Source organism: Patagioenas fasciata, chromosome 6 (genome assembly GCF_037038585.1).
Source record: "Patagioenas fasciata isolate bPatFas1 chromosome 6, bPatFas1.hap1, whole genome shotgun sequence".
NCBI lineage: Eukaryota > Metazoa > Chordata > Aves > Columbiformes > Columbidae > Patagioenas > Patagioenas fasciata.
The window spans coordinates 32,933,601-33,004,806 of record NC_092525.1 but is presented as its reverse complement, the minus strand read 5'-3'; the positions used below and the strand labels follow the sequence as shown (position 1 = coordinate 33,004,806).

At 43.3% G+C, this 71,206-nt stretch overlaps 2 protein-coding genes across 6 annotated transcripts in view; both read left to right on the top strand.

Moving 5' to 3' along the window:
• Positions 1 to 15,922, top strand: part of LRRC8B (leucine rich repeat containing 8 VRAC subunit B) — a 23,661-nt gene extending 7,739 nt beyond the window's left edge. For all 3 annotated transcript variants that reach the window (XM_065842527.2, XM_065842528.2, XM_071810460.1), the window contains exons 2-5: positions 7,528 to 7,581; positions 8,915 to 9,014; positions 9,662 to 11,823; positions 12,864 to 15,922. In XM_065842527.2, the coding sequence (XP_065698599.1) occupies positions 9,688 to 11,823; positions 12,864 to 13,136 (2,409 nt within the window). In that variant the 5' untranslated portion in view covers positions 7,528 to 7,581; positions 8,915 to 9,014; positions 9,662 to 9,687 and the 3' untranslated portion in view covers positions 13,137 to 15,922. The remainder of the gene's footprint in view (positions 1 to 7,527; positions 7,582 to 8,914; positions 9,015 to 9,661; positions 11,824 to 12,863) is intronic.
• Positions 15,923 to 32,476: 16,554 nt separating this feature from the next.
• Positions 32,477 to 55,535, top strand: LRRC8C (leucine rich repeat containing 8 VRAC subunit C). 3 transcript variants are annotated; one of them, XM_065841970.2, is made up of 3 exons: positions 32,477 to 32,579; positions 47,078 to 47,219; positions 49,411 to 55,535. In XM_065841970.2, exons 2-3 carry the CDS (start codon positions 47,082 to 47,084, stop codon positions 51,679 to 51,681), a joined length of 2,409 nt encoding a protein of 802 aa, XP_065698042.1. In that variant the 5' UTR covers positions 32,477 to 32,579; positions 47,078 to 47,081; the 3' UTR covers positions 51,682 to 55,535. The 3 variants fall into 3 exon arrangements, with proteins under 3 accessions (XP_065698042.1, XP_065698045.1, XP_071666560.1); XM_065841973.2 differs by lacking the exon at positions 32,477 to 32,579 and adding an exon at positions 32,906 to 33,043; XM_071810459.1 differs by lacking the exon at positions 32,477 to 32,579 and adding an exon at positions 43,323 to 46,242.
• Positions 55,536 to 71,206: the final 15,671 nt, after the last annotated feature.

Here is a 71,206-nt window from a genome sequence, read left to right as displayed (position 1 = left end):
TGCCCTTTAGTCTACTTTCTTAAGGGTCATAATTCCTCTGACCATTGTGAGTCTTGCAGTTCTGATTCTGGTTTTGTTGACTGCTTCTAAATTGGATGATAATGCTCTTTAGGCATCCAGATTAAGTTTGTGCAGGAATGGCACACCTGCCTGCTACAAGTATTCTCTTAGGAGAATAGTGGAGGACAGCTTTTGCTGATGTTAGGACTACGTTGTTGGTGACACATTGCTCCTGCAAAGGATTAGTCCAAGCAGGTTTGCCCCCTCTTCTTTTGGTTGATTCCAACAGATAACTCAAAAGTTCAACACTTCAACATTTTTTTCACATGTTCCTATTGCTGCAGTCCCTGTAAGTGTTAAATCTTTATCTAGTCTACCTTTTCTTTGTTCAGCACAACCTGTGACCTGTATTTTCTATAAATTGCGTGTATATTTTGTGAAATTTCCAGCTTTGTCTTAGCTGATATAGTATGGAGTCACTCTACAATTGTCTGTAACCTAGATTCAATGTCTTACACTTAGCTTGTTTCGAAAACAGTTTATCAAAGAAATGCACCTACTTGATCTGGCAAACTCTGTTTCATTTTTACTTCTATAACTTAAGTGCCATATTTTTTGAAATTATGACTGGACTTATTTGTTTAAATATACATATCATTGTTTGTATGTCGAGTCTGTGATAGCCTGAGCCCCTCTGGGGCGACTGGAGTACACTGTTGTGAGTAATGTAGTCTAGTATTGGAGTGGTCTCACAATCCTATTTCACAAAAAAAAGGTAGGTTTGTCTACAGTGAGATAAGCAATACATGCTTTGAATGTGCTTGGTTCTTCACATTTATTTATTAAAAAAAGGATCTCTTGTACTGCTCGGGTGCTTATTCTGCTTGTGTACCTGTGTCTTTTTGAGACTTAACGTTAACGGACATTCTATGGCATTAAATTGTGTACTTCGTTACAGGCTGTCTGATGCCAAGCTTAAAAATACATTTCTTTGGGCTGTAAGAAGTGCATAGATACTTTAGAAGTAGTAGGAATGCATGCCTCTCTCCTACATTTTATTCAGTACTGAAGTTCTTGTTTACTTGAAACTGCTACGAGGAGGAAAAACAAAAAAAAAAAAGGATGACAGAAGAAAGTGCTTCACTTTAAATACTAACCTGTTTCTGTTGAAAATGCATGAGATTTTATCAGACTGTATGGTGCCACATAACAGATATGTGACTTTCTTGTTTCTTTTTGTTTGTTGAGGAGGGGAGGACTGTATTAATGAGAGTTTCAGAGGTGACCTTCTGGAAGACAGTCTGTATGGTTTGTGTATTGCACCAAGAACTGCTGGTCTATGATGATCTCAGTAAGAGAGGTGCTCAGACTCTGTACAGTATCATTTAAAATGCTTGTTATTGGATTTGACACTATAAAGAAAGAGAATAGTATAGAAAATCTTACATCCCTTTAGAAGCTGGGAACATGAGTTGTGCAGCATCAAATGAGCTTTCAGTCCTTGTGCAACCCACTGTGCAGACCCTGCCTGTAGAAAGGGTTATCTCATTTTGATTCAACTCCGTGCCTAATTTCTACTGTCAACCAGGAAGTATGTTCACAGGAGAACTTCTTGCTGTGCTTCTCGATAAAAGCAAGGACAGGCAGGTGGTGTAATTGCTTGTACCAACTGAGAGCCGCCTGCAGACTCCTGTTACGAGCTGGCTGAATTTATCTGTTGGCCAAGAGATCTGCATAGCACAGGCCTGGGCCTGTTAACTAGCCAGAGAGGATCGTTAACACCTCAATGTACCACAGTCTTCAGTCAGAACTACTACAGTTTTTTATGCTCTTTTTTAAAGCATTATGGAACTCTTTCCGGTTATTTTTATCTGTTATTGGGTTTTGCTGTGCTGCTTTAAGGATTGCCAAGCAGATTCATGATAGCAGAGCTATTTTTTTTTTTTAGTGGGTAATATCAATGTGGAGTTTTGGGACCTTTTTCTGTAAGAATTTCCTTTCTAAACAGGAATATGTGAAATGTACAACTGTTTGAAGAAATGCAAATGAAACAAATTAAAAAAACAACCCTAAAGAGTACTACAGTTTCTGATGAGAGTACAAATTAAGTAAGTTGAATTATTAGTTTAATATTAGAGTGAAACAAAATGTCTCCAAACAAACTTGATATTGGACCAGTACGAAGCACACTCTTCTAAATAGGCGTTTGTTTCAATATTCATTGTAATCAGTATTTTAGATGCTAATACATCTATTAAGTTAATATATGTAATGTATATTTATGGTTAAAAGTAATTAAAGGGGTGAGAACACAAGCTGAAAATAAATCCATGGTCTGATAAAGCTACTACAGCTTGGCTGCTGGTTTGTTCCAATGTGTCCTCAAGGAAAGAGGAGAGCGAGGCACTGCAACACTTGTCTGTGTAGTTAAAGTCTTTCCTCTGTCATACTTCTGTGTTCACCTGATATAATTCTTTTTTTTTAAGTGCATCTCTGAGTTTGGAAATAGTACCAGAACACTAAAGCTGAACTAGAAATGTTCAGATTTGATTCATAGTATGGATTCTGCTAGGGATTTTAGAAAGCACTATGACTATGAATAAAGTGATATTTACCTGGAATGTAGACAATTTGCATTCAAAGAGATCAGTCACGTTGATGGAATTATGTGCAAAACAAAGCTGGTCTTCCTTTCATTTTACTTCAGTTTCTTTACTATTAGATTGCTTGCCTGTCTAACTCTGAAAAACACTTGTTCAGAAACCTAGGTTTGTACCTACTGATCAAGTTTTTTTCTTCATTTTTATTTGCAGTGATTTTTGCATAAACTGCTTGTCTCATCTGCTGTCTGTTTAGTCTTAAACTTGGGTTTAGACTATTTGTCTTGCTAATACAGCGTTTCTAGGAGCCCAGGTTGTGACTTTCTGGTTTTACTAGAGCACAATCCTTAGCACCTTGAATTTAAGGATAAAGCTGGAGAAAGTACTTTTACCAGTAGAAGTATGTATGTCTGAAAATGAATTCATATTTAAAATTGCTTTCCAGGCTAGACTGGTATGAAATAAAGCACACTTAACATACCTTTAAAATACATATATTGGATTACACCTTCATTACAGAGTTTAACCCTCAAAATGGTTGACTTGTTTTTTTCCTCCCATCCACTGTTGATAATTAGGCTCAAGTGACTTCATGCACTTGGGCAAACTTCACTGATGTGATTCCTTATCACATGGCCTACAGGCAAGTGATTTTTAGCTACTTGTGCAACCAGCATGTTTGAAAATGACCCATCTCTCTAGTGAGTGTTTGACATATTTTACTACAAAATATTAATTCTTTACTGGCCTTTCCTAAATAGAAGAAAGACTTAATACTTGCATATTGATGGCATTTAATGGGAAGTTGACTTAGTATGGCTCAAGGAAGACAATGGTACAATGGTATTTTCTGGAGTGCTGCAAGCATAGGTTGGAAATGCATAATGTAGTGTATCTAATCCTTCGCAGTTACACTTAAAGAATAAGTCTTGTGCTTGTAAAGTAAATAAAATTGGAGTAAAGCTTATTTTCTATTTGGATTAGACTGCATATAAAGTATTTCTCTTGCATTAAGTGTACCAGAGAAAGGAAGTACTTGAATAAAGACAGGTATTCTGAGTTTAGGTGAAGCTGCTTTTAAGATATTTTTTTTCACCTACTCTAAGGCCTTTTGTGTTGAATGTAGGAATCAAGCTTTTGGGTATTTGAGGGAACTATTTAAAATACACTTGCTGTGTTGTACTCTATTTTTCTCAGCTTGATGAAGATATGATAGTGGTAGAGCTAGGTAGCGGTTACTTAATTTTGCAAGACTTTTTCAGCTTATGTGCTGTGTAGTTAACTCTGAGGCAGTAGCAGAGAACAGCAACCCTTGTAAAGCAAAAATGGAAATGTAGTCTAGTTCAGTAAATTTTAAACTAAAAACAAATTTTCCCCCTGAAATTATTGGGCTACGTAATCTTACGTAAGCAGTCTTCTCCAGGGAGCAAGGGCTGCTGCTTAAACAGCATAAGGCTTTGCTATTACTGCTCCACATCTTATGTTCAGCAGTACTGTCTTGAGAGCAGGAGTGTTTAAGGAAGGCAAGGCCTCTAGTTAATCCCGACACAGATGGCTGAGTTTGTCTGTAGTTGTAATTATGGTCTTTGGAAGGCCTTTGTCTTGGATTGTTTGCAAGGTTGATATGGAAAACTTGTAACAACTTTAGTGTAGTCTTGAACATCCTGTCCTTGAGGAATATGCTGGCTATTGTGGAGTGTGTGAATGTCTTCAAGCTTATTTTAAATACAAAAGGATAATCACTTTTACATGTTTAATTATCACCTGTGACCTTCTTCAGAAGGAACTGGAAAGAAGCTTTCAATAATCTTGTTTGCGTGTTGTTCTGCATTCAGTGGAATACAGATCCAAAAATACAATCCCAGTTGAAAAGATCCTACAACTGAATCTGCATGTGCACACAAATTTGTCAAAGTACAGATTCTGGAATATGATATGTCAAATGTAGCGCTTGAATTGAGCAGCCTATTACTTGTCAACAGGAGGCTTAAAAAACGGACAGGGAGTCATCTGAATGCATCTGCTCAGAGTATGTATGACAGTGTCGTTCTTTATGAAGTCTGACATGCCCCAGCACTCTTGCAGTACTTGGCTTTTTGTTGTTTAGGAAATGGTAGTGTGCCAATAGGGGTTTTAGCTAGGAAAGATGTGGTTTGGGTGACAAGTGCGTGGGAGTTAAGTTTATTATTTTTTTATTCCTCTTTGGGAATATTCATGAGGGTTTATTTGCAAAAGAAGGTTCGGGTTGTGCGTGTGAGACCATAAGCAGGTATTAGGAAACCCATAGACTGGGGTTTCAAACTCATTTTCACCAGGGGCCACATCAGCCTTGTTGTTGCCTTCAAAGTTCCGAATGTAATTTTAGGACTGTATCAATGTAACTACTCCTACATGAGTTTGACAGTCCTGTATAGAAGATCAATACTGCCTGTTAAGCCAAATTGATTGCATGTGTAGTTTATTACTGAATTTAATTTTGCATCCAAAACTTTGGAAATAAAAGTGATACATTTAAGCTATTCTGAAGCTAAGTTGGTACTGCATTTCAGGAATCACTTTTGATAGAAAATTTAGGAAACAGACACATTTGCTTAGTATGTCAGCATCTCCTTATCTCAGTTGAGAAGCACATGCTGTTGGAATAACAACATGAGTCTGAAGAGATTGTCTGAAAACTTGAAGGCTGTGTTTCTTAGAGGGGAAGTGGAAAAAGGCAAAATAGGGAGCCACCAGAATATCTGTCTAGGTGTGCTTTAGTTGTATCAATCTGTTTTGATTAACTGTGTCAGAAACACTGGTTGAATAATTTAACCATCAACAAAAACAGTGTAGTCTTCAAAATAAAAGAGCCCCCTGTCATGTACTGACTTTTGGTAGCCCATTATCCTTTGGGGAGGACAAGCAAGGCACTTTTCTTGCTGCAGAGCCATCCCTAACTAAATGTGCCTAAAATTATGTAAGCAGTGACCAAATGACACAATAATGCAGTGTTAAGTAACCTTTTGGCAGCAGAGAAGCAGGGGATGGGTGTCTGATTATAGACAGAGTCCTCATTTTGAAAAATATTTTATTCAAACTCTGGATATGTTTCTATTGATCAGATTTAGAAGTCTTGAAGTAACTTAAAATTGCCTCGATATTAGTGATCTTTATTACTTTATTTTTCTGGCCTGTGTCCCAGCCCTGGTCTGCAGTAGCTCTCCTGAAGTCATCACTTAGCCTGAGGCAAAACTTCTGTCTCTCATCTTCTAAGCTAGATCGCCAATTGAATTAGGCCGCTTTGAAAAGCTTTTATGGCTTTGTGGGTTGAAAGCTGCTGGAGATGAGATTTATCAAACCTATTACAGTTTAGCATTATTCGATTTGATTAGTCACTCTTGGCATACACATAGGGTTTGAAAGAAAACTGTCTTCAGCAAAATTATCATTAATAATTCACATGTTTATATTACACTCGTATATCTGTGTACTCTGATAGGAAGCTTTGTTTTGTATACATAAGATTGTAATGAATACACATGCTTCAGTGGAAGGTTTCAAAAAGTAATCATTAATAAGAACAGAGTTCAAGTATTTAAATACTTAATACTGTGACACTTTCTGCTAGAAAATGTTCTAAAACTGCAGCAAGAATGTAGTGTGTTGTTTTTTTCTGGGGTATGTGATAGGAAATAACTTTCCAATTCAAGGAAGGGAGGTGACAAAGAGAATTTTATGAAGACCTTGCAAAACTACATGTGTCTATCTCTCCTCGAGGTCTAAATCTATATAAAACCAAACAACTTTCTGTTTGGGCATTATGGTCTTGCTTGAAGGTGTGTTGAGTTATGGATATTCTCAAGTATACCAATATGTTTTAAATGTAATTGGCTTAAGTTCCATTTTCTGTAATTTTCAGGGAAAATACTTTATCAAACAGTGTTAAACTGTTTTAATATACTCTTAATTCCATCCTTTATACTCAACAAGAGCCTTGCTTATTCCCCAAAATAGGCTACCAGGAGAGTCATATTTTTTGTATAAAAGTGCAAAGCACATATGCATTATTAAATTGTTACTTGTAACTTTCTCTAATAAACATTTAGTTATATAGAACATTCTTAAAATGTTAGTATCATCTGCCCAAGTCCCTGATTTTGTCAGGGAAAGAATCGTTCATGATAACTAGACCTTTCACATTAACTCTCAGCTGGTTCAGTGATCACTTTGAGTTTTCAAATGTTTTTCTTTGTTAAAAATATGTTGTTTATAGCTTTTGCTCTTACTTTTGTTGAATCACTCAACATTTCTCTCTTAGCTTGTTCTTTAAAATTTCAATGAGGGTCCAAAGTTCTTTTATTTCTGTTACAAACGAGAAGAATTCACTGGTTTTAAAACTAGGCTGGGTTTTTCTGCCTACATTCAAAGCAAGCATGTTTGGCTTGAGTTGAGGCATGATCCGGAAATTCTTAGCAGAATGACAGCCGTAGTTTGGATGGGTTTAGTACCTTTTTGTGCTTTTACACCTACAAATTTATATTCAAAGCCCCAAGATTCATACCAAAAGAACTAATTTTAAAGGTATTTGCAGATGTGGCTTTTGCAAGTTGAGCTGGAGTGATTGAAGAAACTGTTTCTTAGCTATGGTTAGAGCATCTCAGCTGCAGAACTAGTAATTTTACGCAAATGCAGAAACTGTTAAGCTTACATGTTTTTTAGTGCTCAGCAGTGGGACAATGACAAGGGCTGTTGCTTTATCTCTACTTTAGAAAAAGCAACTTTCAGATGGCGACCAAGTAAATATTTGATGGGGATGGCATCTTAAATTACTCCAAGTCTTTTGCACATTAAATGTTGGATCTTTAAAATGCCGAACTGTTGTTCTAATATTCACAGTTATTGGAGTCCAAATATTTAATGATCTGATGACAATTTATTTTCTCTCCAGTAGTGTATTGTAACCATCCTGTCCTGTTCAGCTGCCTTCCATTGAGCGGGCCTGGTAAGTTTCTACATTTTATTGCAAGTAACCTTGTCAATGCAAGAAAGGTTAACTTATTTTCAGCCATTTTTCTCCCTTCAAATGTGAATGTGGAGTAAGAATAAGGCTCTGCCTTAGTTCAGCTGTTGTTTGCCTTTTATAACAGCCTGTCAGCTCTGTTTGGAATGGAAATGTCCAGTAAGAATATATTATGAATATGAGTCAGCACTGTGCCCAGGTGGCTAAGAATGACAGCAGCATCCTGCCTTGGATCAGAAACAGTGTGGCCAGCAGCACCAGGGCAGTGATTGTCCCCCTGTACTTTGTACTCGTGAGGCTGCACCTCATACTGCCTTCAGTTTTGGGCCCCTCGCTACAAGAAAGACATTGAGGTGCTGGAGCAAGTTCAGAGAAGGGCAACAAAGCTGTTGAAGGGTCTGGAGCACAAGTCTGGGGAGTGGTTGAGGGACCTGGGGTAGTTCAGCCTGAAAAAAAGGAGGTTGAGGGGAGACCTTGTGCTCTCTATGACTACTTGAAAGGAGGTTGTGGCAATAGGTGTGTTGGTCTCCTCTCCCAAGTAACAAGTGACAGGACAAGAGGAGATGGCCTCAAGTTGCACTGAGGGAGGTTTGGACTGGATATTAGGAAAAATTTCTGCACTGAAAGGGTTATCCAGCACTGGGACAGGCTACCCAGGGAGGTGGTTGAGTCATGAATCCTGGAAGTGTTTGTGCTGCTTAGGAACATAGTTTAGAGGTAGACTTGGTGGTGCTAGGTTAATGTTGGACTCAGTTATCTTAAAGATCTTTTCCAACCTAAATTATTCTATGATTAAGAAAAATACAGAACATGGCTTTGTATCTGCACTGCTTAACAGACTTTATTAGTAAGTTTTCTTCAAAGCTGGTAGTGTCTGTGGCGTTGCCATTGACACTGGGTAGTTCATTCTTTTCTTTTAGGATGTAAAATATGGACTGTTGAGAAGCTTGTCTTTCTGCCAAGCCTTGGTATAGCAAAATTATGACTGAATTCTATTTCTTGAAGTCTTGCATGTTGTGTATTTTATTTTCACATAGTTTTTTGACAAACAAATCTTCCCAGTTGAAATAGGGCTAGCTGTAGGTGATTTCCTGGGTTTTTTGTATGTTGATTTGACTGTGCAAAACTGACTATACATTCTATATGATCATGGCCGAGTATGTTCTGTTCCATTTCATGTAGCTGTAGCAATGTGGAGCTTAATGGATCCTGATGTCTGCAATAAGGCAGCATTTCTAATGACAGCTGAAATGCTTGCTCTTTATTTAGGTGAAGCTGTTAAAAGTAAAGTATATTCAATGTTTTCTCCATCCAGAATGAAGACAAATGTAAAGATGGCATGTCCAAGGAATTTTAAAAGATGTAGACCTCCTGACTGAGCGGTGCTGTGTATTTTATTCTCTTTAATTAGTAAAGTAAGTATGAATCGAACCTCTGGTGCTGGGAGTTAGGTGTCCCATTTTTAATGTGTGACAATATTGGTCAATAACAAGTTTTCTTAGCTTCATTTCCATTCTCTCAGTATGCTTATTCTCTTGATGGAGAATTAGATACAAGAATATGTAATAAAACTGCTCTTTTGAGAATTTGTGTGTGTTCTTGCATAGGATGAGTTAATCTAGTAGAAAATTCTGAATTACAAGAGCCGTCATGTTAATATGTCAGTGACTTTTGGAATGCTTCATAAATGAGAAATCACTTTTGCTATGGAAGTTTAGGACAATGAAGGACTGCTAGTAAAATACCAGACACTACTTATACCTGCTTGTTGCTTCTACTTAAACAAAAGTTTGGTCAAAATATACCTTCTCCTAATCTATGATGCTAGTTTTAATCTTCATTTACATTTTTGCATTCAAAGTAACTTTCCTTAAAATAAATAATATCATGGCTAGGGTTAGGTGCCAGGAGTCCCTGGATCCTTTTGTTATGCTCTGGATGCTAGGCCAAATGGTACACATATTTAAAACTGTGAAAACAGTAGTAAGCTTCAAGTGTTTAATGGCAAGAAATTGTTTTTAACAGTTCTCTAAGGATGTCTTCTCTTTTTTTTCTCTACCAGCTGCTGTTCTCTCACAGGTGAAAGTCATGATCACGCTAACAGAACTCAAATACTTAGCAGATGCTCAGTCATCCTACCACATACTAAAACCATGGTGGGATGTCTTCTGGTATTACCTCACCATGATAATGCTGCTAGTTGCTGTGCTCGCTGGGGCTCTCCAGCTTACTCAAACCAGAGTACTGTGTTGTCTTCCCTGCAAGCTAGAATTTGACAATCATTGTGCCGTGCCTTGGGATTTAGTTAAAACCCACCTTAACATGTCAGCTAGCTCTACAGCACAGTTTATCGTCCCGCTTAAAATCCAGAATGATCTCCATCGGCAGCAGTATTCCTATATTGATGCAGTATGTTATGAGAGACAACTTCACTGGTTTGCCAAATTTTTTCCATACCTAGTGCTTCTGCATACCTTCATTTTTGCTGCTTGCAGTAATTTCTGGCTTTACTATCCTAGTACAAGTTCCAGGCTTGAGCACTTTGTAGCCATTCTTCAGAAGTGTTTTGATTCTCCATGGACAACGCGTGCCCTTTCGGAAACAGTTGCCGAGCAGTCTGTGAGAAAGCTGCCGATAGCCAAATCCAAAGCAGCGATTTCATCACCTGGGAGCTCAGTAGATATAGGGGCCAGCAGACAGTCCCTGCCATATTCACAACCTGGCTTGGAAACAACTGGAAGAGAAAATTCCTCAAGTGTTCTTGACAAAAAAGAAGGGGAGCAAGCTAAAGCTATATTTGAAAAAGTGAAGAAATTCAGAGTACATGTCGAAGAGAAGGATGTCATATATACAGTGTATATGAAACAGATTATAGCAAAAGTCATTGTCTTTGTAATAATAATAATTTATGTCCCCTACTATTTATCATTTATTACACTTGAAATTGATTGTGTTGTTAATGTTCAAGCCTTTACAGGCTACAAAAGGTACCAGTGTGTCTATTCGCTAGCAGAAATTTTTAAAGTTTTGGCTTCGTTTTATGTGGTTTTAGTTATCTTCTATGGCTTAACTTGTACTTATAGTTTGTGGTGGATGTTAAGAAGTTCACTTAAGCAATATTCTTTTGAGAAGCTGAGAGAGAAAAGTAATTACAGCGATATACCTGATGTAAAGAATGATTTTGCATTTATTCTCCACTTAGCAGATCAGTATGATCCTCTTTATTCCCAACGATTCTCAATATTCCTGTCTGATTTGAGTGAAAACAAACTGAAACAGATAAATCTTAACAATGAATGGTCAGTGGAAAAACTGAAAAATAAGCTAGTAAGAAATTCCCAAGACAAGATGGAACTTCACCTTTTCATGTTAAATGGTCTTCCAGACAGTGTCTTTGAACTGACAGAAATAGAAGTCCTAAGCCTGGAACTCATTCCTGAAGCCAAACTTCCTTCAGCTGTGAGCCAGCTAGTCAATCTCAAAGAACTCAATGTTTATCATTCATCACTAACTATGGATTACCCAGCAGTCAGCTTTTTAGAAGAAAACCTGAAAACATTGCGCCTGAAATCTAGTGAGATGGGAAGAATTCCATTTTGGGTCTTTCATCTAAAAAACCTACAAGAACTGTGTTTAACGGGCTATTTCATGCTAGATCATCACAACTCCATATACAATGAAAGCTTTCAGGGGCTAAAAAATCTGAGATCAATTCACTTAAAAAACAACCTTTCCCGGATACCTCAAGTTGTTACAGATCTTCTGCCTTCTTTACAACACTTGTCTATTAACAATGAGGGAAATAAACTGATAGTGCTAAATAACCTCAAGAAGCTGGTACATCTGAGAACCTTGGAATTAATCTGCTGTGATTTAGAGCGCATTCCCCATTCCATTTTTACCCTAAACAATTTGCATGAAATTGACTTAAAAGAAAATAATCTCAGAACAGTGGAAGAAATAATTAGTTTTCAACATCTCAAGAACCTCTCTTGCCTCAAGTTGTGGCACAACAGTATTTCATATATCCCAGCGCAGATTGGTGCATTATCAAACTTGGAACAATTGTATCTAAATTATAATAATATTAAAAGTGTTCCATTGCAGCTGTTTCTTTGTAGAAAATTACACTATTTGGATCTTAGCTATAATAAGCTAACCTCCATCCCTGAAGAAATCGCTTATCTGACTAATCTGCAGTACTTGGCTTTGACAAAAAACCATGTAAGTAGAACTTTGAATTACTACTTCCAAAACAAACAAACAAAAAAATCAAATACTGACTTAGCCTACCATTTCTTCTGGAATAGCCTCTGGTTCAAAATGCTTTTGTGGTGGTCATGATTAAAGTAAACCCAGTAAAGTTAAAAGAAGAGTTGTGCTTGTTTAATTACTAAAACCTTGTCATCAAAGCTTGTGTAATACTGAGTAGATACTATCCTGGTCCGTAGCAGCTTAAGGGCTCTGAACCAGAGATAGTTTAGGATAAGGATGGCTGCAGAAATGTATCTTCCCTGAAGCTGTCTATTCTATGTAGTATATCATGGAAGTGAACAGTGTTAAATTTCTACCTTAAAATGTCAAACTGAAAGCTGTAGTGAATCAACAGCTAGTTGATGAGCAGCTCAGCTGTCTGACTGGGAAGAGGGAAATAATTATAGCTGATAACATCATTAGCTGTGCTTAACTGTCTGGCTCCTTAGTGTAGGATCCAGGCTTGTGACTTATGATTTCTTTTGAGGTTTATATTTGCTTCCACCAGTGAGGTTGGGTTTGGATCTTACATGTTAGTAGAGTGGACCAGGAGTAAGCTACTACTGTACTGCACAGAAAAGAGCTGCTGTGTGGCAAAACCTGTACAAGCAGTTAATGTCTCTCCACAGAATCTGTGTTCTTCATTAAGTGATTCTTAGGAGACAGTAGCCCACTTATCTCCTCTGCCACTTGCATGTGCCCATATTTGCATGCATTTCTGTGGATGTGTGCATGTTTATGTTGCTTCCCACCATGCTTGTGTCTCAGCTTTGCCAGTAGCTAAGCATCTTCACAACAAAAGTGGTATATAAACCACCGTAGTGTTCACAAGCACTTTCTTGCATAATGATAGAAGCATTACAATTTTCCCTTTCTTTATCCTTCCATAAACTAAAAGGGGTTGGGTTTTTTTTACACTAAAATAAAACTAAGTAATGTCAAAACATCCAGCTGCATGTAGGCTAACAACTTCTAATGTGCATTATTTTTATTCTTTCCCTTTTTTTCAGATTGAAATGCTGCCTGATGGATTATTTCAATGCAAAAAGCTGCAATTTCTTCTTCTGGGAAATAACAGTCTGATTAACTTGTCCCCTTGTGTGGGTCAGCTACTGAATCTCATTCAATTAGAGCTCATTGGAAACTACTTTGAATCACTTCCTGCTGAACTGGAAGAATGTCAGTTCTTAAAGCGGCATAGTCTAATTGTAGAAGAAAGATTGTTAAAAACACTTCCACCTCGTGTAAGAGAGCGTTTGCAGACATGCTCAGATAAGTGCTAAGTTTAAAATGAAACTGCATCATTGCATTCTGTAAGCCTTTTGCTTAATATCTCTCTAAAGATCTTTATAGGTGGGGAGTGAAGGAGAGATAAGTTTACAAATCAGTCTTAAATGCATTTAACTGAGTTGATTGTATTGGAAAAGAAAAAATATTTAGATTTAAACAAAAAAATGCAGCCTTTAACAAGTAATATGTTTGGAAAATTAGAAATATTAACTGTTGGTTGGGTTCTACTGGTTGAAGTAATTCAGTTAAATGTTTGATAGCATTGAAATGGAACAGTTAATTGCCTGGCTGTAGTGAGAATGTATATACTTTTTTTCCTATGGGAATTTTTTCCTGTTGATAGTGATAATTTAAACAGTCTCATCTCCTGCCATATGAGGTCTAAGAACTGTGGAATTAGTTTCTAAATATGAACTCTTAACTTAAAATATGTTAAATTAAGATTATAATCTATTTGCGCAGTTCAATTGCATGGGATATACTGAAAGTAATTTTCAACATACCTTAATTTTTAAAGCTTTGAGAAGTACTGAGCATTAATTCTATAATTGTTGAAGATGCTTTTTGAATTTTGCTATTAAAACCAGTTGGACAAAAGTATCTGAAACCAGTTTCAGTATTTTGTCTTAAAAATAGTAAATATAAAATGAATTATTGCCTAGGAAGTGCAAGGAATCAGAAGAATTTGGAGTAACGGTGTATATGTACTGGACAACAAATCTTACAGAACTGATCTTCATAGATGATGGCAAGCAGAACAAGATATAGTTGCAAAGTTGTTTTCTGTATGTTGTGAGCATCCTGGGTGTTAGTGTAGTATATGTAGCTGTTTAACATTTTTATAACTTCTCTTTACTGACTCAGTGCTGCTTCTCCATACCCAGTCACTGTATTTTGGTGGCTGGGGTGAGGAGGAAGGAGGTTTGTGTTTAGATAGGGACAGAAAGACACAGTAGAAACAAACCAAATAATCACTGAGCTTATAAGCACTTGGGGAGGAGAAGCAGGAAGCATTCTTATAAGCTTTGCCTCTTCTAGGGATGTAATTTCATAAATTATAGTAGTGGAATGAGCTCTTATGCCATCCTTAATATTTGAAAAGCTGGATGGAAATAAAATGGTTCCTGACTTCATTCTTCTGCTGTGTGCTGTCTCATTGTATTTGAAGTCTTAACTCTTATATTTTTAGTGAACATGATAAATATTATAAATTATGCCCCTGGGAGGATAAATTCTTTCCAAAAACATATTTGAAAGATTTTTGTGTTATACTAAAGTTTTAAAAACCAATCTCAAGTATGGGTTAAACAGACGAGGTTAACTGCGCTCTTAATGACTTTGTGTTTGAGTCTAACTATACATTCCAAGTTGTAATAACAAATCATCACAGATAAACCAGATTTAGTACTGGACTGCTTTCAGTCATGTCTTACTCTCACTTCAGTGCCACTTTTGTGGAGAGTAAGGTTTATTTTGAATGGAAATACCAAAACCAAGTCTGACTGACATGAAAGTAGGAGATGTCTCTGCAGCAGCAGGGCAAGAAGTACATGTTTATTCACTCTACTGATAGCATTCCAAAGACCTTTGTTGTTACAGCACTTTTCTTCTCAGGGAACCAAAATGTGGTATAGCTATTACTTTATGTAGTTCTAGAAATGTTTAGCATAAACTGATTAGTTGTTTATGTGCAGACCAGTACTGCTGGAACAGTCTTTCCCAATGTCCCTATGTAGCGCTTCCAAATTCTATTTCCAACTAATTTTGAGTTGTATAACAGTTACATAGGAACTGACATGGCTCACAGACAGGTAGTTGTGGTAGACATGATTAAACCAGAGTACATTGATTTGCACCCCTGTGGCCAGAATTTTGTTAATAATTGCAGTAGGTCTGTGACAGGACTTTGTAACTTGATATTGAACACTTCATGCTGGAATTCAGCACACAAGACTTGCAGTCTAGTAATTTTTAAAAGATTAAACCAGCATTTTCTTTAAAGGTTTTTACTAAGTTAGAAAGTTGTGTTGAAAAACTTAAAGCAGCAAGTAACCGGCTTGGCTGATAACTTCAACTTTCTAGCAGTGCATCTATCCTTTCCCATAATCCACAAAACTGATGGAGGAGAATAATCTTCAGTATGCTTTTTATGCTAGTTCTGTCAAGAGTGAAATAACTTGGAGAAAGGTAATTAATTTCTAAAATGTGTAACCTCAAAGGATCTGAAGAAGCACTAAGAAATGCATAAGAAAATAATACTGTTTTATAGGTTATATGGGTTACATTTTTTTGCAGACTTTATTTTTTCACTACACCCCCTCAAAAGGGTTGCATTTTTTTCACTGCATGTTTGAGTGTTTATAAAATACCCAGACAAAAGCCAGAAAGTTTAAAGGCTAGAGTCTCTAGCCTTGCTTTCAAACCACAGTGTGCCTTTATTATCCATTTGGTACCATGAAACACAACCCTAGGGCTTAGAATTGAGGAAAGAGTCAGATATCATTCTGAATTTCTTGAATTCACTTCAGCTATTACCTTAATGTTCAATATTTCTTCAAAATGAGGGGTTTTTTTTTTTAGGGAATCAATATATGAATCCACTGTCATAAACTTTTTACAATAAGTATTGTTGACACCTAGTCTTTGTATTAAACATTGACTTTCAATCAAAAAAAGGCTTTTCAACTTGTTTCAGTGTTGTATTGTGTTTCAGAACTTTGTATTGTGACTGTCCGTATCGTGAACATTTTTTTGAAAAATTAAATCTTTTGCATTACAATTCTATGAACTGTTCTTTATTTTCCATATGAGATGCTGCATTTAACGTAAGACTTGGAAGTCTGCTTCCAGCTATCTTGTACCTATGTGCTGGCAGGTATACCTTCCAAAGGGAGATGTGAAGATGAACAGCAGTGGTAAATGAACACTACGTTCCATATCAAAGCAGTTGTGTTCTGGGCTAGGAGAGAGGCTCCTGTGTTGATTAGAACTAAGGTTCCATCTTAATCATGGCCACAGAACTGTTTCCAAGTTGCCCACTTTAATTTTTGTGGGCTGGGTAAATATCGAATGCAGCCTGGAATTGTACTGCAAGAAGTAAAAAGGCAAAGATTCTCTTCCCAGCTCAGCACATACAGCTGCCATGTGGCTAAACTGCCAAAAATAGTGCTACTTGCAGTAAATTGTGTTTCAAGTATTGCACATTGTGTCAGCTCAAAGATCTGGTTTCTCTGAGAGATGATACCTGATGGCTTTTTGTGGGTACCTGGGTTTGGCTCCATAGTTTGAAGATATGGGGGGGAAGAGTGAACCAAACATGCAAGTAATGTTATGTGTTCAAGTGCTAGCTACTTATCTTTCAAAACAAGAACATTCCTAACAGGTTTTACAGAACTCTGTTCCTTTCTTCTTGGAGGTGAGAGAAAATGAAGTAACTATTAAAAAATTACTTGCAGTTTACCTGTTTTGAGGTGGTATTGTTAGTAAAATAAGATAGATGATTCTTCTGAAAGATGTTGTTCCATGCTCCTACAGATCTATGTATCTTGTTTTCATGGCAACTTATTGTAGTTCTAATGATATTTTTTTAAACCAGTAGATTTCTCTCATGCTAACAAACTTCCCTGGTATGTAGACTTCCATCTCCAAGAATGTGACCTGAAGTTCATTCTGTAATCACTTCTAATAAATGAGTCCTTCCCTCTTTCCACCCCAATAAATGCCAGGATTAGAGAGCAATATAGGAGCAACTGGAGAATTCTACTAGCAAATACATGGCTGCAAATCCTGAAAGCAGGAGGCAATGCATGTCATCCTATTGGATTGTTTATATCCAGAATTTTACAGAACTTTGTGTATTTCTGGAGATCAGGAGTTGGTCAAGCTCATGTGCTTTATTTGGCTTTGTTGGGTGGGTGAGTCCCTCAAATGAGCCAGCATGGTGATGTATTTCCCAGAGAGAATGCAGAGACTGCAGTTTACTGGCTGCCATGATGGAGCTGATGGCTAAAGTAGGATGTGGCAACAGAGGAGGAATTGTACTTAATTTGACAGCAAGAAGCAAGCAGTGCTACTACAGTTCTACATGCTTGTAGGATACAGCTATGTCTTGACAACTCCTGTGTCTGGAGAAATCACAATTCTGGTCTTAAAACTTTACCCCAGTGCTCCATTGCCAGGATATGGAGGTGATGGAGGGGGCAGCAGCAACCTGCTCCAAGGCTGGACTGGTGTCTGAAAGGGTTTAGGCATTAACTTGGTCTAGTGTGTTCAGTAAATGAACCATTACATCTTTGTCCTGTTGCTTCCTTATGCTTCTCTGTTTATGTGAATCTGTTCTTTGTCAAACTTCTAATAACTTAATCCATTTTATGTTGTACAAATGTGTTCTCTGCTTGGCAGAAGCTGGCTAAAAGACTTTCAGGTGCTATGGATATACAAGCCATATGCATTTACCACTTGGAGAGGTGGAGAAAACAGGATGAAAATTGGTCTAACTGCAGAGAGAGGGGAAAGGAATAACTGCTCAGAGTAACAGGGGAGATATCTGAGAGATCATTATTACTACTTAGCCCAGCAAGGCTATTGTGAAGTATTACTTGCTAGTAGGCAGTTATGACAGTATGGTACTTAACACAGTGATGTATTAGTCTATAGTGCTTGTGTGCATGCTGGTAAACAGGTAAATTTATTACTTGCTGTTGCTTTCCTCCTCTTATAAAAATGCTATTTATAAAATTACTGCTACTATCTATAAAAACTTACAAAACTCAGAATAAAACTTATCTTTCACCTCTCTCATACTTGCATATCTATGTATTGCAGAACCAATATTCCTGTGAAAAGATGTTGCAAAGCAACTAACATGATTAGTATTTGAAAAGTGTACAAGGATAAAAACTGTAATGGGAGGTATGTAGAAATACCAGTCGCTGCAATCTGTTTAGCAATGCAACCTGAGAAATCTTTTAAACCAGGGTTAAGGCTTAATATATGGATGGTAAAGGAAAAAGGAGGAACACAGCTCACTAATCTTTGCTGACAACATAGCTAACCTGCAAGTAAATAGTGAATTGACTGATCATTTTAATTCAGCATTGATCAGTAGCAAAGCTGTGTAAAATTCTGCATGAAACAGTTTGGTGGTTTTCTTGAGTTGAATTGCTTGTTATAGCTAAAGGTGTTTAAACTGTTTGCACCAGCATTGGGGAGGTCCCAGTCCTCTGATTCCTGCATGTTGGCCCTGTGGTCTGACTACACCATTGTTTTGGCTTTTGCTGGACCTTATGCTGAGCTGATTCAATATAAAAGCCTGGCAAAACACTACTTGTTGTACTAGTTTTCTGCTGGTTTAACAAGCTGAATTAGCTTGACTAATGGGTACCAAAGTCAGCAGGAGAACAGGACAAAGATCAGTACTTCTGTTTATGATGATTACTTGGGGTGTGGCTTCACATTTGCTGCCTCTTTTTATAGTATATCATTACAACTAAATGGGCTATAATACGTATATAGCTACATATATGCACATACATAGGTATTGAATCCAGATTTAGTATTAAAAAAGTCTAGGACCCAGTAATATACTAAATATTCTTATCTAAAGTGAAGTATTAATGAAATGGAAAGTCCAAGAGTAGCAAGATTAAAGGAACTCTTCAAGAGTTCATAAATAGCATGTCTTGAATTAATGTCACTGGATAAACAGATCTGCCCAGTTACCTCAGCTGCAATGGTTGCCTGAAAACTTAAGAGTAGGGAGGGAAACTAATCAGACATTCCAGATGTATAACCTGTGATAACTGGTGACTGTCTATTAGTGTGCACATTAATCCCTAACACTGTCAGTTTTCCTCAGGTTGCCTATTTTATCTAGATTAGTGCCCTGATTATGGAGCAGTGATAGTGTTTTCTGTGCTCCTTCGAGAGTTCTCTGCTACCTAGGGATGATCCAGGTGCTCCAGCAGCAGCTGCTGATCTTGTATTTTAGTCTGGTTTGTTAAGGTAACCCAAAGTTGGCATTGCTTTTTGTGAGGCAGACAAGAGCGGAGCGGCTATGTCAAAGCAACAGAACCGCTCCTGTAGTGGTGATGGAAAACTGAAGAGGGGAGAGAAAGCAGGGCAGGAGCTGGGTCAGCTGTTGTAGAGCAAGCCACTGTCACTCCTGAATCAGTGCCTTCCTCTGGCTGATTGGAGACACTGCTTGTTTTTTTTAAAGCAGTCTGTCTCATTGTAGAAAACTCATGAAGTAACTTGAGGGCTGTGCAGGGACTGATTCTGTAAGGTGCTGAGTTTTTGAGCAGCTGCTTAGTGAACGTGCTTAACTCCCTCCCAAAGGCAGTGGGAGTTCAGGGTATTCATACCATTCCAAATAACCCTTTTTATTCTTAAAGACATCTTGATAAAAGGAGCCTGTTAAATAATGATTTGTTTTCTTTCTGTTCTGTGGATATAAATCATAACATATGCATGAAAAGGAAATTGATAACAGTTTTCTGTTTTAAAAAATGGCTAGAAACAAGCAACAATGTCAAAGGCAAGGACATATGAATCTTATTTGATTTAAATCTGTTTTAATGCCAAGTGTGTGTGGTTTTGCTAGCTTGAGAAATAAATCCACAGAATAATCTCAACTGATAACGTATTTCCTGCATTGGTTCAGAGAAAATTCTGAAAAACTTTAGGTACGAAGTTTTAAATTTACTGAGTCTTGCTCTTAGCTATAGCTGCTCATTTTTCTGGATTTAACAAGCAGCTTATAAAGAGGGATTGGTTTTCATTGCTGTGGATTTACACATCCATCAAGAGTATAAACAAAGTTTCTAGTTACAGTAGGCTGCAATACATAGTTACATTATTTATTACATTAAAATGGAGGCTTTTAATAAATGAAGCTCACAAATTAAGATTAACAGTCGATAGAGTAGTACTTCTGATAATCTGATTAAAAGCTCTGCAATGTTTTATGCTGTCCTGCACTTAGTTCTTAATATTTTGAAGATGTTTGTGCTGGAGATGTGCAACTGTTGGTGAGAAGCTGAAGCAGTGGAAAGATGGGAAAGTGGAACATGCACACAAGCTGAACGTTCTTGAGTCAGCAGTGAAGTAGCAAATAGTGCACGACAAGCTGTCTTTTAAGACTTCAGGCTTAATCAGTTCAGATCTCAGTCACTTGCTTCCCTTGCAGTATGGCTACAGGACCTTGCAAACTCAAGCAGACAGAACGGGAGCAGAGGACAAGCTGAGGTTTAAGGATTTTTCTTCCCTGAAAAAAAGCTGCTGTTTTTTAAAGGAAGATAGTAAAGCCATGCTTCGGGAGTCTGGTATGGTTAGTAAGACTTTGAGCTCCTTTAAGTTGCAATATCTTTCAGGAAGGCCTGTGTGCCAGTTTAATTCAACTCTGCCTTTTCTTATGAATGGCCTACCATTAAGTGAGTTTTATTCATAGTAATAATTGCACAGAGCAAAGGGGTCCCCTACAGCTTCTAGATGACAGTGAAAGTTATCTCCCTTGTGTTGAGGTAAACATTCCTTTGGTCTCTGTACTGAGGGCAGGGATATGCTAAATCACTGTGAGTGTTGCCTCCCCTTGAGAGACCAGCTGTCGATAAAATTACAGCCTGGTATGCAGGAGAATTCATGCTTGTGCTGGCATGAGGGAAAGAGCTGGGAGGGGCACAATAGGGCTGATTATTTTGGTGGCTGTGCCAGTTTTGATCGTTCGTAGACAGAAATGTGACCTAAATAGTGGCCATATCCAAGTGTAGAACATGGAGTAAGAAACACACAGACTAAGGGGCAAACTCAGTAATTCTCTACAGGCTTTCCCTGCTATATGTTGAAAGAACTGAGCTGGCAGAGTACTGGAAAAAATGCTATTTGGAGGGGAAAGCTCTGGCTGTAGATCTGAGTGCCTCCCAGTATCAGCATTTCAGTTTGCCTCCTTAGCGTTAATTTAGCTAACAACTGTATTTTTGCCATCTTCATAGGATTAAGCTTGTGGCTGCTTTGGCAGTTTTGTAAGCCCATGGGTCAGTGGGGAGGGAGTAGCATTTATCCTAATTCTTTCTTAGCCAAAGTAATGGCTAAAAAGTCTTAGAGCTTTTTCAGTGTAAGCTGTACATACTGATATTGAATCAGCTTGCTGGTGAAGCATGGGAAATGCATCCTGTGCAGCTAGGGACCTGACACATTTGGATATGCCAAGGAACATCTTTGCCTTTCTCTCTCAAAATGATACATGTCCTGAGAACATCTCCAGCTGAGAGGAAGCATATATGCTGAGGAACGCGAACAAAAGGATTGCAGTCGTTTACAAACAGTTGCACAAATGTATGAGCTATGTGTATATGATTATTAAAGATACAAAAATTAAGCTACTAGGTAAGCGTTCAGGAATAATCAGCTATAGCCAAGAAACTAAACCCAGCATTTGTAGGGCATATTTACTTTGTGCTTTTGCTTCTTAGTATTTTTTTTTAATTTAAAAATTCTATTTAAATGCCAGTTTATTTCTGGTTTTAAATGTCACAAGGCCCTTGTGTAAGGCATTTCTACTGTAAAATTTCTTGCCTAGCTATGTTTTATGTAGCTTTAGGCATATTTTGCTCTTCATGCCCCCCTGTCGGTGCTATTGCATGACAAAATAAATGGGCACTGTAATGTGATTTCAAGTATGGACAATTTCTTTCAAAAGACAGTTGAAAAAATATACTCTCTGAGGTTTGACTGCGAACACACCCTAGAATTCCAGTCACTGCAGTATGGAGCGAAGCTATGGAAACCAGAAATGGAACTCTATGGGGGACAGTAGTACCTGTTCATCCTCCCAGTTAGCCACTACATGCAAAGCAAATGCACTACCCAAAGGGCAAAAAACCCAAGTTAATTCCTTAATTTATGTATTTGAGTGGCAAAATGTGCATTTTTTTCAGTTTACCTTTTGGCAGCCAGGCTGTCTTTGCCCAATTTTGATGCTAAGCAGTCCAAGCTGTGAAGTGAGCAGTGATATTAAGATGGATGTTAAGTTCTATTTGAAAAGATATATTAAAAGGAAAAAATCCTCGAAAAATGGGAATCCTTCCCTGTTGAGAAACAGCTACCACTGCTTAGTTCTGGAGGGACTAGAAATCAGGTTAATTTTTTCCCCACTTCAAATCCGTGTCAGAACATTTACCTGGGGGCAGATTCTGCTCACCTCATTTCCCTTTTGCTGGTATCTCTCTCTGCATGGGACAGTATAGTCATGACGTCACTTGGGCTGTGTCACTAGTTTGGAACATAATTTCATTCCCAGTCCTTGAGTCATTTTTGTGCTTTAACCTTTTCCTGAATATCTGTTATTTTCTTTGTGTTACCTTGAGTGGCTCTGCCGGGAAGAGGGTTTTTTTGTTTTTGTTTTTTTCATTTCTTTTGAATAAGTGGGAAAATAAAACACTTGTTATTTTGCATCTGTGGATAAGATCTGAGTAACTTCTTAAGGCATCATGTATGGTCTTCCATTTATGTTCTAGGAATGTGCAACGTAGCATACTCTACATGATTTTAAAACATAATTGAATAAATAGTTTCATTATGTAGAATGGATGACATGTAAAAATCAAATCTATAACTCACTGATGGCCAATATTTAAATATCTAACAATATTTTCCATTACTAATAATCTGGCATAATGTTGCATCTGGTGAGTTATGTCAGCTAAGAAATAGACAGTGGGTTGGGGTGATCCTCTGCTGTTTTCCTTATTTAAAATGAATCACAATTGTTTCCTCTTGTTTCATTTCCATGTTCTGAGAAATTGATTTAGTTCAGTGCTTCCAGCTCAGGTCCTTTCCTAGCTTACTCCTTCACTCTCTGGTTTCCTCCTGGCATTATGCCACAATCTCTGCCTCCATGGTGATGTCTGTCCCGTCCTTTCGCTCAGTCTGGGTTCATTTTGTCTCTAGGGGTTGCAGCCACTGTACAGCTCAAGGCATCCATGCACAATCGTCCTCTCTTCAAATTTGTGTGTGTAGTTTAGGCTATACAGCAGCATCTCTGGGGTATTTGTTCCAGCTGGAGGTTTCTGTTCCATGAAAGGGATGTGTAGTTACTCGCCTCCATGAGCAGCATGACTGCTCTCACGTGCCAGCTTCAGTGAAACTTTTGGCTAGCTGTTCTCAGAAACATTTCACTCTGATCATGCCACCAGGTATCCCCAGACTAGTCACTAGAGGTCAACATCATCTTCTTCTCCTACTCCACTAACTACCACATAATTAACAGTCTCTTGCTTGTAGCAGTTCATTTCTCTAAACACTTTAGCTGTTCACGATGGGATGTTACTGACCCTGCCACTGTCCAAGGTTAGGAGGGCAGAAGATGTATAAAGAGCAGTTAGTAGTTCCTCACAGTGGACTTTTTAAACGTACCTGGAACAAGAAAAGAATAAATCTGAAGGCCTTTGGCTTCCTTTGCCTGAAGTCTATCTGAAGTCTCTGACAAACTGTTCCACAGTTGAATGGAAATGAAGTGAAAACTGGGAGGGAGAGCCTAATGCTGCATCATTTCATAAGCAGCTGAAGGAATGAAGCCTGGCCTACAGATCAGTGTCCCTGAAGATTTCCTCATAGTTGGAGTATTTAAAAGTGACCTCCCTCTTACAGATATTCTTGTGTTTAACTTAATCTTTCAGGATTTCTCTTGGCTGGAACACTAGCAGGATTTTGTTCCCCTTGGTAGCCAGATGCCTGTTTCCATGCAACTTGAAGGAAATTGGTTTATCTGAAACTTCTTTTGTTAAATTTGTTTGAAATCATCCTTCAGTATTTATTAGAGGGGTGACACAGACTGCATACTTACTTTAATGTTTATTCCTTACCTAATTTCCTGTGGGAATAGGATGTAAATAGTCTTCATCCTAGGAAATCTGCAGAAACCATATTTATTATTATGAATGTCGTATTCTCTGGGCTAAATCATCCACTCTACATTTAATGAACTTTGAAAGAGGTGAAGAAAGTAATGTTTTTAGGTGAAGAGCATGGATCAGATTTTCAAGTGTGCATCTACATATACCAAATCTCTTTTCAGCTTATAACTTCTTATATCTGCTAGGTCTAAGAGGAACACTGAAGATGGGGGAGAGGAAGGGAAGATGTACCTATCCAAAGGCACAAAATAAGATTGCCTGGGTGATCCTGGGTGTAATTATCAAGGCTTTAACTAGTCATTATTTTCATTGTTGCTTCTGTTGGAAGGTTGCTTTTTTTTCATTAAAACATACTGTTCATGCCAAATTTGTAGACTTGAGACAGAAACAACACACACAGTAATGGTACTTTACAACTTCCTCCCCTCCTGTAGTTGTCTTCTCACTTGCTGTCAGGAGACTTGCCAGGAGAGGGGATGCAGGCTGCCGTCTGTTCTGGCTGGGCTGCTGTGCATTGCTGTCTCCTTTCTAGCTAATGCAGCTCTCCCAGCTCACCTGGACTAGCTCAGGATCTCTGCACAGTGGTGCCTTGTGTGGGGAGTCATACCAGGAGACAAAAGGTCACCTCTCTCAGATGCTGCAGAGGTAATGGCAAAATACAGAATCATTTCAGCTGGAGAAGACCTCTAAGACTGAGTCCGACCATTATAGGCGCAGGGTGAAAAAGTTCTGTTCCCGTTTTTTGTGCAGAGCTGGTTTATCACCTTTGGTGGGCTGACACCGCTGTGTGTTTCCCCAGCGTAAGTCCGGAGGAGGGCTGTCTATCTGGCTTACTGAAATTCCATGAATAGGGTGAACTGGCACAAACCAATGGTACTGCTGAGGGAGATGGCTCTGCTGCCCTCTTCTCCCTCTTTCCCTCCCTCTGTGTGCAAATATCTCTGCTGACAATGTCAGCGTGGGTAAGCTGAGCAGCCCTGGGGCAGAGACCCAAGCATGAGCACGCTCCCTATTCATACTGCAAATTGTGGTCCAGGCTGTGGCCCAGCTGCAGGCCAGCCAGCACCCTTCCCAGCAGTGCTCTGGGTGGCACAGGCCAGCCGCTGTTCCCAGCTGGCAGTTTGAATGTGGTCCTTTTGGTTGATATAAGGGACTTTAGTTTTATGGACACAGGCTGTTCTTTGCAATAAGTAGATGTGAAAAGTAACTACGGTATCCTGTAGTTAGAAACTAGACTGTGTCTAGTGTCATATCCTTGGACTCATGTAAGAGGAGTTTTCATATTCCTGCCTCTCTCTGTGCTGGACCAAGGAGCAAATGAGTAATAGAAATCTGAAAACCAGTTTCATGAAATGCTGTACCTAATGTTTGTGTTCCATCCAAGTACCTTTGCATATGGTGGGAGGACAACCTGAATTTGGAAGTATGCAAATGCTGAACAGTAACCACGATGTCACCTGGTTTTGACAGCTGATGTCTTACCAGAAGTTGCAGGCTTTACTTACCAATAGCCAGTGTCAGAACCTGAGCTGTGCTTGATAAAGCTGAGAAGCAAACACTTCCAGGGTTGAAACCATACTAGATGTTGCACCTCTAAGGGTCAACTTATTTAAAAGTGAGATTTCCTCCAGTGTGTTGGAGCAGAGGTTCCCCGAGGGAAGAGAGAAGGCGGCTCTACTGGGAGGATTGCTTTCATCATATCTAGAGGCCAAGCTTTTGCACATGCTGTGTGGTACTTTGAAAGCACTGTGCTTAACCACTGCTTCAGATTAAGTTCTAGTCAGCAGAACTTATTTCTTAATGAACCTGGATGGACAGGCTTCCTATTGCTTTTGAACTTCTGTGGTTTTTGCACTGCTCTCCTTTCCCCTCAGAACTGCAGAGTTCACCTGTTTCTACAATATTGCCTTTTACCTAGTCATTCCTTTATTATTGCTAGATGGAAGCATGGTCATAGAGCTCTTAAGATCTCCATTAGCATTGCATTCAAGCTAAAAGTGGATTTGGTTTAATAAGATAAAATCATGGAGAGATTACATTTTTTGCTGAGATAATTTTGTACTGCTTTGTTTCAGGGTTTGCTCTTGACATCCAGGCTTCTGTTAGCTTAGCAAAGGTCTTCTAACATGGCTGTTTTCTTCATTCTTCTTTTCACAAACTAAAATAGCCTGGTGGTGCAGAGACTGTCAGCGTTACCTTTGTTCTCTCTTTTTATACTTGTATTTTACACAATCTCCGGGAAGCAGTCCTATTCCTGGAAATTCATCGCATTCCATGCAATTGTGTGGCCTCACTGATGGTGTTCTTCAGCGGCTTCAAGTGATTCAGTGGAACTTCCATTTGGTTTTGGAATTCCTGAAAGGTTTGTCATATACAATGCTCTAAAAATGCAATACAACAGATGAAGTCAGGCATAGAAAAATACACAGTTCAGACTCCGAAATCATTATTAGCTAGTCTAAAGGGGAGGCTGTCTGCTGCGTAATCTGAGTTTTAAAGGTCTCAAGTGTAAATATATTTTCCCTTGTTGTACCATACAGCCACCAGCTAGACCAAAACAGTTTCTATGCGTGTTACGTCCCCTTATGTTTGTGCTATAGTAAACAATCTTACCTCTCAGTTGCACGCAGGCTTGTTTTAGTATGTAAGTGTATGTGTATGCATATGTAAACACATATAGCCTTAGTTCTAAATACTTCAGTGTGACAGCCGTTCACATAGACAGAAACTTCTGGCAGTGCAGCCTGGACTGTTTGGACAGCTCTGTAAATCACATCCATCAGAAACACCTACAGCTGTGGGGAGGGATGAAGGAAGCCCTCAGACTATGATCTTTCAACTATGCGAATGTCTCACAGCCACAGCTTGGAGGATACAAAAGCACTTCTAAAAGTAACAACGAAGAGGCTTTTAAATGTGAAGTCAGTGATGTAGCTTAATTGGTTGTAGTCCCAGTGGAGAGCCAACCTTTTACGTTCTCCTTTCCTAAGTTGTCAAAATGAAGCAGGTGCATGCTGTGTGTGTGATGCCTGAATAGTTGGATTGACAGATTGCTGTTATTTATGCCCTCTCACCACAACAGACTGTTCCAAACAGTCTTCCTGACCACAGCTCACGCTCCTGTGAGGTTACCTGCTTCCAAGCCTGTGTCCACCATGGCCTTTGTACCAAATGAATCCTGGAGCACTGAAGCACATTATCTTTTGGCTTGTTCCCCTACTGAAATAATGTGAAACAACCAGAGTTGAAACTGTAAACTTGTAAGCTATCCCTAAGTTTTTTGGTGGGGGGGCTTTTTTTGGTGTTTGGTGGCGTGGCTTTAGTGTGTGTCGGGTTGTTGTTGTTGGTTAGCTGTTTTGTGTGTGTGGGTTTTTTCCAGTAGTTGGATTCAAGTTGATTCCTAGTGAAGTGCAAGGTTCAAATATATGACTGAAAAATAACAGAGGAAAAAAACCCTTTTAACTACATGCGTTGAAATGGGGGCAAGTCTGAACATATCAGGCTTAATTGCAGCAAGGTCAGATGCATTCCACGTAGGCAACTGTCAGCTGATGAATAAGTGTGAAGCACAGCGCGGGGTGTGTGCCCACTTCTGTGGTGAGAAGTGGTGTTGGCACGGACCTGTGTCATGTAAGAGCAGCAAAACGTGTCTCTGTTCACCCTCTGCATAGGCCTAGTCTAATGCCGCAGGAAAATGTTGAGAGCTGCCTTCTGCCATTATGCTAGTGATTTAAAGAATCATACTGGTGCCAGACTAGAATGATGATGGGGAGTTGCTCATTCTGTGGTAGCTGCATGGATGGCAGCCATACATAAGGCCCATGAGCTGTGCTTCCACGCTTGGCATGAAAGCTTACAGCAGAACATACTACTTCTGCCTATGGCTCAGTGATGCTTAGCACTATAAATCCAAAACAATGATTACTTTCAGCTGACCGGACTCTTCTGTGTTAGGAACCCCGTGACTTAAAGCTACTGAGCTCACACAGAAGTCACTAAACAACACTTCACATTTTGCTCCTCGTCAGTTGTGTTTGTATCAGATAATCCCTTTTTCAGGTAAATTATTGGCCAGCTCATGCCCAGACCCCTGAGACATCCTCTCTCCTGACAGGCACTGTATTTCAGAAAATCATTTAGACGTGTAGGGTTTTTCAGTGTTGATCTGTTCCAGCAATTAACAGAAAACATTGTTTATTTCAAGTTTAGGCAGCCAAGACTGCTGCTTTATCTTAGTGCTTTCTAACTTTCAGAATCTATTCTAATCCTGACCGTTTCCCGGCTAACAAGCATACCATATGTCTGATTACTCAGGTTCCCATGCAAAATAGGAAATTTGAAATTCCAGATGATTAACAAACATTTATTTTTGTTTATTTTGAGATGACTGTTTTAAAATACCTTAAAAATTTAGGGACGTGGTTTTTTCAAACATTTACTTTATCATTTAGATAGGTAAAAGGATATTTTTCACTAAGAATGTGCTATTTGTGTTTATAAATTATGATTTATTGACACAGATTTGCTAGCAGCAGAAGTTCTGCAAGTAAGTGTTTAAAGACAGTGGACAAAAAGGTGGGTAATTTAACGGTAGAATTTCATGGCTGCTGGGCTCCATCCCTCCAGCCTCATGTGAGCTACCCCCACTCATTGCATCACGTCACATCTAAAATTAGCTAAGATGCTGTGCCCACGAAGTGCACAGCTCAGTGGCTCGGAGCTGCAATAGCTGTAGCCAGCGTAGCTCTGGAGCTCCCCAGTTAGGAAGATCTTTTCAGACAGACCACTGAGGAAAACCTAATGATGATCAGAAGTGTAACAAAGGTAAAGCATCGTTCAGACCCAGGAGCTCTAGTTCAGCCAAAGGTCAGAAAATTGGAGTTAGCCCTGTTTCTTTTGGCATGTCTTTAGCTCTGTTTTCTCAACAGTAGGAGGTACATGGGGACCACTGTCAATAGCTTCTCTACAAATAACTAGTCGGGCCAAATTCTTCCCTGATGTAATTGCACTGCTTTAATTGTAATCATACCAGTGATGAACGTGGCTCCTCTTTACTTAGGAACAACAAAAGACCTCATGAGGTTAAACATCCTTTCAGGGTTTTCCTTCTGATGCTGTAAGATTTAGTATGTAGAAAATGCTGCAGGCTTAAGAAATGACAGCATATTCTTCACCTTGCTCTGAAGCTGTGCTTCTCCTGCCCAGACTCAGCCCATAGCATCCATGCAACTTATTTTAAAGCCTATTTCCAGTATGCTGCTACTATTTAAACACCTGGTGCATTTAAATTCAAATTTCAAAAACATGAATCTGGAGAGAGAAGAGTTAAAATGTAAAACTAGAGAAAGGCAAACTAGGGGAAAAGAAACTTAGAAACTTCAAGCAGCTAAGAAGCACTACAGCTGTCAAATTTTGGATTCAAGTTGAATCACAGAAGCAGTTTTTCACTACTTTGTCTGAAAGCAATTTAGCTTTTCTGTGTTAGCAGATTATGCTGTTTTCAACAGTTGTTGGAGAGATGACTGATGAAAAGGATTTGCATTGTGGGTAGAGACAAAGCTCGTGCACTCAAACTGTTTTCTAGCCCCAGCCTCTCCCAAAGCTGACAGGGGATGTGGTCTGTCAAGCTCTGCACAGCATCATCCCCTCAGCCCCAGCTTCAGGGCTGCTCTTGGGACCCCAGACCTTTGGGTATGGGATGGCTTTCAGTTTTTTCAGGGTTTATCCTCAAATTAACAAGGCATTGGAGAGAGAAAAAAAAAGCAAAAACAAACAAACCAACAAAACCAAACCAAACCAATCAACTGAGCAGGAATCAGCAGAAAGTGTGGGCTGTATCCTGGCAGATGCTATGTTGGTGCTGAGCCAGGACTTCACAACTGGGCATCCTGAGCCTGGATTGCACTCGGGAATCAGCTCATGGGTCCGTGACCGGAGATAACTGCCATGTAAGCGCTGCCAGTACAATCTGTCCCTGTGTCCAGCTGATTTTGGAGGCTGGTCGGTGATAGTTTCAACTCAGGTGCAAACCAGCACTGCAGTTGGTTCTGTCGTAAGGTAAATACTGCGAGGTAGCACTCAGTAGCAGCAGTAACGCTGCTGGAGTTTGTAAATTCTGAATGACAGAACTATCGACAGTGAAGGCAAATGCACCAAGTTTGCAGCAATGGCACTTCTTGTATGACCTGTCCCGCATTCCTCTGGAGTCAATGAAAACCAAAGAGGCAACCTGAAATCGAAGGATGTCAAAAACCTGCAGTCAAACAGATGGCTGAATCTTGTTTCTGTTGCCTATCATTTTGGTGGAAACAATACCTTCAGTAAAATAAATACCCCAAAATTACTTCAGGTTTCAATTGCCTAGATGGTCTTAAAAAAAGAATGCAGGTATTCACAAATAAATTACACAGTTTTCTGCAGGCAGCAAAATCTTTCCAGTGGAGCAAAGCCACCTAGAGCCCCAATTGCGTGTGTTTAATATCAGACCTGAATTCTGGGCCTTCTTCCACTGGAGGTTCACATACCAGAACTGTACTAAGCCCCTATCCCCAACCCATCAGCTATAATTATCCACGGACCCTGTTTTTTGTTGCAGTATTGGTGACCTTGCCTGTAATTATTCTTTGCAGGGGAGGCTTAGCTCAGTCCTCTAAGTCCTGCAGCAACTCTGACCAAAAATAGCCCAAAAGTCCACAACAGGAAACGTTAACAATGGCAGGATTACTGGCCGCCATGTCACCGTAAAATAAATGAGCCACTGAGGAGGAGTTCAGGGAAAAGCAGCACCATGATTAGGTAATGGGAGGGACTGACTTATGAGAAAAGATTAAATGAGCTAAGTGATGACGAAAGGGTGAGCGGAACAACTGTCTGCAAACATCTGAAAGAAGAAACCATCCAGGACAGGGAGGGATTCTGTAAGCTGCTGCCAGGAGCGAGGAGTAATGGAAAGAAACCAATAAAAAGAAAACGAACACAGTGGTTACCATAACCATTCCTTTAGCTCAAAAAAGAAACCTGGTGCTTTTGTCCATATGGAAACCTTGCTCATTCATCCCATTTTATTCCTCAGCCATACCCTCAAAGCATGGGGCTAGTGCTTACAATTACGTAATGGTGCAGTGTTGCTGACATTTTTTAGGCTGGCAGCTCTGAAGGATGGGGAAGGAGCTATGCCAAAAACCTCTTCCAGCTCCTGCCAGATTAAGACCCTTGTTTCTTGAGGTGCCTCAGAAAGCCTCAAGGCTTTAGCTGAGGAAAGCAGCTCTGCACGGCAAAGCACTTAAGCAAACACTTCAGTCAAACGATGAGCTGGACTCCCACAGCTATAAATCACATCAGCAATTCCCAAACGAAAGACCTGTGTCTGCCCTCGGCAGTCCCTGAAGCAGATGGGTCAGAGAGTACGTGGAGTCAGAATTACCCACAGCTATCCACAGCAGACCTTTGGTCCACATCCCAACACAGTTAATTTTTTTTTTGCAGCAAAACAGCTGTGGTGCCTCATGTTGTATTTGTTTCCATTAACTCCCCCCTAGTGAGCTTATATATTTGTATTTCTTTATGTTTACATATTTGTAAGGCCCCTAAGGGGATATACATGCTACCCTAAGGTTAGGGGCAAGTCATTAGAGGCCAAGTACCTCCCTCTGATGCAGAATTTATCCTGTCTCTTCGTTCTGCCAGAGATGTAAATCTTTCTTAGAAATGTTGAACAGAAGTCCCTTCGAATATGCGGTTTCTTCAGCAGCAGTTTTCAGTCTGCGCTTTTTGAAGCGCTGGGCCAGAAGTTTGTGTTTCCAATTGTCACTCTTTGGGACACTTCTCTATTGTTAATGGAATCCCAGGCGCTTTATAGCCTGGTCTCTTTATAGTCTTTCCACAGCTCTGTGCGTTGAGGTTAAGGTCTTTCCGTAACAATTTCTGCTGCCATCCTCCAGACACGGACCGAAGCCGCCCGCGGCGTGGGGACGGCCCCCCGTGGTCCCCTCCACCCGGCATCGCTGCCCGCGGCACCGACTGCACGTTGCGGAGACACAAGCCCCAAACCAGCCTGCTTATGCGGCTTTTGTTCAGCCAGCCCCCGACTCGCAGCTACGTCCGGGCGCGGCCGAGGGCCGCTCCAGCCGCGGGCCCTCCCGGAGGCCTGGGCTGCCGGTTACCGTTAGCGGCCCCCCTGCAGCTCGGCCTCCGGGGGAGCGGGCGGAGCGCGGCTGTCCCGCCTGTCGCGGCTGGGCCTGCGGGGCGGGCCCGCCCGGAGCGCCGCCGCCAGCGGGGGCTGCCCGGCCCGGCCCAGCCCGACCCGACCGGCGCCCCCCGGCCGCCGCCGCGTGCGTCAGACCGGAGACGTGGCCCCGCGGCGGCGGGGGGCGGGGCGGCGGCGGGCGGAGCGCAGCTGTCGGGCGGGCGGCCTCCCCGCCCCGCCCGGCCCGGCCCTGCCCGCTGCGCTCAGCCCCGCACCGCGGCATGATCGCGCTGCCGCCCGGCCGCCCGTGACCCCGCGCCCCCCGCCCGGCCCCGCACCAGGTAGGCACTGCCGCGCCCCGCCCGCCGCTCCCCGGGGCGGCCGCTGCCCGCGCTGGGGCATCACTGCGGGGAGGGGACTCGGGGGGCTGCGCGGACTGAGCCGCCGCGAGGAGAAGCGGCCCGGTGGGGGCAGCGCTCTGCTTACCGGCGGCATCTGCCGTGCCGCCCCCCGCCCTGGGCAGCGCCAGGGGAGCCAAACTTTATCCGGGATCGCCGCTGTTTCCTCCCCCGCGGACGGGCGCCGGGAAGCGGCCACGGCAGCCCTCCCCCCCCCGCCCCATCCCTCCCATCCCCGGCCAGGCGGCGCACCCCGCTGCCGGGCCGCGACGCTCGGGCGGCCCCGGGGGTGCCCGGCGGGGGAGCGGCCCGGAGCCAAGCGGGGCTTCCCGGGAGCGGGGTCTGCGCGGCGGGGGGAGGCGAAACAGTCGCCGTGGAGACGGGCGGCTCGAGGGAAGCCCTTGAAGGTATTTTCCCGAAGAAGAACCCCAAGGCGACCCGCATTACGGGGAGGCTGCGAGCAGGACGGGGAGGTGGCGGTTCGGCCGCGCTCCCGCTGCGCCCGCCGGCGGGCAGAAGGACCGCGGGGAGCGCGGTGCCTCCGCGGGGACTGCGCAGCGGCTCCGTGCCCCGGGGGGTCCCTGCCGCCGGGTCGGGAGGGAGCGCAGCCCCTGGCGGCACTGCCGGACCCCGGCGTCAGTGGCTTTGTTTTCGAAGAGATTTAGAAAAAAATATGCAATCTTGATTTGAAGTCGGTTTTAAACCAACTCTGCCTTGTCGCAGTGTGATGGGTGGTTTTGTTCATTATTCGCAAAATGCAGTTTGTCCAGTTCACTGGAAAGAGTTGACCAAGCAAAATGAGAGGCTTATGAAAGACTGCCGAATGCCTCCTACTATAATTTCATTAGGATGAAAACGTTTAAAAGTGAATAATGTTTTTTTTGCACGGATAAATATGTGAGTTTTGGCTTACCTTTTTTTTTTTCTTGAATAAGTACTTTCTGTGAGAAAAGACTCAGTATTATGGGCAGCACTGTTTGTAGACACACATGTACATGTTTGCTGCCAAAGAACACTGTAGGCTTGAATGATGCTCTAAAAAAAACTGGACAAGCAGAAAGGTGCTTTGCAAGATAGTGGAGAAAAAGATGGCAATATTGGAAATAATTTTTTCAATAAAAATCTCCTTTCCCAATTCAACCAAATATGCATGTTTCCCCTCCCCCCAGTATATCCGACCTGCTTTTGCTTTTCTTTTTGGCAAGATCACAGCAGTCAGGAGGGCAGCACTCACTCCCCTGGGCTCACTCTTCTTTGGGAAATGCCTGTTTGTGACTGTGGTGTAGATCAGCATCCAGCGCTGGGCTGAGCCCCGTTCCGAGTTGATCCCTAATTTCAACCTAGCCTTGGATTCCTTCTGTCTCACAAGTGCCCGTGCCCAGGGGCTGCCAGCGAGGCACAGCAGCCTGGTGCTGAGCACCTGTGGTTTCTGAATCATTTCCTTTTCCAGTTGTATTCTGAGTTTGCTAAATGTGTGGCAGCCGTGATGCTGTTTTCTTCCAGTCTGAATAATAACGGGCACTGCTGAAGGTTTTACTGTAATATGACTTTCCGTGGGGTTTTTGTTACTATTTACTCTTGTAAACAGTTTTAGAAAGAAAGTTAATGATGGAAAGCCTACTTATCTAGTTACTTGGTGTGCCCAGTATTGGAAAAGGCCAGTGCTGGTTGTCAGTGAAGCACAAAATCAGAGATAGCTGAATTCTTCACAGAAGCTCCTTGCCCCGGTGCTCGGCGCTATCTTGCAGTCAGCTTCTGTACTGGTTTAAGGTGATTTTCTGAGGCAGCTGCATCCCGCTTTGGTATCTGGTTTTTGAGGCCCATGGTAAGGGTCTCTGACCGGGAAGGGGGTGGCATCTGGGTTGGGCGATAGAGAGGGTTAAACAATGTTCAGGTGGTCTTAGTGCTAGAGTAACAACACAGTAAACCCAAAATAATGCATTGGGTCAGAGAGTGCAGGGAGGAGCAGTTCCCCTGATTGTCTGTTGACCTCAATTGCAACTGGTTGAAGTGGCCCCTATTCAGCACCAGAAGGCACTTCCTAGCACAAGCTTTTTTGAATGCTGCAGGAAGTAAAAAAAAACCTAAATATCAATTACCATCCAAACAATTCACAATAATAGGAGCTAGAGTTTAATTTTACAGGATTTTTTTCCTCTTTGAGGAAAACTTAGTGAAAAGATATTGTCCTTATTATTATAGAGTTGTGAAGGGCAGGGGCTTTGTATTAAAGAAAACCCTGAAAATGAAACAACTTATCTCAGGGGAAAAAAAAAAAGACCCCAAAATACTTCCCTTAAAACCTTACTTAGTAAAGCAAAGAAACCATTCTCCTTCCAGAATGGTTTGTCAGAAGAATGTTAACAAGTGTTGGATTTCACACGTTCAACCTAATGGAAACTTTACTCGCTTCTTCATCCTTTAGCTGTCTGCTCAGGGATTTTGTGTGATAAAACTCTATAGTGCAATAGCTTTTGTTGGGGTTCATGTTTCTAAGATCTCTTTCCCACTAAGAAGACACTATATTAGGTTTGATTCACCTTCTTGGGCGTGTGTGAATATGCTGTTTGCTCCACTGCTTTCACTCATAACACAGGACAGGCATCGCTGTCTTCCCATCCCAGGCAGTGCCTTAGAGCTCTCTTCAAGCCTGACAAACCCTGGATCAGCTTTCCTGCACTGTGTTCATTCTACATTTTAGTGCCTGACAGAAGCAGCTAATCAGACACAGCATAAACTGTACAACTGTATCATCTAGAAAGTCGTAGGCTTGGAACAGGATGATTTTCTTGGCATTTTTTTCCGGTATGGATGTTGTGTCCACTCTGTTTCCATCTCTCATGAAGGACTGATTTACAATCAAGTGTTTGATCAGGTCAGGTTTTTAGAAGGTAGGATAGTGCTGTGTATGTGCTTTGCGCATTTTCCGTTTGTTTGGGAGAATCCTGCATTAAGATACAGCGCATGTTTTTTCTTGTTTTTTAAAGTAAAACAAGGGCCTCCCCTGAAGCACAGAATGGGACTCTTCTCCATGGAAAGTTGCTAATGCTGCTGTCACAGTGAGTGTACAAAGTCACACTGAATTTGAACCAGCTTATGTGAAAATATTTGGTCCTGTATAATAGCATTGAAAATCCATTTTTCTCTCTGCCAAAGTAAAATTTAACTTTTCCATTGACTTTCAGGTGGCCAGCATCCAGCCTTTTATACCAATTTCAAATCCTGGGCTAAACGATGATCTGCTGAAAACGGAGGTGCTGGCTCATGTCTCCCTTCAGTGGCAATAGCACATAGAGATTTTGTACTGATGAGGATCCAAAATTCAAGAAGCCAGCAATAAGGCTGCTGAAGCACTGAGAACATTTCCAGTTTTATTTATTCATCACTGAAAGAGAGGTGGCAGCTTGGATTAATTGCTTGCTCTGGAGAATGTGGTGAAGCAGAGCACGGGTCAAGCGCTGCCCTGGGCATGCAGCGGTGTGGCATCCTGATACACGTGTGATTTACCACAGAAGGCAACAGCTCAGAAGTGCAGGTTGCTGTCAGAAAGCAGATTTGGTGTTGTGGGCGAGCACCCTTAGAGATATCATTTTCCAGTTGATGTGAATGCTTGATGAGCTGTTGCAGGGGTAGATAGTTTTCATGCAAGCTTATAGAGCAAGATGGGTGTTCACAGACAATATTGTTGGAAAAGCCCTTTGGTAACTGCAGTGAGATTAAAAAGAGTGTTTGCTCTTTGCTATCATTTACCCATGACAAAATAATTTCAAAGACCTGCACACCTGCTACAGTATGGTCAGAACAGCCCTCCCCACCCTCCATCAGCTGCTTGGATCTCACAAAGTTTAGGCTTGATGGGAACAGCTTTTCCTTCTGTTTTTTGATGCAGCAACAGAGTTTTTGGTGGAACAAGTTTAGAGCTGATCCCTTTTCAGTGAGCTATGGCTGGACACCCTACTGAAGGATTCCAATAGAGAGTTTAGGCAGACAGCTCTGGTTTTCCACATCTCTGAAGTTTATGATCTTTAAAAGTCATCTTATGAAAATAGAGATTCTGGTTCTGTAGCTGTTCATGTTTATCTTCAAGTATGTGTAAATCACTTCCATTTTATGTACTTGAATTTACTTATGTTAGTCTTTATTATTCTTTCAGGAGTATGGATGGGACCATGAACTTTATCATTCTCATTAGGGGGTTTTGTCACAAAGGATGTTTTACGGGGAGGAAAATACGTGAGCTGCATTTCAGTCTGAGAATACCTGTATGTTTATCCAGGCACTTGGGGATCCATGTTTTATGAGACTATCACAAAGTTTAGAAAGCTCTCTTGTGCAGCCCGCAAGCACGAGCAGAAAAGATCCTTTATATGAAAAAGTCTCACAACTCATGAAAACAGGCATTTCTTTAACGTTTTTGGCTCAATCACTGCATAAAAAGTTTTTAACTAACTTTTCAGATGGTTGAGCTGCTTAAGGCTTAGAATGGACCCTTTGTGCTTCCTGTCCCAATTAGGAATTAATTTTTAATTATAGCAGCTGAACATTTCTTGTCATGAGCGCTTGTATTAGCCCAAGGCCCCTGCCTGTTCCTTTCACAATGAATGGCACTGGTTTGTGTAATATTGTCTGTCCTCTGACATTCTGGGGCATTGTCTGTGTCTCCTTTATCTATGAGTATGTTGAGTAAGTGTTTGTGGAAAACCTTCTGAAACTTTCATTAAAACTTGATGTGAGTTTACTTTTCTCAATCATTTAGACATACTTCAGGAGTGCTAAAATACCACTTACTGCATAGTTTCTTGCTCAGTGCTTTAGTGTGCTGTTAAAGGTTTTCAGTCGCATTAAGAACATTTTGCAGCTCTGGAAAGAGGACCGGCAGCTGGAGTGATAGCCCTGATAAAGTAAGAATGTTACTCCCAGAGCTGAGAAATGGTGAGTCTTGCCTTTGAAGTAGTCTTTGACATGGAAATGTGTAGAGTGTACTTTTCCTTAGATTTGGACAAATAGCTCAGGAAAGCCAAATCTCCACACAGGCTTATGTGCTTGGTACAGAGAGAACTCCTCTTGACTTCACTGAGACTTTATCTGGAAGAATCTGGCCTTGAACATTTTTTGCCCCGCAGTCCAACCAAGTTGAAGTCAAAGAGCTGCTGACAATAGGAAGTCTTTTTTGGTGTGTAATACATGAAAAAGTACTATGACTCAATTAAAACAAACAACAAGGTTATTGTCTGGGATCTGTCGCCAAAGCGGCACTCATTGTACGCATAGGTGGAAATTGCAGCGTATGTTTTGAATTGCAGTTTATTAAAGTTGCTTCCTCTTTATGTCTCCTCTTAGTTCTGGATTCAGGTGTTGAGCTTCCACTGCTGCAGCAGGTGGTACTGGCAGCAGAGCAGGGGATTCACTGCTAAATCTGCCACGCTCCCTCCTGGGTCCTGGGCAGAGAGACAGTGGGAGCCTAAGTGTATGCTGGGTGCGTGCAGTGTGGGCTTCTGTAACTCAGAGGGAAAAGAATGGAAAAGGTTTCAGTGTTCAGCAAGTTTCTGGAAGCTATGCCCTTTTCAGTTTTCTCAAGCAATTAAATCCCCAATGGTTTCTTGGAGTCTTGCCCACAGTTGTGGACTTGCAGAGCTGGGGCACTGGGGAAGCTCGGTTGTGGCAGCTGGCATAAGGGAGAGCAGCTTTCCCTCCTGTGCCCATGCTGGAGCTCAGGTGGCACAGCCTGGCCTTCCCCAGTCAGCCCATCTGGAAGCGAAACCCTATTTCTACGCTGCAGGGCTGTGACGCAGGGGACAGCCCGGTCATGGCCAGCCTTCTTTCATCTGCATCAGCGCAGGTGCAGCCCCTCTGAAAACTGCGTGGGTTGCGCAGGTTTTGTAGGACTACCAAACCGGGCTTGCTGGAATAATGTCTTCTATAGGCTGATTGTATTTTATCTGCTCCCTAGATTGGAAACTAGTGCCATGACACATAATTTTGGTAATGGTGATATGAAATCAGAATAACTCCAGTGGCTTTGCAGGGAGGTTTTGACATGCTATGAGTTTAGACTCAACCGTTGCAGAAAACGGGACGAAGTAGTAGGTTATGATTTTGTAGTACTTTTCATTCATATTTCCCACTAAAGGTGGTGAAGAAAGTAGATACCTTTCTGTTTTGCAGGTGGAGAAGCAGCAGTGTGGCGGGGCCGTGTGTGTACCCGGAGCAGGAGCACAGGGAGCCCACGGCCCCGACCCCACGGGCACTCCTGACTCACGCTCTGCTCTTCCTTTGGGCCACGTTTCCTCACCAGCCTCAGCCCTAAGAAGATGAATTCCAAGTAGTTTGTTTGAAAATACAGTAAACACAGGGACTTTTAAAAATATTTGTTTGGATGCAAATGGTTTGTTTTTAATAGCTTTCCAGTTTCTAAAAGGGGGATGTTTAAGCAACAGCATCATTTGTTTGTATTTCTTATTTCAGAATGGTGGTATTTCTTCCTATAAAATCTCTGTTAAGAGCAAGAGAACAAAAAGTAACCAGTCATGTTTGAAAAAGTGGCAGCACGTGATACTTTTTTGCCATACTCCCAAATAACCAGCATTCAAAGTAGTTTTTGCGACCAAAAACTTTTGGCATTTTTGTTTTGCTTTTAACTTTGTGTTGCAGGAAACATCAGTGACTGTAAAGCCCAGCAGGGAAACTGGTCTCCTGAAAAGCCTTGAATACAGGGAGAAGTTAATAGCAGAGTTATCATCGTGTGTTACATGGGAACTGACCAAGCATCTGCACTTAGCAAAGTGCTCAACATTTTGGTCAATGCAAACATACAGCAAGATAATTACCGAAACAGAATGTCAGGATAGTTCAGACATTATTCATGGTATGTACAATGTGTGTGAGAATACACAGATAAGGCTGGAACATCAACCTCTTGGGAATTAGAAGTTACTAATTCCAGCTCTTATCATTTTATTTCCCCCTTAGTCTAATCTCAGTTTTCCAGACTTGGTGCCTTGTGCCTGTGTCCGCTTTTAGTCCTCTCCTGGTGAGGTGATGAAGTGAAGCAGGTTCATTATCTGTGCTCTGTAGTGCCAGCACAGGAGCTGTGAGGGGATCCTGGGCACATGCTGAAGATGAAGTGTTTGTCTACTGAGATCAAAGGACACATGCAAAACCACAGTTCCCAGAGGTTTATAAATCAGCCAGCTCTGGGCGGCTGTTCATGCTGCAGTAAGCAGTATGTCCCTGGTACACAGGCCAAATTTTGGGGCATGGGGTTCTGGAAAGTTTAAAATAAAAAGACCACAAGTTTTGTAGTGCTCACAGTCCAATGTTGTTCCCTGAAGCTTGTTTCTAGAAATGATTTGAATAGTTGCTGGCTATATCCTCATTTAAATTTTGTTTTAAAACAGTCAGGTTTTTCCTTATGGTCATGCCAGGGCCCCCAACCTCAAATGCAAATTTGGCAAAGCTATGATCAACAGAAACCATTACAGATTATGTTAGTACCGAGCCATTTTAGTGCCAGGCTGTGCCTGCTGTCCCTGGCTAGCAGAGACTGTGGCCTCAAGCCTTGGGGCTCTGCGTAGACCAGTATTTAAGAATATATCACTGTGAACCTGGCTGAGAAACTCCCTTAACTGTCTCAGTGTGTAGGTTTCATTCAGGCAAAGTAAGGATGCAAAATTCTGCATTTCAGTGCAGCCTCAGCCCCTGTGCTGAGAAGCACTTCAGCTTAACTTCAGCTCCTGGCCCAAGGTGGCCAAGGCCAGACTGCACAGAACCACCTGAAAAGCAACTTCATGGTATTTGTGCAGAGTAGTAAATGTTTACAGCCCAGGGCAGCAGGTTGAGGAGTTCAGGGTGTGCAGTGCCATGTCCTGCATAACACAAAACCCACCAGAGTGCAGCCCCCACACCCAGAGCCTGCAGCACTTGGGCTCTGCAGGGTCCCTGCTCCCAGCTCACAAGCTCCTTGTGTGTTAAATATGTGCTGTGTTCTGTGCCTTTAATGAAGATGAATATGCAATAAATCATGTATGGGAACCAACCCAGAGACCTACTTGCAGCACTATTCCCAAAAGACATTTCATAATTTATCCTAACACATGCCTTATGCTTAAAACAGCCAGTAGGGCAGGCTTTGCCTAACCCAGCACTTTCTCCTTTCAGTACATCTCTGATGTGAAAGACCAAGCAGTCCCAGTCTGAGTTGTCTCTTGAGGACAGCCTTGACCCTTCCCAGTGTACTCAGCTGGGCTGCGGTCTTGGCCCCGTGGCCACCAGGCCCCTCACGCCACGGGGAAAGCTCCTTCCCTACGGGGGGGTGAGGGCCATCTCCATAGCATCTGGGACCTGCCTGGGGTCGGTGCCACGCTCAGGAGGTGGTGGTGCTGATCCTGCGTCTGAGGAAAGTTGATGTGATGTCAAGGAAATGTGGTTAAATATCAGCTGGCTAATCATTTAAACATCTTTTCTAGTCAGCTTAAGAAATCTCACCAGCTTTTTATCCTTCCCAGTTGTAAACATGTTGTCTCTCTTCTCCTGCGAAGCTCCTCCTTTTTCTCTCTGATGCATTATTCATACCCTGCCCCTACTGAAGCAATAAATTCTGGATGTTAGTTGCCTATCCAGCACCCAGGGGCCCTAGTTCTGGTCTGTGGTTGTGGTCGTTCCCCTAAAACTACTGGATGACAGTGATTGCTTCAACGCATGGCAACATGATTGAGTAACTGCTGCTGGAAGAACAAAATAGTAAAGGGCTTGACTTCTGGTGAATAACACCTGTAGCTTGGCAAATGTAGCTCTTGCAAGTCCTGGTCTCCTACATACAGCACATGAAGCAGCTGCTATCGAGGGCTGATACTGAGCGTTGCCTGTTGGAAGGGCGCAGACCAGTCGACAGCTTTCCTGGCAGCATGGGACAGGTAGGCTGGCCCATCTCACCATGGCGGGGAGCAGTGGCAGGAGCTGCTGGGATTTGCCTGGGTGGGGAATGGGTGCTAGCGGACCTGCCACAGGCCAGCTAAAGCAGGGCCGCCCTGTTATTTCTTTCAGTTTCACTCACTGTGCTTCTCTTAATCACAGTGTCTCCACAAGCTGTGCCTTGACAGCTGAAGTGGGGCAGAGTGGGAGCGGTGCTCTTCAGCGCGTAGGAACCCTCTGCTTCTGCTGTGGGCTGGTGTCAATCCACGCAGTTATACTCCATGAAATGAATGAAGTTACTCCGTGAGAATCTGCTTAAAAATACCAGCCGTCACCTAGCAATAGCTGGAGCGTGGGGTTGGGAAGCTGCTAGAAGCCAAAACTGATTTTGTTCATGATTGCACCAGAGGGGCACTTCTCTGAGTATTAATATGTTTTGTTTTTTTTTAGTAAAGCATCTTGCAAGATTAATACAGCTTGATGAGAGGGTGTATCACACACATCTTGGACAGGTCAAGTGTGTAAACTTTTATGTGGCCAAGCGTTTGCCCATCTGGCTGGGATCCTTCGAGTGCTGCTGCAAGGCAGGTCACAGAAGCTTAGTGGACATGAAGCTATGGGGAGCAGCTCATAGCACCTATTTGCAAAGTGTTAAGCTGGGGCTGGGGCTTGTCCCCGGGGTTTTGCTGGCTGTATGGTGACAGCTGGCATGCCCGAGCAGTCCCGGCAGCAAGTGGTGCCAGCCTGGGTATGCGATGCCGGGGCTGGGGAGGGCTGGTACGTTGGGCTGCTGTCGCTGGTGGAGGTGGGGAGGCTGCAGCTACCGCTGGAAACTGCTCATCAGCATCTCTGTGCCCATTCACACAGAGGCCTTGCTGACGCAGCACTGGGGGCAGAGGTTTGACCGCTGCCCAGAGCCCCAGCTGTGCCCCATGGGCACCAGCGCTGCAAAGGTGGTCTCTGCCCAGACACCCCCAGCTGGTCTCCAAGCATCCTCCGAGCTGCCAGTGGGCAGGAAGTTAATGGAATAATTTCCTTTATATTCGGCAGTGCACGTCACATGAACTGCCCAATTTCTAAAACCTACTTGTTCTTCTCTTTAGCCGCACTGGCAAGAGCCGTCATCACTTACAAACTGTCCCCACCACTTTCCTTTATTCCCTCTGATGAAGGCAAATTGCTAAGAAGCTGGTTTGCTCCACAGTGCGGCCATTTCACCATCATCCTTTGATTCACTCTCTTGATTTATTAAGTCTAATTTGTTTCCAGTTCTCTCTGACTTGGATCTATTTATTCTCCTTAGCTCTTTTAGGTCACATTAAATCATCATATCTCTCTCCTAGTTGCCCATGTATTAGCTGATTCCTGTAGTTAGTTTTTCTGCTGGACACACCTTCCTTGTACCTGGATTTCATCTTATTATCATATATTCATTTTCCATTATCAAGTTTTCTCTATTTCCTATTTTTTGTGGGCTTGGTTTGTTAGTTTTTGTTTGTTTGTTTGATTTAATTGGCCAACCTTCAGCTCTTTTCAGCAGCAGTGCTCAACAGCCAGTACAACTCTTTTTAATCCAAGTCCTTTTTAGCTGAATACCAGATGATTTATCTCATGTACAGTTTTCTTTTCTCTGGAGACTGAGGATTATTAGAAATACAAGAGAGAAGAAAGAGAATGAGTTCTGATTTTAGTTGGAAAGATTATCCAATATCTAGAATTCAGTATTTTGTTAAGTTAGAATAGTGTTTAACATAAGTTAGATTCAACATTTCAGCTACAACGTATTGTTCCATTAAATAGCATTTTGAATGTGCAATTAGTAATGCTGTCTTAGTTTTCAACAGCTGGAATGTTGAACTCCTTTTTTTCCATCTCTGTGTTATAAGAAGATACAAGAATCTACAGTGGATGGTGTGCTGTCCCAGCGGTTGCTGTGATTTGGGCTGCAGTGTGACATTTTAACATCCCTGTTTTGATTTGTTTAAATTAATGATTGACTGAATCACTTCATTTTGGTTTGTGTGTGGTCATAAATGTGTCTGGTAGTGATGTAGCTTTGGGTGCAGCAGTGGGGAAGAGTTGGGCTCGAGCCATGGCCAGGAGGGACTTTTCAGGGTTGCTCTGAGCCACACAGACCTGCTGTGTCTTTTCTGAGGTCTCAGAGCCACTGCTAAGAAATATCCTTTCGCTCACTGGACAGGCCAGAACAGAAAAGAAGGTAGAGGCAAGAGGGAGAGAAATACAAAGCAATTTAATGTCATTCTTTTGTGTGTGCAGATTCCAGCAGCACTGGTCTGCCTGGGCTTCTCTACGTTTCTTTTTGGTGTTTTCTCTTTCTTGCTGGCGCAGCAAGGGGAGAAGCAATGGGGTTTCTCAAGAGGATTCTGGAAAATCATTATCCCACTTCATGTCCGATCTCCATTTAAAGCTTCTTGTGAATGTCTTTTTTCCTGAAGTTAAAAAATGTTGTCTGTCATTGGACATTGTTGGTTTATTTACCATTACTATGCTCAGTACCATTGCCATCATTTGGTAACATTTGTTTTCTTTTTTTTAGCAATAAAGATAAACGTAAGTGGCAGACAGATTTTGATGTCTGGTGTTGGACTGCAAGCCTTCCGCCCTCACAGATGGGTTTTAGCATGGCTCAGAGAGGCTCTCTGTATGTAGGTCTCCCTCTGCTTGGCCGATTGACCAGGGTGGCAGGATGCGCACTCTGCTGATGAGGAGTCAGACTACGTGAACAGCAGCCTCTGAAGGGAACAGGGGATCAGAGCAGCCTGTATTTGTGGTGCCAGAAACTGCCTGCCATCATCTAAATTCCCCGCATGTCACTTAGAAGAAATAAAGCAAATATATAATACAGAAAAGACTCCTAAAAATAGAGTTAAACCTATCAAATGCAACAGCCAAATTAATTTTTGGTCTTGAAAACTGCCCCTGCACAGTAATTTGCAAGATAGTTTCCAGTCCCGTCTGCTGTTGGGCACTGCCCCTGTTTCAGTACTGTGAACTTCCATAACGCCGTGGCTCAGATCCACAGAGCTGCTCAGACATCTAACCAGGGAGGACTTGGGTCACTGCGTGTTTTGGTGTGTGTGAGCCCTCGTGTTTTCTCAAGAGTTTCCACTGCAGGAAACACGATTCTGTCTTGCCTGACACTCAATTTGTCTATACTTTTGGAAAAACCTTACAAATAGGACCTCTAGAGGCTGTGACGTCAGAATATGAAAAAGCACTTATAAGCCCTTATTGAAGGGTGGGGCAGAGGAAAGGAAATGTTGTGATTTTAAAGCAATCTGTTGATATGTATTCTTGGGTGTACTGATGTCATTTCAGTCAGGTAACTGGCCTCAAAACCTGAGCTGGCAGCGGTATATGTGTTACAAGGCTTTGAGCAGGACTGTTGCATGGCAACTGATTAGCTAACATTTGTATTAGTGTATTTCTTTAAGCATTTTCTATTTTTTTCAATGCTTCAGAGAAAAATTATTTTTTGAAGCTTACCATCAGCTATTTGCCAGTCACCTACATTTCATGTGGAAATGAAAAAGAGGAGGGCAGTGGAACACATGCAGGTGTGGGAGAGAGACCAGCGCATGAAGTTCGTCAGCTCAGGCGCTGCTGGTTGCTGCCAGCTCAGGGTCTCCTCTCCCCAGGTTCAGCTGAAGGAATGCTGGGCATGAGCTTAAAGCTGCATGGGGCACCTCTGATTTATGAGATACGTTTTTTCCACCAGTATTTCTAAAATAAAAGGGAAAAGCAACAAAGGTTTGTTCCAGCAGCTACCTGAGCTGTTCTCTGCTGCAGAGGTCTATCTTTCCTGATAAGTCTGCTGAGCATCTGCAAGACAGGCACACAAAAATCAGAATTGCGGCTCCTGGTTGTATGCAATTCGATAATGAATGCTGCGTTCCTTCGCCACCACTGCAGCAATTCAGGCCTGTTGGCATGGACACTGCCAAGCTCTGAGCTGGCTGTGTGAAGTCAGGCTTGCATTGCCATAGTTTTCACTGATGGTCTATTAATTTGCCAGTGCTGCAGAGGACAGCCTGCCGTCCTCTTGGGGATCACCAGCCATGTGAGAGGTTTGTGCCATTTCATCTGGCATTGCAGCATGCATCCTGGGGACAGCTTTTAGAAGGACAAGAGTCTGAGAGGAGCTTCCCCTGCCTGGCCAAGTAGTGCTTAAAGCAACATCAGGGGCTTGCAAGAAGAAAGGGAGCAGGGGACAGAGGTTAAGAAGTTTTAATGCTACCCACTCAGAAAGCTGCAAAGCTCCAGCCTAACTACTCATGCAGATTCATTTACAGGCGTCACCTTGTGCCTTTGGGGACTGTGTTTCCTCCTGAGGATCAGCTGGGCAAGCAGAGGCACAGCTCTCCCTGAGAAGGTGTCAAACTGAGCATCTTTCCATGCGAGTATGGCCAGGGCAGCGGAAGTCAGCGATAAATTCTCAGGATGGCTGTATGCTTGCGATGAATTGCAGCTGCTGGAGCCTGAATCCTCCCTGCCGAATCCCCAGCTCTGAATGAACTGAATCCCTTAAGTCCCAGGGCAGCGTACCAGCATGGGTGTGCTTATCCCTAAGCCTGCGCGCAGCTGGATGGCACCAAACCCACACTAATGGTCCCAGTGCGCAGCTGGATCAGGATTATGGACTCTTCCAATATTACTGTGATATGTAGTGATTGTGGTGAGCATTTATGATGTTAAGGACAAATTGTGTAAATTGCCCTTGGGAGTATTTTTGTTATGTTTCAATGCAAATTGATCTTTACATTGTAACTTACTGGGGAGTTTCAGTACTGGTTTGATCTCAGGGATTCAGTTACACAATATGCTGTAAGCTTTGAAATGAGTTGCTTTGCCTGTACATGCTCATGTGTTAGCTGATTTTTCAGAGGAGGTGGTGATGTAAGCCTCGACATCTGGGGTGAAGATAAAGCCCTTGATCTGCTTGTAGTTTTGGTTAGCGAAAGCACTTTAGCAACTTGCACTCAAAACACAGTAGATTTAAAACTGCAGTGAGTATGCACACAAATATACTAAAGCATCCCTGAAGCCATTATGAATAAAGTGGAAGTGAATGAAACACGATAGCTAAACAGGCCTGTGAAATCTGAGTGCAGGACAAGCATTTCAGACAGACCTTTGAGATCAAGGCTAATGTGTATAAAGCTGAATGTCTCTGTCTGCAGAACAGGCTGGTTTCAGGGGTTCAGAAGGCCACATTGACCCATCAGATATGGCTGGAGTCAATGCAGAGGGGGATTTGCCTGCCTGCATGTTCAGGACCCTGGCTCTGCTCTCCCACCCTCACAGGAGCTGCAGGGGGGCAGCGGCAGCATCCCTCCTCTGCGCCAGGGTGTCCGAGACATCGCGTGGGTGGCAGCCGGGAACTTTCATGCCACATTCTGGGAGTTTCATTTCCAGAGCAGGTTTTTTCCAAGCCTCACAGAAGTACTTGCTCGCCCAGACTGAGGGGTACAGGCTGCAGGAGGCTGAGCGCTGGCCTTGCTCTTTTGCAGGACAATGATTCCCGTGACCGAGTTTCGCCAGTTCTCGGAGCAGCAGCCGGCGTTCAGGGTGCTGAAGCCCTGGTGGGATGTGTTCACAGACTATCTCTCCGTCGCCATGCTGATGATCGGTGTGTTTGGGTGCACGTTACAGGTAAACCAAATGGGAGGGAAGCGAGCGGGTGCTCTCGGGCATGCTGAAAGAAAACCACGAACGAGGAAGGTCCTCAGGAGGATGGTGTCACGTCTTGTTTTATCTCTTGGTTTCATCATGAACAAAGCAAAAATTTGCTGGTCCCAGGATTATATCTGTTTAGGTAGCAACATCAAATAACACAGACCAGACTTAGCAGCTGTAAATTAGCAGAGTTGCGCTAGAGTCAGTGGAGTGGTGCCAGCTAAGACCTGTTGGTTCGACTTGTGCCTGGATGCCTGTTTTCACCACAATTTGGCGTAACAAAACAGATGATCCCTGTAAGTTCTTATATGTTGCCATTTTTCTGTTTAAAAGTTTGAAAAATGTAATTTTGTAAGTTCTATTTTTCTTGATTTGGCAAATGTTAATATTCTTTCTGTTGTTATGCTTCAAAGATATTTGAAATGAATGATTATTTTATTAACACCACTCACAACTAATATTATGCCTCTTCCATTCCAAAGCATGTCTGAGGATGCTTCCATGTAAACAATTGACATTACTGTCAATCACTGTTAGTTACATTTTGCTAAAGAGCCAAGATCTGAAAAGAAATGGAAAGTACTGTTTGGGAAGGACTCCACAAAAATAGAAAGTTATAGTACTAGTTCAAACATGGATCTCACATTTCTTGGCATGACTTAGAAGTGGAGCTAAAGGGACACATTGGTAGAGCTCTTTTTTCAGGGCAATTTGCTCACTTACATGGCCCAAGATTTTCACATACTATGTCCCAAATTTCAAATTAAATCAACTGTAGTTTTGCCTGTATTCTCCAAGTGTTTTCAGTTGAAAAAATATTATGTCCATGTTTTAAAAAATCTCTTTATATAGGGCTGAATTTTACATTAGTAGCTAAGTGTTTGATTAAGCCAACAAAGTAGAACATGGGTTATTTTTGAGTTTACGTGCTTGATTGGATAAAGCACTCTTGAAAATAGTTTGGAAACACTACAAATAGCAGGCAATTTTTTAAATTCCCACTTATTACCAGAGGCACGAATACAGGGTGTAAGTAAGTGTGTATATCAGAACAGCATTTACAGACAAAGATTAACTGCAGGAGTTTTTGATGTGTCAACAGTTATGACACTGATATTTTTCAAAACACATGTTGTCTCATCTCAGCATCTCCCTGCACCAGGGTGGATCATTGAGGAAGATCTGATTTGGGTAGTTCTCATTGCATACCCTACATTTAGTGCTTTGAACAACCATGATGTCAAATAATACATCTATACTACACACATATTCTTAGTTTGGGCTAATCCCAGTTAGTCATTCAGGACAAATAACAGATCTCCTCAGTTTATCACATGGATTAGCATTTCAAATTCAGACCTGTAGGGAGCCTTGCACTGAACTCAAACTGTTATCCCAAGTTAAACCAAAGGTGGTTGGTCCCTAAAGGTGCTCTGACCTCAGTTAGTCAACATGGCTGGCCAGCCCGAATTAAGAAAGTTACTTTTTTTTGCATTGTAGACAGACAGAAGGACAGAAGGACAGAGCTACATTTTTTCTCCCAGGTGCGTGGTGTGAGGACTCTATGTATTTGTATGAGAAACTGAATAAAAATTATATCCATGCACACACACACGCACACAAATGTCATCAAGTATCTATTATCTCTATCTGTCTTTATTAAGACTGAGGATTAATAATGTCCCAGCATAGATATGCCAATGTTAGCCCTTTGTCAGCCGTTTTTGGTGTGATAAGACATCACAGTGTGAGCGTACAGCCACATGAATGCAGTTACGCTGCTTTCAAGCCTATACTATCTCCGAACATCACGTAGCCAGGGTGAATACACCTGGCAAGAACAGTCTGACTCTGGGGAGAGCAATGCAGGAGATCCCTGGCCTTTTCTGGAAGCATTACCCACACTTTTCCTTTTTCTGGATTATCTCAGTGCCCCCTTATTCAAATTCTGGAAAGCTAGCCATAGATGAAGAGAGGTGACCTAGTTCTTGGCATGGAGAACAAGTGTCTTGTTAGGAATAATAATAATAATGATAGCCTGTGGGGCCAAGAACCAGGCCGTGGGTAGGAATCCCTGGCAGCTGGAGGAACTCCAAGGACAGCTGCCATTGGTACTGCCACCATTGTTTGTACCTCAGTTTAAAAGATATCTTTTTGTGTATTTCAGGTCATGCAAGACAAGATAATATGCCTTCCAAAGCGCATACAGCCTTGCCAGAACCAATCTAATAGCTCCAATGTGTTTAACACAATCCCAGATACAACCCCCCTTCCTCCACTCAAGCCATCCACCCCTCCAGCTACAGTTGAGATGAAAGGGCTGAAGACTGATTTGGACCTTCAGCAATACAGCTTTATAAATCAGGTGTGCTACGAACGTGCCCTGCACTGGTATGCCAAGTACTTCCCTTACCTCGTCCTTATACACACACTGGTCTTCATGCTGTGTAGTAACTTCTGGTTCAAATTCCCTGGATCGAGCTCCAAAATTGAACACTTCATTTCAATACTCGGGAAATGTTTCGATTCTCCCTGGACAACAAGAGCCTTATCGGAAGTGTCAGGGGAAGACTCTGAAGAGAAGGATAACAGGAAGAACAATATAAACAAGTCTAATACTATCCAGCCAAACGCTGAAGGCACTTTGGTCAAGACACAGTCTTTAAAATCAATCCCTGAGAAGTTAGTTGTGGATAAGGGAACACCTGGGGCACTAGATAAGAAAGAAGGTGAGCAGGCCAAAGCACTTTTTGAAAAGGTGAAGAAATTCAGACTGCATGTTGAGGAGGGCGATATACTCTACGTCATGTACGTTCGCCAGACTGTACTTAAGGTAATTAAATTCCTTATTATTATTGCTTACAACACAGCACTTGTGTCAGAAGTCAATTTTACAGTAGTCTGTAATGTTGATATTGAAGACATGACAGGGTATAAGAATTTCTGCTGCAATCACACGATGGCACATCTGTTCTCTAAACTTTCTTACTGCTACCTATGCTTTGTAAGCATCTACGGCCTCACATGCCTTTACACACTGTACTGGTTGTTCTACCGCTCACTGAAAGAATATTCTTTTGAATATGTTCGGCAAGAGACAGGAATTGATGATATCCCAGATGTCAAGAATGACTTTGCTTTTATGCTTCATATGATCGATCAGTACGATCCTCTCTATTCCAAGAGGTTTGCTGTCTTCCTGTCTGAGGTCAGTGAAAACAAGCTGAAACAGCTGAACCTAAACAACGAGTGGACTGCAGATAAACTGCGACAGAGGCTACAGACAAACTCCCACAGCCATTTGGAGCTACAGCTTTTCATGCTCTCTGGGCTACCAGACACAGTTTTTGAAATTACTGAGCTGCAGTCATTAAAACTTGAAATAATTAATAATGTAATGATACCAGCAACCATTGCACAGTTGGACAATCTCCAAGAGCTCTCGTTGCACCAGTGCTCTGTGAAGATCCACAGTGCTGCCTTGGCGTTTCTGAAGGAGAATCTCAAGATCTTGAGCGTGAAGTTTGATGACATGAGAGAACTTCCACACTGGATGTATGGCCTCAGAAATTTGGAAGAGCTCTATTTAATTGGCTCCCTAAGTCATGATATTTCCAAAAACATTACACTGGAGTCCTTTCGGGAACTTAAAAGCCTTAAAGTTCTTTACATAAAAAGTAATTTGTCCAAAATCCCACAATCTGCCGTTGATGTTTCAAGTCACCTGCAAAAATTGTGCATCTATAATGATGGCACTAAATTAGTGATGCTCAACAACCTGAAGAAGATGGTCAACCTGACACAGTTGGAATTGGTTCATTGTGATTTAGAGCGCATACCTCATGCAGTCTTCAGCCTTCTCAGCCTTCAGGAATTGGATCTAAAGGAAAACAACCTCAAATCCATTGAAGAAATAGTAAGTTTTCAACATCTGCGAAAACTGACAATCCTAAAGCTGTGGTACAACAGCATAACGTACATCCCAGAGCATATAAAGAAGCTCACTAGTCTTGAGCGGCTTTCCTTCAGCCATAACAAAATAGAGGTTCTTCCATCCCACCTATTCCTATGCAACAAAATCAGATATTTGGATTTGTCTTACAATGACATTCGCTTTATCCCACCCGAAATAGGAGTTCTGCAGAGTTTACAATATTTCTCCATTACTTGCAACAAAGTGGAGAGCGTGCCAGATGAACTCTACTTTTGCAAAAAACTTAAGACTCTGAAAATCGGGAAAAATAACTTGTCAGTCCTTTCACCTAAAATTGGTAATTTGGTATTCCTCTCCCACTTGGATATTAAAGGCAATCACTTTGAAATCCTCCCACCTGAGCTCGGTGAATGCCGAGCTCTGAAGCGGACTGGTTTCACTGTAGAGGACACCTTGTTTGAAACTTTGCCTTCTGATGTCAGGGAACAGATGAAAGCTGAATAACTAACTTCTTCTCACTCAGTTTTACAGAAATAACGCTTCTACCAAATATACTGTAGGAAGTGCATACTCCAAATATGCATTTAGTTTGTCATTATTTTTTTTCTTTTTCAAACAAATCCTTTCTGTACAAACAAATTTGGAGTAAGGAGTTCATATATTTTTAAATAAAATTTTCTTGTATTTTTTCACTGTTTTAAGGTATTTTTTAAGTTTGTTTTGCCCTGAGAACAAGGGTGTCTGTAACTTAATTTTTACTGGTAAAAGTAAATGGTTTTATCTGCTGATTCTTTTTCTCCTTAGACTAATCCCAACAGGGGAACTATGTTTAACATGTATGCTTTGGGTTACATAATTTGTAATAGATTATTATATCGTCTTCCTGATTATTGTTAATTCCTTGGGACGTGGTCTTCAACGGGTGGTGCTGCATGTGTTGAACGCCTTGTTTCCTCTTTTCTTCAGTGGCAGAAAGAGGTGTTCAACATCTAACAAGATCAAATATGGGTTGACCATCCTTTTTTATTTATGACATGGTGTTCTCAGCTGGTCGGAGCAAGTAGAAAAGGTTTTTTGTGTATTTTAATGGGTCTGAGGGAGCATGCAGAACTCCTTCAGAAACTTTTGGCAAGTTTAGTCCAGCTCTCTGTTCACACATTGCAGGAGGCACTGACTGCGAGTCCCTCTCTGGTGCAGGAAGGTCCTGGTTCACAGGTGAGCTGGGACCAAAGTGACTCACGTTGAAGATTTTCCAAGTAGTGCAAAGGGATGGGGCTGCCCATTTCCTGCAAACTTGAGTGAAAAGGGTGCAATGAACCCACTGTGGTGGGAACATCGACCCAGCGAGGTGAAACTACCTGGAAAAGTCCCCCACACGTCCACCGCTAACGCCCCGTCCTGCCCTCTGCCCCTTCAGGTCAGTCCCCAGCGGGATGCTTGGCACCTCGCAGGAGTGGGATCAGAAAAAGTGCAATCATGTCTAGTTTGTAAAGCTTCTGACAAGGAAATAGCATCTGAAATGCTCCTTAATTGAGCTTGGCTATCATATAACAGAGCCCAGCACAGGAACATTTGCAGATTTGCAAAAATGAGATTAAATGAATACATTAACTTCTCAAAAGTCTCAGCCTACCAGAGAATGGGGATGAAGGCTGTGTTTTCATCCCCCAGCTAGTAATTAAATCGGAAATCATACAGTTGGAAGTCTGCTTTGTAAAACAATGTAATAATCTGTAATGATTATGCATCAGGTTGGGAACTTTATTCTCTGAAGCCATGTTCAGTTTATTTAATCCAGCCATTTGCTTTCTTTTAGGCAAGTTCGGCAGGTCTATGATAACTCATGTGCTGCTCACAAGCTTATTTAAGCTAATAAAAAATTACTATATGATAGTAGAATATTTTGCTGGGAGATATCTTCATCCTATCCAACAACATGTTTGAATCAGATGCAGGCACTGGATAACTGCTTTGCAAGGATATCTAGGAATAAGTACTTCTTTCTTTAGGAGGCAATGCTGTTTATAAATTGCAGAGGTTGAATTGCTGATTGTTCAAAGCTATGTAAAATAATTGTCTGATGATTGTCAAGCTGGTTGCTCTTAAATGTTTTCTAACTGCCGTTGTGTGTCTTGAGCTACAGTCAATCTGAGTTCTTGAACTTGGTACAAAAGCCCACCGGTGTTTTAAAAGTCTGACTTACAAAGGTGGGGAGGCAAACTAAAATGAGAATTTCCTCCTGAATCCAGAGTGTGCTATGCAGTCTGGTATGTGGGCTTGCCATAGTACCAAGTCAGAGTTATTTTTTGTGCTTGGCTATGTTCTGGAGAAGATCCATGTGATTAATCAAAAATGGGTCAGGGATGAAGGAATCAAAGCAAGCTTTTTAAAAGGGGTTTGATTTAGTTCTGTTAAAGACCTCTAACTGTTGTAGCTTTTGCAAGAGCTACTCCTACTCGTGTATGGAATGCACTTATTGGACAGCTTGGCAGTATATATATTCTAAATGTATTTCACTTTGATGTAATGTGAGGGAGACAAATGTTTCATTGCTCATATTAACCTAATTATGTAAACCAAAGTGCTGTTGTCCCTGATGAATGTAAACTGTTTAAAATGTCCATGTAATCAGTGGAGCTGTATAGTTATTTTACTTAGATTTGAAATACGGGATTACATTTAAAGTTTTTTAAAAAAATCTTTATATTCCTAGATGTAGCATTTTAAATCCCTAATTTATTTTGTGTCTAATGTTTTTTTCATTTGTAGTTTGTGGTCTGTTTTCTGAGCGGAAGTTGTGCACACCTCATACCTGAAGGTTGAAGGCTTGTTCTACGCCATTTTTGTAAATACATCACTTAGGGGATGTGGTTTTTTTATTTGTTATTGATTATACTTATACCAGTGCAACCCCTCATGTGGACACAGTTACATGAGTATAAAGTGCCTTGTGCTGGTATATCTTTATTCACCTTCTAGATAGGAATAAACTATACCGGTCTAAGCACTTTCACACTAATAACTGTATCTTCTCCAAGGGTTTGGTCTGCCAAGACAGCTTAGTCAATCTAACAGCTCACTGCCACCAAAAAGGGGCAGTTCCCTTCCCCTCCTGTGTGCACATTCCTGCAACGGGTTCCAGCTGCTTCTTTTGTACCTTTACTGGTCTGGTGCTGGTCTGATCCCTCCATAGGACAAATCAACTTTCCCATCCAGCAGAAAAGTAAGCTGGTTAAAAAAATAAATAAATAAAAAATAAAAGGCTGATTTTCTGCTGGACCAGCTCTCCAAAGCATCAGATGGACACCAGGGTGGAACAGGACTCCACAGCCAGGGTCTGGGCAAGGAGAAGGTGGGACAGGTCACTCTGGAGGTGCTGAGCTGCTGGGTCAGATCATCATCTTGCTGAGCCGTGTGCTTGGAGAGCCGTGCTGGTTTATCTGCAGCAGGGTTAGGCGGCATGGCTTTGTGGGCAAAAAACCCTCAGGCTCGCAGTGAATGATAAAATATCACTTTACTGTTAATTGCTGAAACTTACTGAAACTCAGGTAGCTGCACTGTTGACTTTTCTAAACTTACTGTCTAGTCTGTGGGGTGTATTTTCCAAAACCATATTTTAGAAATGTGTCAGCTAAGAGAAGATTTTTTCCTAATTCTGTACGACATCCAGGAAAATATGTAAAAGTGCCATATTTACTCAGTGATTCATGTACTGCTCATATGTATATTCACATGCAATGCATACTAGACTTTTCTGTGACCTATAGTATTTGACTTGGAATGGATGGACGTTTTGTGGATAATACTTTAGGCATGGTTTCTATGAGTTTGTATAACTACTTACATTAATCAGGTGCCTAACAAGTGAGATAATTCCAGAATATAAGCAAGGCATTTTACATTATATAATATAAATCTTCCTTGGTAACAGAAGTAGAGATGACAAAGAGTATATGAGAAATAAGAAGACAACCCTAACAGTATGTTAAGCCTGAAAAGGAAATCTACTTTGTGATCAAAATCTGGAGATCTGCATCTCCTCCTGTGTCAAAATTAGGATGGATATTTGTGTTGACCTCCTCCATCAAGCCAGCCCAACAACTCTTGCAAATTCTGATTGGAAAGCACCCGCTCCAAGTCTTATGTCACATTTCTGGCACTACCAGTAATTTGTCTGCTTAAGTGGTGATCACTCCTGTAAGAATGCCAAGGAAAAACTTTGAAATTTGACCAAATAGACAAACTTCTTAATTCTGTAGCAAGAATCTTAATATGATAATAGACCTGCATAGTGTTACGTTGCAATATAGTACACCCAGAAAAAAAACGGAAATAAAATGCTGTTTTGTAATAATGAACATTGTCAGACTGCAATGTGATTATTTGTTTGGGGAACATTTTGTTTCTGGGTTACCTAAAGATCAGACGTAACCATCTTTTGGGTGTGATCCCTTGGGAGGGAAGTCAGGAAAATATGCTTGAAAAAACATTGTTAGACTTGACAGGATTTATAGCCAGAAGGTCTCGCTTCCTGTGCGCTCCTTCCATCCCCTCGCTCCGGCAGCCAGCTCAATGGCTGCTGAAGATGCCGACCCTGCGGGAGCAGCTCCCGCACCCTGCTCCTGGTGCTCTGCTGGGGTGCGGGATGGCAGGAGGCCCCCCCGCCACCTGCCTGTGCTGCTGAGGGAAATTACACTGCCAGCCCTGCCGTCTGACGTAGCCCCCTGTAAATCTCCTGACCAAAGGTGATGGGCTCATGCTGCCTGTGTTTGGCATGGTACATTATCCTTGTTTCTCTGGATCTTTAAGTTGGAAGGAAAAATGTGTTTCAGTTTGTTTTTTTTAATATCGAGACAAGGCTGTGCAGCTGAAATGGAGCATGAAATGCTCTCCTCTGGTCCTTGTGGTCCCAGGGGACGAGGTGAGTGACAAGCACAGCACCCCAAGTCAGCTTTACCTCTGGATGAGCCCCAGCAGGGAGCTTGGCACGGAGGACGTGCCGTCCCTGGGGCACGGTAGGTCTCATGGAAGAGCAGGAGGAGGCCTTGCTCACAGCACCTGCGCTTCACCTCTGGGCTGCTCCCTGTGAAGGTGCAGAAGGCTGGGAAAGCTGCTCTGCTCCTCACAACCCTGCTCCTTCGCACTGGCCCCACAGGAGATACCATCTCAGGGCCGCACCTGGTGCGATGGGGATGATGGCACAGGTGAAACCGCCGTAGGGATCCCTAGGGTGACGACATCACACTGTTGGAGCAAATGTTGCCTTGTTTATTAAGTGTTCTGGTGGCAGGAGAAATTCACAGTCTGAGTTAGCTGAGCCCCAACAAACCTCTTCTTTCGATTTACTGAATACAGGTTCTGTGGAGCAGGAGTTAACCAGAAAAGATATTGTGCCCTGAGAAACCCCCAGCGTGCAGCCTGAGGGGCTCACAGGGTCACAGCCCCACCAGCAGCTACATCATCTCCTCACCAGCAAGCAGCAACACTAGGGCCAGCTTGTCCTTCACTTTATGCCAAGTGGCTACTGGGAACTCCCAAAACCTGTGGCCATTTGCTTATATGTCCTTATATATCATATTCAGTAGCATGGGCCATGGCAGAACATATGCATGTGTGTCCTCTTTTCTTTGCAGCATGCATGAAGCCCTGAAGATTCAGATGAAGAAGAAGAGGTTTCCATTTCTCCTTTTTTTTTTTTTTTTCAATTTTGATTGCCTCAGAGATACCCTCATGCCAAGGGTGCAGGTCTTCCCCACTGCCACCTCTGTCCCCGTGAGCAGCATGCGTGGGAGCAAGAGCCTACAGGCAAAGGCCGGGGCTGCCATGGGAGCATGGAGGCTGGAGCGGGTCTGCCAGGAGGGCAAGGACGAGCCCCTTGGCCTCCTCCCCACTGGGGCAGCACCATGGCAGGGCCAGGCAGGCGATGTCCTGCTGGTGGGATGGCTTGGCACAGCAGGTCTCTGTGTGTCCACCTCCACTCGTGAGCACCCCAGGCTCAGCTCATGGTTTCCCATCGCATGTCCTGCCCTTCGTCATGCTCTTGTCTGTAGCTGTGGGTGCAGACGACAAATCCGGGCTGGACCTGTTCTGTCCCCACTGGGATCAGAGAGGGGCTGTGAAATTTGGCAGAGGTGCAATGCATGGCAATGGCCCCAAAGCTTGCACATAAGGAAGCCCAAACTAGCATAAGGACCTTGCTCCAGCTCTCTGGCTCCAGGTGCATGTTTGATGGAGCCTGTGCTGGCAGAGAGGTCACGTTTTTGATCGCTGTCTCAATACTAAGTAGGTTGTGTTGTGACTGGGCTGTGTTTGACAGCTTTGGCTCTGCAAAGTAAACTGTGAGGCTGCTTACGGTGGTTGGCAGGACCATGCTGGGTCCTCACACATCGGCTGTCTGCAAGTGGACAGGCCTGAAATAGAGTTGGTTTCCAGACTGGGTCTTCTTCCACCTCTTCTGGACCAGGGAGGACCTAGGTGTCCCCAGAGGTTGTGCTTCCAATGAGAAAACAAATGCAATAACCTCAAGGAGTGCAACCGTCACGGCCAGACAGGTTTGGTGGCTCTTGGCGAGGGCCGAATTCCCAGGAACTACCTTGGGCAGCACCAGCAAGATGTGCAATCCCAAGGTGTGGAGTAAAACACCTACATTGCAGACAAGCTTGAACCATTCTTCTCTCAAGTATGATTTTATCAGCCCATCCTCTCCTCTGCTGCCAAGGTTTTTGAAGCTGCAGCTAAACTGGGAGTCTGAGTAGCATATCTGGCAGCATCCTTGATGTGGCAAGGTGCCAGTGACATGGGCATTGGGAAGTGTAATGGCAAGATGGTGCTTCCTTCAAAACCATTCAGATATCAACAGGCCAAACGGGTTGTGAGTGTGTGTCCCTTTACAGTGCCACACTGGGTAGATGGGATGGAATGGAATGGATACCATGAAGGTTGATCCTTAGCTACTCTGGACAACTGGAAGGTCCCTCAGGAGCAAGACAGAGGTGGCAAGGGCATTTAGGACTGCCAGATACACTGAGAGACCCTGAGCACACAGAGATTGCAGCAAGTGCATATGTTGCTGCCAGCCTTGTATGATACTGCAGAACATGTGCTGACTTGATTTGTTGTGCTTTTACATTGCTGGAGTAAGAAGGCTGCTAATCCATCTGTCGGAGGTATTTTGTCACATGAATTTTATGGACTGTGGTAAATAAGTGTTGATGTTTTGCTGAAGTAAAATTGAATTTAAGTGTAACCCTTGTCTCTTGCCAGTTGAGGTCATGTGGCACTCTGAGACTGGTTTGTGGAGACTGCCTGCAGTTCTGTTTATTTAGTAAAATATTTTGGCAAAGCTGTGAGATCCTGTTTCCTTGCTCTGAGCAGATAGAAGTAGTTAAAGCACAGAACTTCAGTACAGTCACAATGTTAGCCTTAGGAACAAGTTGCTGGTGGCAGCTAGGAGCTACATGAGATTTTTACGAGTCCAAAACAAGTTGCAAACAGAACCACAGAACGAAGTAATCCCTTTGGCAAAGAGTAACTCTAGGAAGCTGAAGTGCCAGGCACGAATGCAGGCAGGACCAGTGCTGGTGAGATCTGCGACCCCATTTACCCCAGTTGATCCCTCTCCCAGTGCACACAATGCTGCGGTGCAGAGGTGGAGGGTGAGTGGGACGGGCTCGCCGGGGTGGGTGCAGGACAGCTGGAAGGAGCAGAGCTGCACCTCTCTCCTGCCTTTTGAATTAGTTGAATAGAAAAGTAACTTTCTGATCTGGTGAAAATAGCTTTGCAAGGCCTGGCACCTGCCCAGTGGAAGACCAACCAAATGATCCTGCCAGTTCAGGACTGGATCAGTAGAGTGGGTGATGCCGGCTCCTCCTGCCCAAGCAGCCCTTCCTGGGAGCTCGGTGTGGACATCCTGATGAGCTGCTGGAGGAACCGCTGAGCACACCCTTTGCCAGCGGTTATTTCTGCAGAAGTTGTGAAAGCAGAGAGGAACTGCTTCCAAACTGCTGAGTGTGCCTGATGTCAGAAACCAGCCACACAAGGGGCTCGTCCTGGCTGGCACCAGCATCTGGGCGCCTTGAGCATCAATGGTCCAGCTCTGCCACAGGAGCCATGCCATTCGCAACTCCTCCAGAGCTGTGGGACCCCTTTCTTAGCACCATAACCCACACTCTCCCATGAGCACCCAAACACTCGTGAGTGTTTTCTTCAGGGAAGCAAGGCTGGCACTTGGTGAGTGAGCATCAGCAGGAGCTCGAGCTTGCACCTACTCATCATCTCCCAAAGCAAAAGATCTTTCATGAGAAACCTGTAAAAATGACCTGAAAGGAAAATTCAGGGCTCACCAAGTCTTTGAGAGGTGCAAATACGAGCTTGCAGGCCTGGAAAACAGCGAGATGATGAGGCAGGGGGCTTCTGCATCCCAATGGGTGTGATGATCAATACCCATGGCAGCAAGGGTGCTGCTGGCCCCCATGCTGCAAGGACACCTGAGCCCTCAGGGGTTGCGTGGCTTTTTTGTGAACAGGGCAGCAGCAGCAGCGCAAACTTCTTGTGGGAGTAAAGGTTTTTGCAGTTATTGAAGAGAGGGCTGTGGCCTGGGGAGTGATGGACCAGTGAAAAGGTGTTTTGTTGGGACTTGGATTTCTCCTGGGATCGTGCTGACGCCAGCAGGGCTGGAGCTCTCCCTTGGCAGGGAGCGGGGAAATGGAGGAAGCAGATGTGTTGCCATGGCAATGCAGGGAGCAGCCACCATCGGCACAGGCCTCCTTTCCTTCCGCTTTTCAGCCCGCACTGAGAGCCTGCGGCAGGGACTGGCTGTCTTGGGTGCCCCAAAGGCCCACAGCCACCCACAGCCACCCACAGCCTGCTGGCACCGCTCACCCCAAGCGAGGCAGTGGGACAGGGGGACTGCAGCTCCCACAGCTAGACTGTGGCACAGGGCTCCTGCTGCCACCCCCAGCACCAGCTTTGCCGCTAGGACACCTGGGGCTTTCATTAAAAAAAAAAAAAAGCCTGTGTTTACTTAAGCTGCTTTTTTTTCCAAGCTCCACAGCTCTGATTCTGATTAGGTAGGCTTCAAGAGTCCTCATTCATAAGGGTGCAGGAGGCCAAGTCATGCTCTCTGAGAGAAGTTACACCTAAATATGAAAAATGTGGTTCCCCAAAACTTGCAGATTTCAGACCTGATGATTTCTGTGTCCCAGGTCTTGCAAAATATTTACTGATTCTTTTTCAGGAAACAAACCAAAAAGAAAACAAACAATCAGATAAACAAAGCAAACATAAACTAAAACAAACAAACAGAAAATCCCCCACAAAACCAAAAAAACCCAGGTTCCTTTATTGGGCCAGCAGATGACCAAAGTGGCAGATTTCTCGAAGCAGGTCTTCCCCTTGTGCCCCCAGCCCCCCAAGCCAGGAGCACAGGGCACTGGGAGTCTCTGTGCATCATCTCACCAGAAAGGGCAACAAACCCCAAAACACGAGGCACAAGGGCTGTGTGGCAGAGGGCAGGTGAGGCCAGCCGAGGTGCTCCAAGTGTCACTGGTGGCTCTCTGCTCCACTGCTGCAGGTGTGCTCACTCCTGCCAGGAACTGGTCCTGTCTGTCTTGGTCTTCAGCACAGGATATTTTAAACAGGGATTAGAGGATGAGGAATAATTGCTGACTGAATTTATTGCCAGGCTCCAGAGGTAGGATGTTCAGTGGTACAACTGGTCATGGATGGCTATGTCCTTCTCAGGAAAGACAGGTGAGCCAGGCGAGGTGGTGGAGTTGCTCTTTACGTGAGAGAGTAACTTCAATGTATTGAGTACTGTCCAGGGGCAAATGAGGAGCGAGTTGAGAGTCTGTGGGTGAGAATTAAGGGGCAGGCCTGCAGGGGTGACACTGTTGTGGGTGTCTATTACAGGCCACCAGATCAGGGTGAGGGAGCTGGGTCTCTTCAGCTTGGAGAAGAGGAGACTGAGGGGTGATCTCATTAATATTTATAAATACATAAAGGGTGAGTGGCAGGAGGATGGAGCCAGGCTCTTCTTGGTGCCAGCCAATGATAGGACAAGGGGAAATGGGTACAAACTGGAACACAGGAGGTTCCACTTAAATATGAGAAGAAACTTCTTCTCAGTGAGGGTAACAGAGCACTGGAACAGGCTGCCCAGGGACGCTGTGGAGTCCCCTTCTCTGGAGACATTCAAAACCCACCTGGAAGCCTTCCTGTGTAACCTCATCTGGTTGTTCCTGCTGCAGCAGGGGGATTGGACTGGATGATCTTTTGAGGTCCCTTCCAATCCCTAACATTCTGTGATTCTGTGAATTAGGTCCTGCTGCCTCAAACTCCTCGGGTGGCACAGGCTGCTTCCTCCTCCTTCAGCTCCTTTCTCGATGCTTTGGCTGGAGGTAGAAGGTAAACAGTAACTACAACGGGATCCTCAATCTCAGGCAGCCAAAAGGAGGTGGGAAGAGCCCTACCCAAATGATTTACAGTCGGATACCACTGCTCCCGGGTGTTTAAGGGTGCTTGATCCCAGCAGCTGGGTGTTATCCTCCGTATAGCACAGGCCAGCTGAAAAACTTTAGCCAGGATTTCGGTAGGGGCTGAGACACTGTCCAAACAAAAGTGAGCAATGTCCCCCCAAGTCAATCATTAATGATATGCGTGTGGATGTTTTCCCTTGACAACAGCATAATTGAGTCTCAGCCTTATCTAAATCTCACTTAACCAATTTTCCAAGACAGTTTTAAAAGGTGACTGCAAACTGCATTGAAATCCATCCATTTAAGCTGGAATTTCATCCAGTACTTGTTTAGAAGAAGTTATGCCCAACAGATCTGCTTAATGTATGAGTGTGTTTTCCTTACACATTGCCTGCCTTGACATTATTCTATTAGAGATTGCTCAGCTGTTGGGGATCTGTGATAATGATGATTTAGAGACAAGCCCAGCAAGGAATTCAGACAGAGTACAAACAAATGGTCCAAAGCTGCCTCCAACTCAAGCATATTTCCATTTTTCACATCCTTTTCCTCTACAGCGTAGAAGGCTCATAGCACTCTCTGAGTACATGTTTACAGTTGCTTCAGGCCTCCAAGGGTATCTCACATTAAATCATCTCTCATTACATAAGAAACGTTTCCAGTTTTAGGAGCCCTTAAATTGAATTCCATTAGTGTTGTGCTTCTACTAGTCCTGAAGCTCTTTCATCGGGTTTTGATCCCATCTTTATGTGTGCCTTGGATGCTTTGGTTGCTTTCCAAGATAGCGAGACTGATTCCCTGTTTTTTAATAACACGGTGTCCCCGAGCACTTTGTTTTCAGGTCTTTAATGTCTTATTTGCCATGGGTGCACAGATAATGCAATGGATGCCGGATTTATTACACCTTATGGAGCATTCTGTGGATCTTTTTCCCTATTGCAGTCCACATGAATAAGTTTGTTTATTCTGCAAAACTTCAAAGCATTTGAATTTAAACATTTTGTTTTGCCTTTTATGGCTGTAGAAAAGAGAGGTGAGACCTCAGGGTGGGGGACTCTTCCACTGTGTCACTGACGGGCAGCAGATATTACAGATGCTGGGGGAAACCGAGGACACACCAGGCAACATCTGACACGGGTAAAGGGCTGAGATGAGGAGCAGGCTGAGTAGTGCTGCTGTCAGAGACAGGAGGAGCTGAGGCACCTCAGCCCTCGCACAGCCCTGGCTTGTGTGGCAGGGGATGGATGATGGTCCCTCTCTGGATTATGACCCTTTCTCAGGTGAAAAAGGTAGAATTCAGTAAATATGCTGCTGGGGGTGGGCTTAGAGAAGCCTTTCTCCTTCCCTTGCTAGTTAGCTCGCTGGGCACACACTGAGCATGATGTTGGCCGTTGCCCCAGAAAGGGGGTTGTGTCTGGTCACCCCTGCCAGGAGGGTTGCCTGGAACAGCCCCAGCTACACGTGCATGTCAGAGCCTTGTACCCAGTATCCCACTTGCTGCCCTCCAGACAGCTGCCCTGTGATTCTGCCATGTCTATCCCCACAACTGACATGGGGGAGCATTTAAAGGAGTTTGCCAAGCTGACAAGAGGTGGTGTAAAATATTCCTAGGTTGTCAGGTGAAATTCACTGATGAAATAACCTGTTACAGCTCTGCATCTCAACAGACTTCCTTGAAAATCTCTTTCACAACTCAATGTGCAGTAATGGAGGGGTGTATGCAGCCAACAGTGTTGGTAAGGAGGTCTTTCCACTTTCCTTGTGTAATAGATCCAGAGGATAGTTGCATATACACCAGATAGTAATTAAGCTGATACGCCATGGTAGGAAATGTAGTTCCAGCCCTGGGCAGTGGCTGGGTTCACCCACCAAGTCCCTCCAGGAGGGTCTGCAGCTGAGCAAAGTTCCTGAGCAGCTGGGCTGCAAAAGGGGCTGGCAGAGTCTGAGTAAAGCAAATGACAGGTGACACAGCACCACAGGAGCCCTCGGCAGTGTAGCTGCTCCCTGCATCAGCAACACACACTTCAGTTTGCCCGCTCTCAGGATCACCTCCTCTTCCCTCAGCTTCTGTTGAAACCCTGGCTGTGCCCATGCCACAGGCTCGCTGTACCCTGCCCCACTGAGCTGTGAGATTGTGCTTGGGTCCATGGGGTGGGAGGGCAGCAGCTGAGAGGGTCACAGAAACCAGAGCAGGGCATTGAATGGGGTCCATGGTGGCAGGGCTGGGTGGTTTCCTGGGGGCAGAGAGCCCAGGGTCCCAACCCTTGGGGTGTCCCTGTCTCCTGTAGGGAGCATAGCGACCCCAGCCCTGGGTATGTGCCAGGGCTACAGGGACTCAGCTCCAAATGGCAGTGCTGGAAGCCTGGGGGGAAGAGGAAGGACGTCTTCCTGCTATTCACAGTTTCTGTTCTCTCTTCATAATTAAATTCTGGTAGGTATCTAGGGGAAGCTCTCATCCTTAATATAATTCCTCTTAAATCCTTCTCTTTTTCCCTTTCATTTGCTATGAAAGTTGTTTGTTTTTTTTTTATTCTCTTGCCTGTTTCCCAAAGCTTCCTTTGCTTATTCCCCTATCATTGAGGAGGAAAACAATTTTTAAAAAAGTCCCTAAACCAAAACCAACAACAGCAAATTAAATAAATAACCCAGACTTACAGGAAAAGCTTGGTTATTTTTGAACTTCCTCTCCTAACTGTATTTCTGGCTCCTGCAATGCCCAGTGTCTTCTGCCACCCACCTCCGGGCGTGGGCACATTCACAGGCAAAGCTGGAGGGCTGCAGAGTGGGGACATTCCTGGGGCCCTCCCAGGACACACTGGTCTTGGTACCTCCTCAACTGGCCAAGGTCCTTCCTCCAGGGAGTGGGGAAAGGGAGATTTTTGCTGCTGTTAAAAAGCAATGGAAGTACCTTAGCTAGCCAGGAATTTCTTGTACAAGCAAGGTACATAAGCAGTAGCTCAAATGCTCACCAGATCAGAGCACCCAAAAAGCTATGCCATAAAAGGCACCCTGTATCACATCACCTTAACAGGTGTGCATAAAAATAAGCAACTATCAAGTCAGATGAGGAAATACTGTATTTCTCCAACTGTTTTTCAGTGCTGCCGACATGGTTCTTGTTTCTGGCTTCTTTTTCTTGCAAAACCAGTTTTTTAGGCAGGGTTTCATGGCTCATTCAGTGAATGCTTTGCTCCGATTTGTTTTCTGTAGCTCTTTCATATTTGGATCCTCTGTTAATAAACAGTCACTTCCTTTTACCTCCCTGTGGGACTATGAAAGAGCCTGTGGGCAAAGGGGATTGAAAGCATCATCTTTCCTCTGCCGCTGAGCTGGAAAGAAAAGCCTCCTGTAAAACCCACAGGTCACAGTGCTTATAGGAAACTTGGCTCAGATGGGGCTGGGGATAGCACAGGGATGAAATGATGCACACAGGGACCAGAGACACAGGTGCCTGCCAGAGGAGGGGCTGGCCAGGGGGTCAGCTTCTCCTCCAAAAGATGCTGGATACATCCCATGTAACTCTCCCCCTGTGTGCACAGAGAGGAAGAAATCTCTATCAGCTGCCAGAAGTGACTCACATAGAAGGAAAAAGGTGGACCTAAAAAGCAAACTACAGATTAGGACTAAGGTGTTGTACCTTCCTCCTCCTTTACTACGCAGAAAGAACATCAAAATTGAAAGCCAGCTTATTTTTTGGGAAACAAATGTCAAACAACTGGAGAGCTTCAAGTGCCTGATCTTTTTGTAATAAAACCAGTGGGATGTTTAATTTGCCTATTTTCCTAACACATAATAAAATATCTGGCAAACATAAGTGAGAAAACCACTTATGTTAAAAAATTCTGTTTTCACTTCCTCAACAGGCCTTTAACTGTAAGCTTTGCTCACCTGGGGGAACCATCAATACAGACTGGAAATTTGGAGAGTTGAAAAATAAACACACAAACAAAAACTCCATGAACAAATCTTCCATGTCTTATTTCTTGTCATTAAAAAGCAACACCCCCAGTTATTCCAAGATAATGTCGCATCACTTTAATAAAGATTCAGAGGAAGAGAAGGAGAGATCTTTAAAAACTGCAAAGCCTGTTATTCTTCAGTCAGCTGAGCTGGTGCCAGCAGAACCATTCACTGGGGGGGTTTCTATGAGGAAGCCCTGAAATTAGCTGAAACTCTTCTTGGGGAAGGAGACACTTTCCGTTAACACTGACATTCACAGAAGCCTATGAACCATTTCCCAGTGTTTTTGAACAAGGCTGGGAAGAGGAGGACGCAGAGAATGGTGCGGGGATGGGGATGGGACGGGGGGGTGAGTACACTCCTGTTGACATTTAATCTCCAAGGCCTTCTGTTATATTTTTAAAATGCAGCTGAGGTTTCTGAGAAGTCCAGCCAGGCTGGTGGCCTGGCAGTGCAAGACCCAAAGGACAGGGTCCCCCTTTGCAGGCAGTAGGTGAGCGGTGGGACAGTTGCCACTGCTCACTTGTCCCCCCAGTATTCCCCCAAGCAGCATGAGGGCAGCACGGGGGGAGCTGTGCCCACCCAAGTGCTCATTGAAGACACGGCTCAGGGAAAATGGGAGCTGGGAGAACAAGACATGCATTTATTTATTTGCATATACACATATTTGAAATGCATACATGGCTTTGAGCCTTAGAATCAAGGAGAAGGATGAGAAGGATTTGAAGAGCTCTTTTTCTACCAGGTATGTGTGTTGTGTACACCTTTTCCTTCCTACATACTATAAAAAAAGGCTTATAAAGAATGAGGAACTTTGCACCAAAGGTGCTTGAGGCCATGGTGCTGCTTACTGTGCACTGGAGCAAGCTGTAGGACCAGCTGTGTTGGTGTGGGTTAATCAGATAGCCATAGTGGCAGGTGAAGGGCATTGGCCCAGGGTGAGTACTGGCCTCAAATGGCTTCACTGCAGCTGGGTCCCATTTGCATGGACAGCACTGTGCTGTGCAGGGAAGAGAGCTTGGGACCCTTTGTGCCTGGTGAGTGTCCTTGTGGAAGAGGTAGCTGTGCTCTTGGGATGAGTTCTGAGTCTCCATCCTGCTCTGGAGCAGGGCACCCAGGCTACTGGCCACCCTCTTTCCCATGCATGGAGCTCACCGTCCATTCGCAGGCTCCTTCCTACTGCCCTGCATTGCTCCCTGCAGCTCCTGGGTCCTTGCAACTGGCTGCCTAGAATATAAGGGTTTTGGCTTTCATTTGTTTTTCTGTAGGAAGCCAGAGCAGAAAATGGAGGATACAGTTATGAGCTTGTGGTGTTGTTGATGGGGAGAGTTAATGCCTCCTGGCCACTGAATGCTTTGTGTGTGTGTGTGCACTGCAGTGCTGATAGGCACTGATTAATGGAGATGCCTATAACTGAGAATGAGCTGTCTCAAACACAGGTACAGTCTCCTACTAGGGAGGTGAAGGGAGAGACTCATGTGTGTAGGGGGAGGTGGTTGGTTTTTTTTGTTGTCGTTTTTTAATGTGCTGTGTTCCCTTAGGATGGTCTTTTCTGCTGCTCTTCCTTCAACCCTTGGTTCCCGCACTATTCAGAATTTTTCTAATGCAAATGAGCTCCTTCTCAATGTCTTCCTTGAATTGCATAATATTGGGGAAGCTCAGAGAAATGTTGATGCCCTGAGGGCAGGGAATTTTCAAAACCCCTATGTAAGTAGCTGGCAAGGGGTTTCTCTATGTCCTGGTTTCTCTCATTTACCTGGCATTTACTCACGCTCTCCATTGGTGTTGCAGCAGCTGAAAGAGGCATCTGGTCTGTGTCAGCTTTTATCTGCCTTTTTTCCTTCCTACTGTGCCTCATTAGGTATGCTCCCTAATTCAATTCAGATTTGAAAGGAAATATATGGGGAATTAACTGGCAAGACACCAGCAGCTGCAGGAACTCCATGGGAGAAGAAATCCATGAACTAGTGGACTTAGTGGCAATGTAAAACGTAGACATGACTGCAAATTACTTCAGCACATGTGTGTCTGAAAACAGAGAAAGGGTCCAAGAAACTGGAAAGAAGTCGAGAGGAAAAATATCTGTCAAGTGTCATTTTGCTTGCTCCTCTCAAGGCTGCAGGCAGGCTCAGAGCAGAGTGAGGCATCTTGCAGAGCAGACAACCAGCAGGAAGACATAGCAGTTGCAACACTTAGTAATGTGATGGCAAAGCGTGTCAGATTCACGCTGGCATGGGAGCTGCCACCAAGACCCTGGACTTGGTGCCAGCAATGTCCTCAGTCCCTGGGAGTGCCCAGGGCTGTGTCCTGGGTGCCTGCACTCCCCAGGACCACCTGCCTGTGCCATGAGGCAGAGATACAGCTGCGAGGACCTTGCCATGGACATCCTCCACTTAGCTCCTGTTGGGACTGTTGAGTCCAAGTAATTACACACTCTAGGTAGCCTTACTACAGATATAAACAGCCCCAAAAGAGCACTCCGCCTAATTGCAGATTTGGGTGGTTGATGTCAGGGTTAAAACCACAGCCACTTCCCCTGGAAGATCTGTGAGGTGGCTGTGATGCCTCCCACACTCTGCAGGAGTCCAGCCTAGCCCTGGGGTACATGTATTGTAGCTGAGTGTTCCCCCTGCCTTTCTTCTTTTCTCGTTTTGTGGGATTTTTTTTGGTTGATTTGGTTTGGTGTTTGGTTTTGTTTTGTTTTGAGACAAGTGACATAAATATTCCATAGCACTGTGGAGCTGCATCTGTTTTTTAAGACCAGACATCTCCTACCTAGCTGCTGAGAGCAGTTTCCTAAGAGAGCTATGCTTGCGCAGACCTCTTGCTGGTAGCTGGTGCTGCCAGCTGGGACTCCCAGGCTGCCCTCAAACCAGGGGACAAAGTGGGGACATCCCATGGAGGGGTGCCAGAGAGGGGGATGCCAGGCACAGCACAAGTGACAACAGCCAGCACATGGAAAGCTCTTGGCTTTATTAAGCTGCTTGAGGTTACAGCTTCTGTGCTGCAGCTCTGCACAAAATGGAGAGAGTGCTTCAGGTGGGAGAGATGCTGCTGTCTTTTGCTGAGGTCTGTGTTTGGCCAAAATGGTAAAACCAGATACCTGCAGGCTGTTGGGATATGGCTACATTGCCCAGAAACACCACACAAAGTACTGTCAGTGTGAAGTAAAGAGACTCTTTAAATAATCTGGCTGAAAGATAGCCCTAGATGAGCAATTCTTACAGTAGCCCTGCACTGTAATACCGTTGCAGATTGTTCTTTTTTTTGGTGTTGCTTATAAAAGCAACAGCAAAGTTTTTCTTGGTGTGTTGTGTTTGTCTTTTCTAATTACAAGAAAAAAATGATGGACTACTGCTCTGCAGGCACTGTGGAGACAAGTGGATGTGTTTGGTCACAAAATGAAATCTCTTCTGTTTTCTTTCTGGTCCCTTTTCCTGAGGCACTTGCCCAGTTCAGCCAGCAAGGCTCAGCGTGATGAGCTTCAGTACCATGTGTCAGACGTGCCAGGAGGTGAGGCTGTGAGGGCTCAGCATTGGGAAACTTCTTTCCTGAGTAACTCTTCTGGACTGACAAACTGAAACAGGAGTCCTGCCGCAGAAACTGCCATGGCATGAGGATTACACCTTCTGGAAACCAGGTGGCCTCCAGAGCCGGGTGTAAAGCCACCAGCCCCCATGGTACCTGTGTGGTGTACATGTGGTCAAGGACAGCCCTGCAGTTCCCACCTCTCCCTGTGATTCCTGGTGAGTGCCTTGGGACCATAGCAAGCATGGAGGCAGCCAGGGCTCAGCCAGGGGATGTTTTATTGACCCAGGTGTCCAGGACAACCCCAGACTACACCAGCTGCTCTCATTCTGGGAACCATAACCTAGGGAGCTGCAGAGAGTTTTAGACTTTTGTTGCCATTCTCACCCTTCCCCTTACCACATGTGCTGGATTTGCCTATGAAACAGCGAAGGCTGCCCAGGAACCTCCTGGCCACAGCCCTGCAGTGGCTTTGTGCCACAGCACCAGGATGGCTTAGGACTGCGTAGGGACCATGTGCAACTCCAGAGCGATAGGTTGCCTCTGGGCTCTGGGAAGGAGCTTATGGGACTTGAGCATCTATTGGGGAAGCAAAGATCACCAGGAGTGGCCTGGCTCAAGGGGCTGGACTCCTACAGGCAGGAGTGAAATAGGTTTTGTGACAGGAGACAGATCAAGTTACTTCAGTGAGTCGCTCCATTTACAGGTTTGGTTTGCTTTGTGAATGTCAAATGTGGGTTTGTGTTGATTTTTGGTTTGTTTGTTTGTTTTTTCCTTTGCTTTGTTGCTGTTGGACATTGCCTCTGAGAACTACTTTGTTCAAACCTGTTGAGATGCCCAGCTGTAAGGAGAGCAAGCACAGAACATTCTTTATAACAAAATTTTCCAGGATACTAAAAGATAAATCTACTTTTGCTTGCAGAATACGAGCAAGCAGAAACATACTTGTATGTAAGAGCAAAGGAGAGGCTAATAGGAATTGTCTGTAAATGATGGGGAATAAGGTCTAGTGGGGAGTGTTGTGTTTTGTTGGATTTTTGTTTGTTTTTTCAGGCATGCTGCTGCAAATCCTTAGTAGACAAAGCATAGGAAAAAGGGGTTGTTAGGACTTGCCAGCGCTGTGCAGTTATCTACATCTGTAAAAAAAAAGTCAAGTGCCTTTAATGTGATTAAAGAACACAGGTTAGACCAGTTTTATAGCGACTTTGGACTATCAAGAGAGACAGACAGGCTGAGTTGGATTCTAGGCATCAGTAAGGGAATACAGATAACACAGCAAGAGCAGAACAGAGATGCCTAGGAGTTTTTAAAGAATAGGAAAAAGAAATAATTTAAAACAGTCTCCTTGGAATGTAGCTTGAAAAACAGGCAAGTAGAAAAAATGAAACAGAAATGCTAATATTTTCAGGTTTCCAGTTCTTTAAAAATGATGATGGTTTGGATGTGTGATGAGCAGCTACTTCCTCTGAAAAGCAAGCAAAATATTAAATCAAAGAAAAAGGAGAATGTATGTACATATGTATGCACTTTGAAAGCCTCCTGCTGAATTATAAATATCTTTGAATCATAAAATATAGAGCCTGTCAGTGGTTTCTATCGAAGTTTGAACATGCGATTTTGCTTGTTCACAGCACAGCCTGTGTGTGCTATCACATTAAAACCAGAGAGATGCAAGAAAGACACAGAAATATCCTGTAGGTAAAAAAACCCCACAAACCTGACTGACAGGCTGAGTAATTGTTAATGGGAATCTTAGCACAGATAGGAATGTGGAGCAGACTCCTCTAGGTCCTTCCTTCCCCTGGAAATGTGTGGAGATTAAAAATGTGAAGGCTCCTGTATAATGGCCATCAGCTGCCAGGTGCAGCACAGCTGCTGCGTTGGGACACTGCTGTGGCATTGGCAGAAGCAGCAGCTCACAAGGCTCTCCTATGGGCACCGCCAAGAGGAGGACCGCTGGAAATATTTGAAGCTGTCGTGGGATGGGGGCAGCTTGACTCTGAGGAATGACATGTTGGGGACCAGCAAAGGATGCAAAAGCTGTGGGCTTGGGAGCAGGCAGCCCT

What these genes read in the sequence shown, in the direction of transcription:
- LRRC8C (XM_065841970.2), top strand. Translation starts at nt 47,082, where the DNA reads ATGATTCCCGTGACCGAGTTTCGCCAGTTCTCGGAGCAGCAGCCGGCG. An exon ending in TGTTTGGGTGCACGTTACAG is followed by an intron (nt 47,220 to 49,410) that starts GTAAACCAAATG and finishes TGTGTATTTCAG; the next exon opens with GTCATGCAAGACAAGATAAT.